At 40.6% G+C, this 72089-nt stretch overlaps 1 protein-coding gene across 5 annotated transcripts; it reads left to right on the top strand.

Annotated features, from left to right (window-relative positions):
- The first annotated feature begins 44758 nt into the window (after positions 1 to 44758).
- CUNH5orf63 (chromosome unknown C5orf63 homolog) lies at positions 44759 to 66599 on the top strand. Of its 5 annotated transcripts, none has more exons than XM_055622766.1 (6): positions 44759 to 44809; positions 46670 to 46768; positions 56653 to 56730; positions 57235 to 57352; positions 60251 to 60307; positions 60916 to 66599. In XM_055622766.1, exons 2-6 carry the CDS (start codon positions 46713 to 46715, stop codon positions 61093 to 61095), a joined length of 489 nt encoding a protein of 162 aa, XP_055478741.1. In that variant the 5' UTR covers positions 44759 to 44809; positions 46670 to 46712; the 3' UTR covers positions 61096 to 66599. The 5 variants fall into 5 exon arrangements, with proteins under 5 accessions (XP_055478741.1, XP_055478740.1, XP_055478743.1 ...); XM_055622765.1 differs by lacking the exon at positions 44759 to 44809 and adding an exon at positions 46413 to 46498; XM_055622768.1 differs by lacking the exons at positions 44759 to 44809; positions 56653 to 56730 and adding an exon at positions 46413 to 46498.
- Positions 66600 to 72089: the final 5490 nt, after the last annotated feature.

The raw sequence follows: 72089 nt of genomic DNA, 5'->3' as shown, positions 1-72089 counted from the left end.
ATGATGGAGCCAAGAGCCAGCTCCTCAGAAGTTGCCCTCTCATCTCCAAAGGGATGCCACAGCAGGAACGTACATATATACATGCATGCACACAAAATAAGTAAATGTAACAAAAATTTTAAGGGACAACTGTATGGCACTGGTGCAAAAGAGGACAGGTCAATGAACAGACTAAGAAACCCAGCAGTCAATCCACACAGCTTCAGATGCCTTAAAAAAAAAAAAAAAAAAAAAAAAAAAGAGGGTCAAAATCAAAATCACACATTGGATAAAAGACATTGTCTTCAGCAAATGGATCTGGGGAAATTGGGTATGTGCATCCAGAAGAAAGAAATTAGATCCTTATCTCTCACCTAGGACAAAATCAATTCAAAATGGATCAAAAACCTTAATGTAAAACCTGAAACTCCGAAGCTGCTAAGGTAAATTACTTCAAGATATGGGCATAAACAGGGAGTTAAGAAGGATTTCGATAGAACAGAAAATAATTCAAAGAATCGGAAAATAGGGTTACATAAAATTAAGAAGTTTCTGCACGACAAAAGAAACAATCACCAGAGTGAAGAGGCAGCCTACAGAAAGAAAAAGTATCTTTGCCAACAACTGTACATTAGACAGAGGTTAATATTTAGACCACATAAAGATTTTTAAACTGGGGATGGAGAGATGGCTCAATGGTTAAGGGCACTAACTGCTCTTTCAGAGGACCCGAGTTCAAATCCCAGCACCTACATGGTAGCTTACAACTGTCTCTAACTCTAAAGATCTGATACTCTCACACAGACACACATGCACCAATGCATGTAGAATAAAGGTAAGTAAATTAAAAAACAATGGAGAAAAGCAACATTTTAAGAAAAGATTTTTCAATTACATTTATTTGCTTACCGAGTATATGTGTGAGCATGTTATTGCACCAGTAGAGACATCAGAGAATAACTTGTGGGAAATTAGTTTTCTTCCTCTGAGGTGTGACTTGAGGGATCTAGTTCAGGTCATCAGGTTTGGTCTCAAGCTTATCCAACTAGCACTAGAACACATAAAGATACAAAAACCAAATACCCCCCCCCAAAAAAGATCCTCCAATTAATACATGGTGTAATCAAATGTGTAGACAGTGCTCAAAAGAAGAGATACAAATGGCCAACAATTTTTTTTTTAAACTGCCACTCCCATTTGCCACTAGGGAAATGGCAAAGCTGCTTTCAGATTCCAACACACTTCAGTCAGAATGGCAGAGTCAAAAGGACAGAAAACAACTAATGTTGGAGAGGCTGTGGGAAAAAGAACCCCTTGCACACTGCTGGTTGAGAATGGAAATGGGCGTATCCGATTCAGAATTCAGTATGGAAGTTCCTCAGATATCTAATAAGACGGCCCGTCCATGTCGCCTAGTATCTTGGGTAGATACCAGAAAGACTCTTGGGTCAAGACACCAGAGAGAAAACTTTTCACATCAGTGTTTTTGCTGGGTTATGCACAATAGCTAGGATACGGAACCAGCCCAGAAGCTCAGCATCACATAAAAGGATAAAGAGAACGTAGTGTGTATATACAAGAGAATCTTACTCTGTCGCAAAGAAAAATAAAATCGTGACATTTTCAAGAAAATGGATGGAACTGGAAATCCTCATGTTAAACAAATTAAGTCAGATCCAGAAAGAAAAATTGCAGACCTTAAATTTAAGTTTGTGTGTGTGGTGTATAGGTCATAAAACTAGAAGAAGAGAGATTGGGGGGGGGGGATAAAAGAGTAATGGGATACACTTGACCTGACAGAGGAAAGGGCTATTTGAGAGGAAAGGCCCAGTGAGAGGGATAAAAGAGCCCAGCAGGACAGTGAGGGAGAGAGACAAATGAGAACAAAGTATAACCCCACACCTTTAGCGAAACACCAGAAAGAAGCCCATTCCTTTGTATGCTGACTTTAAATATTCTTTAAAAGGGCAAGCGAAGGCCAGGCATGGTAGTATGCACCTATATCTGAACACTCAGGAAGCAGAAGAGGCAGATGGATATCTATGCTTTCAAGGTCAAGTTGCTCTGCACAGTGAGTTCTAGGCCAGCCAACATTGCAGAATGAGATGGTGGGAAAGAAAGACAAGAAAGAAAGAATGAAAGAAGGAAGGAAGGAAGGAAGGAAGGAAGGAAGGAAGGAAGGAAAGAAAGAAAGAAAGAAAGAAAGAAAGAAAGAAAGAAAGAAAGAAAGAAAGAAAGAAAAAAAGAAAGAAAGAAGTGGTAACAACATTAAACTGACAAAATTAGGTAAGATTGTGACTATAGATTTAGGAGTTGTTTTAGGTTAACAAAGGCCACAATCAAAACAACAGAAGAATAAATGGGTTTTATTCTTTAGCCTGACATCTCTATCATTCCGTTTCCCACACTTGTATCAGATTGTCTGACGACCTCTTCATATGAATCATTTCATATTCTTCTAAAGAAGACAGACCCATAAGTAATCTTTCTTCAATGATGACTAATCAAAACATTTTGAGTAGCTGGAACATATAAAACGTTAGTTCAGAAATGGAAATTATCACTTTTTGTAATGCTGGAATAGATTTGTCCTGTAAGCATACACATTCAGACAGATTCTAGTTGGCGTAATATCCACTAAAAATATTGTCCTAGTTTGTTTTCTTCTGCCATAATAAACACGGGACCAAAGGCATTTTGGGAAGGAAAGGCTTCTTTCCTCTTATGCTTTTAGCCTGCCATGAAGGGAAGATGGGGCAGGAACTCGAGACAGGAACCTGGAAGCAGAAACCTGGAAGCAGGAACTGAAGCAGAGGCTGTGGAGAAATTCTAATTACTACTGGCTTGTTTCAGTGGTTTGGTCATCCTGCTTTTCTTATGCCATCCAAGACCACCTATCCTGAGGTTGCATTGCCTCTACTATGTTGGGCTCTCTCTCCCACATTAACCATTAATCAAGAAAATGTCCTACAGACTTGCAGATAGTCTGATAAAGGCATTTTCTCAATTGAGCCTCCTTATCTCAAGATACCTATAGCTTCTATTAAGTTGGGAAAAAAACTGACCAAGATAAAAATGAAAATGCTACATATGTGTTGTACTTCTAACTGCATTGCTACACCATATAGAATATTCTTCTCAGGTCAGAATTTCTATTTTAGCTAGGCATCGATGACAATCTAACCAAGTTCTTAAATTTTTACAGATCATGCGTCCTTGAAAGTTTGAAAACAGGAGAGACTTCAAGACACACTATACACTCATGTTCACTTTAGAACTTTTTAGCATCCAAAAGTCAGAAGCAACCCAAGTGTCCTTAAATAGATTATCACCAAAATGAAATGCAGTTCATGCAGACAATGGAAAAATTCAAACTTTAAGAAAGAAGGCAGTTCTGACAGGTGGCAGCATGGATGAGCTTCAAGGACATCATGCCAAGTAAAATATGCCAGACAAATATTGCATGATTCTATTTATATGAGTTCCCAGAATAATCAAGTTTATAAAAGCAGAGAGTGAAATGTTGGTCACTGGAATCTGGAAAAGGGAGAAACAAGAATCATAGTTTAATAAGTGTAGAGTTGCATTTGAGGTAGATTTATATGTGTGGATGATGGCAATGAAGGCAAAACAATGTGCATGTATTAATACTTCTGAATACTATGTTTAAAATGCTAATAACATGGTAGCTCTGCATTATGTTTATTTTATCACAATTTTTAAAAATTAAAAGCATTACATGTCAGATAACCAAAAGAATGCTCCAGAGTAACTTCTACTCTTGTGAATTTCAAAGCTGCTTCTCCTACACCACCTACTCTTCCACTGTTAAGTGTTGTAGAAAAACCTTCCTCTCCCTGTGTGACCACTAGGACCATTTGGAACAATGGACAGCAGGTGTAGTCCTGAAGGTCATTCAGACACTAAATGGTTGGGAACAATGTAACTACATATGGAGGAGACAGTGGCCCTCATAGCTGTATCCCACTAAAGGCAAGCTGAAGGCATCCTAAGTTCACCTTACCTGAATCCCAGGGGCATTTCCAGCTGTGTCTCTGTCATCCAACACAAGAGGAAGTATGGCACAGGAGGTTGGCCTGGAAAGAAGCAGCGATGTGAACTGATCATGGTTAAAATGTATAGAGATTTTTTTTAAACTAAAACAGAACAGGTAAGTGTATGGCTGACACTTTCCAATAGTTGTGGGAAGGGGTGTGTGTAAATGAGGGGCTCTAAGGGTTGGTTGCATTGTCTTCCTGACCAAATTCACCTGTGAACACCAAAAATTCACTGCAAAACTCTTTGCTGTTTCAGGACTGCTCCTGTTTATTTTGTTCTCACTTGATATGTGAGCTGCCATGCCACAGTTCTTTGAGCAATAATCCTTTCCAATAGGCATTCTATCACCATTTATATTTTTTCCAAAATTCTCTAGTATTCTTGTCTCTGTAACCGCTATTTTTCAAATATTTACTGCACCCTTATCTGCATGATCTATCACAGATTATGAACTACTTGAAAACAAGAAATATTTCTGCCATGGAACACTACAGGCAACCACACACCTGACAAATATATTTGGACAATATAGGGAGTGTATGTGCATATGGCCATTGCACATGTGTTTTCATGTATGTATGCATGCATGTGTGTGTGTGTTTTAATTTTGGTGTGTCTATAAGCACAAATGATACATATTACCCACCATGAATCCCAATCTTCCTTTTTTTTAAATTTGTGTACAACCCCCTCATCCCTGGTCGCAATTATGTAGTGCAGCACTTTTCCATGTTTTTTACTCACCAAGCAGTCAAAACGGCTGAGTGGCAAAGCACTTTGCATTTTGTTTTGTGGGTGTTCAGGAACAGGCCTACTTCAGCACATACCCATGTGGTGTGTGAGAGATGGTGGGTGACTTTTTATCCCCCCAAGGCTGTCAAGCGGGCACTGAGCAGATAATGTGGTTTACTTTCCCCTGCTATAGTAAAGCACATGCCTTAAAATTAACCTCTGAACTGCTATTGCTTCATATGTGTACTATGAGGGCTTCAGGCAAATACTCCTGCAAATGTTTTTTTTTTTTTTTTTTTAAGAAAGGGATGGTAATAGCTGGAATCATCAGAGCATGTTCTAGATTAAAGAGCATCTTTGCAGTCACTGAAGTGCCCACCTTCTCTGCCCTCAACCACTAACAAACGGGAATCACGGCTGCAAAGCTTTGAGGCAGGCACTGGACATGGCCCTTGATCTTTCTGCCTCTAGAATAGATACTATGGTTTTAATAATACCCTAAATCACTTGTTTCCAAAATCCAGGGCAAACTGACACTTCCTGGTCTTTTTCTACTCCCAAACAATTCTATTCCCTTTGAAGCTAATAGCTCCATGCCAGGGCAAGTCAGTAAGTGGATAAGAATCACAGAAGAGAGCTGAGCATTGGGATGAAGGGATAATTTCATTCTGCTGCCACCTTCTATCCTTTCCCCTGGTCTCCTTCCATGGAGCCTAAGACAACACAACACTCCACTTTTTGTTGGTGAACAAAACATTTATGTTTTATTGGGCCATCAATAAATCAATCACTAGACTTCAGAGATGACAGAAAACATCAAGATCATAATCACAGATGACCATGTTTGCGCTAGTTAGCTTATAGAGAGACAGATTTGATGTCCTAAACAGGAAGAGAAGAACCTGAAGCTTAGGAACTGATGGGAGCCCAGGTGCACTGGTCAGCTTTCTTGTAGCTATGACAACATCAACTAAAGGAAGAAACTGTAGACTGGCAAAATAGCGCATTGGGTAACAACGCTTCACCTCCAAGCCTGATGAGTTTGATCCTGAGAACCCGCATGACAGAAGGAGAGAACCAACTCCTACAAGTAGTTCTCTGCCATGGTGCAGGCACACAACTGCACAGATAGCAGGCAAAAGAAATAAATAAAATGTAATTTAAGATGCTTAAAGGCTCATGATTTCAGATGTTCCAGTTCAGTGTCACCTGGCACCAGACCACTTGTGGCAGAGGTCCAGGCCCTGTCTCCTGAAGCTCCTACCACCTTTACCAAAGAACCACAGGCGAGTGATCCCTGATAGATGAGCCTTGGAGAACACTTAAGACCCAAACTGTACCACAAGGTTAGGATTCAGTTCTAACCCTCTTCCCATCTCACCTTCTGAACAGTTAGCCTCTTAGACTATGAAAATGCTTAATTATCTCCCATCTTAAAAACAAAACAAAACAAAACAAAAAATCAGTGGTTCTCACCTGTGGGTCACGACCCCTTTATTGGGCTCAAATGACCCTTTCCAATGGGTTGCCTAAGACAATCAGAAAACACAGATATTTAAATTATAATTAAGAACAGTAGCAAAATGACATTTATGGAGTGTCAACAAAAATAGTTTTATGTTTGGAGGTCACCACAAAACGAGGAACTGTGTTAAAGGGTCATAGCTTTAAGAAGGTTGAGAACTGGTCTAAGTTTCAATCACTACAGCTGCTACACACTACCTTTCCAGTCCTCCATCATTTGAAACTCTGTATACTGTCCCTCCCGAGCCATACAGTTGTTTGCTCAACCTCTGGAAACAGGCTTAGCTCCATCACTGCTTTCCATGTCTTCTTATCCCGGTCTCCACTCACTTCCTGCTGAAAACAGGAACACATTTCAGGTGTTTTGTTACAGGACTAAGCCTTTGGCATGTTAAAACATTTTACTCTAGCTGTCAATTCCAGACTCTGCAGCCCTTCCCCCATACACACATACACACCCTGTGGTTTGTTCTGACACCCTTCAAAGCTCTCTTTCTATTTCCCTGTACTTTTCTTCATACCTCTCTGGGTTATCTGGTTCTTTCTCTTGCTTCCACCTGATCTCTGGGTGCCCATGGTTTCACTGTGTTCACTTCCTGCCAGACTCTCTTCTAACTTCAAACTCGGGTGCCATTTTTTTCCAAAGCTAAGTTGCCTTAAAACTAAGCACACACTCTTCTCCCAGATCAACTTTCTTTCCTGCCCATTCTTCATGTGATGTTTCTCTGATACACATACCCAAGGAAGAGAGCCACGAGTTTACTCTCTAGCCTTCCTCAACCCCACATTCACTCTACATATGTCTCATTCACTCTCTTCTCCTGATTCCTGATGTCATGTCTTATGTTGTAGCTTGTCACCTCCTGCTTTTGTGACAGTTGCAGCTCCTAACTGAAATCTACACATGCCTATTTTCCACCAAAGTGGTTTATCCAAGATGGAAAACTGAGATCTATATTGCAGCACAAAACTTCCCAGTGGTTTAACCTTTGTTTCTGTCTCCAATCTTACCTGTTCTTTCTGTTATAGCTCCTATATTCCAGCAGAATGCAGCTGCTGGCAGCACCCAGACTTACCAACCATTATAGCCAATGCCCACTGGCACAACTCTGTCCCAAACACTATGCCTGTTGCCACCTGCTTCTCCATCTCCTTCATCTACTTAAATGGAATTTAGGTTTTAAAGCTGATCAGGGCCACCTTCCTCCAGGAAGCCATCCTGGACACCAAGTATATGTACTTGCCTTTTCTTCATGTCTTCATAATATTCTCTTCATATTTTTACCCCATAACTTGGCCCTGCTTGAAAACTACATAGCCTCACAAACGCACCTAAGGAAGTACTGAGGCTGCCTTTGCAGTGACCCCTTCCAAAACCTTTGCCTAAATGTCTATCCATACTATTGTAATTTTTTTCTTAATGAGGGCCCCCCAAATGTGTGGAAGAACCTTTCAAAATTTCTATCTGTCTCCCTTGTAGGCTTTTCACCTTCTAGTCAGTGGTTTCTACATAGGAAAAACATTTGTCTTATTTTTCTTTCTGTCAATTATATACATTAGGTGTCTAAAAACTGATTGTTGAAAAAAATGAATAAATGAATGAAAGATGAATCTACCAAAAGGTTGGCAGGGAGTGAAAAGTTCAACAGTGGTGCAGGGTACAGCAAAATGTGGAATCAGGTACACACCAAGGTGACCCAGTTCCCAAGAATAGTCAGGCGAGGGATATTGTCTAGACCACCTGAAACAGAGCACAGTAGTGGGTCAGAGATCACACAGAGAACAAAGGTCAGAAAGCAGCCAGATAAACACAGACCTGGATGTACAAATACTAGTAGACAGAATAGGGCAAACAGCCCAAGTTCAGGCCAATAGTCAAGAAAACACAGGGGGAAGACAATGCCAGACACAAAACGGCAGCAGTGAGCAAGCAGCTCCCGCCCAGCTGTTCTGCGGGTCTTTGTCTCCATAACCAACCTGCAAGAGCAGTTCAGGGAGTACAATTCAAACCACCCTGTCAACAGATGAGGCCTGAAGGGGACAAAGCGCTCTGACTGCCAGCATTTTTCCCACATGGGCTGGTGTCTGAGGGATATCTATTTTCAAGCCTGAGCATCTACTGAAAATTAAATGATAAAAATGCTACTGGGTTCACAAAGCCCTCTTCTTAAATAAAAAAATAAAAAATAAAAAATAAAAAAAAATGAAAGAGTGAAAAATTTGTATCTATCCTGTTCTGAGGTATTCTCTTTAAAGATTTGCTTTCAATGATGTGACAATAAATGGTTATGTTGTAGTTTGAAATCAGGACAGCCGTTATGTAAAGGAGGCAAAAATTGCTTCATTAAAATGCATGAAGAGAGAAACGATGGATTATAGTATAGATCATGCTAGAGATGAGCAGATTACTGAGTGCCAGGCACACAAGGGAGACAGATTAATGAAAAATAAATAAAGGGGCTTCAGAAAAACAGCACGAGTCTGAGCACTGGTCCGCTGCATGTCACAGAATATACACCCAGAGGTGTGGAGAAATTATTCCTTTTCCATTGGAATGTTGATTTGAAAATTAATGCTGTTTGCTTCTTTCCGTATCATATATATTTTTTAATTTTTTAGATAATTGAAGATATTTTGAATTAGGAAACATCAACATGATGATGTCTCTGATGAAGGGTATTTTACCCTAGGAAAAGTCACACAGATGCTGGAATTTTCTCAATGGATGAACAGTCGTTGACAATTAGAAATATAATAAGTGGCCTTTCTTGTTCTGACTTTGCTATGTGTTTTATCTGAAAACACCATGGATCTGGCTTTGAAGATGAGTGTATTAGTCAGGGTTCTCTAAAGAAACAGGACTGACAGAACATATATTAAAAGGGAATTTATTAGAATGACTTACACACTGTGGTCTGGCTAGTATACCAATACTTGTCTCTTAAAGGAAAGGGCAAGAATCCAGTAGTTGCTCATTCTACCAGACTGAATCTCTCAGCTGGCCTTTAGTATACATTGGAATTCTGAAGATGTAGGTCCTAATACCAATAAAGAAATACCTTAGCAACAGGATAAGTGAATTTGCCAGTGAGAATGAGGGCAAGGAGTCAAAAAGTAAAAGCTTTCTTTTTCTTTCATGTAGGCTGGTCCTGATTAGGCTGTGTCTTTGCCCCTCAAATGATCCAATGAAGACAATTCGTCATAGTCTTGCCAACTGCTTAGTTTTTTTGTTGATACCAGGGGTAGTCAAATTGACAACCAAGGTTAGCCTTCAGAAGGAAGCTACTTAAATTATCCAGAATGGCTCTTTGCCCTATCTTCTGTGAGAATGAAGACCATTCTCAGCAATCAGACTGTTGACAGCCCAGAAAATGTCAACATCACTCTGGAGGGCTCCCAGTCATTGTGAAGGGACCAAGAGATACTCTGCAGAAGGACTTCAATCACATCAACGTAGAGCTGAGTTATCTTGGAAAAAGGGAAGGCTCTGGATTGACAAAGGGTGGGGCAACAGAAAGGAACTGGCCACTGTCAAAGCATGACATCTGCAGTCATGTTCAGAACATGATCAATGGTGTTATACTGGGCTTCCGTTACAAGATGAGGCCTTTGTATGCTCACTTCTCCATCAACGTTGCTGTGCAGGAGAATGGGTCTTCGGTTGAAATCCGAATTTCTTGGGTGAAAAATACATCCGCAGGGTTTGGATGAGGTCAGTTCTGTCTCTCAAGCTTGTTCTGTCTCTGAAGCCCAGAAGGATAATTAATTCCTGAAAGAAATGATACTTGTTTCAAATTCAGTGGCTCTGATTCAGCAAGCCACAACAGTCAAAAACAAAGATATCAGAAAGGTTTTAAATGGTGTCTGAAAAGGAAACTGTGCAGCAGGCTGATGAATAGGACCTAAGTTACCCAGCTCCAAAAACAAGATCCTGAATTATAAATATGATCTGGGATGTCTTTGGGAACAATAAAAGACTTACATTGAAAAAAATATCCAGAAGGGACTAGACTTTAAGATCAGATGACCCAGGGTTCAAAAACCAACTCTAGCTAACATTTCTAGTTAGTGCTTTAGACAAATTACCAAGCTTATTTGAGCTTCCGTATTTGGCAGGATAAAAATGATGTGTGCCTTAATTAACTCAGAGTTTTCAGTGCATCTCAAATGATTCATTTTTTAAAGCAATCTTTAAAAGCCTATATAAACACAAATTGTCAACCCTGTGTTGGAAACTCCAGCAGCTTCCAGTTTTTCATACTCTAACAGGTAGACTCTAACTCTGACGTTGTACACCTACCCATTTACTGGTCAGGGCTGACAATGGGAGACAGGTAGTGACTATTTTTAAGAATTAAAATACTTTATCATTAGTTACTTAACCTTCTGAAACTTGGATTTATACTTTCTGCAAAATGTGCAGTTAAACAAACCAGCTCTTGAATTTAATAAGCTACGGTTAAGTACCTTGGTGATTGTATATGCTTCTGAGAATTTAATATGTTTAGATGTTTGTAAGAGTTATAGGGGGGGTAAAAATAATAGAAGTATATATAATAACTCTGAGAAAATATTGAAAGATGATAGCAGCTATAACATAGACATAAAACCCTGTACCAATGAACAGTGCCCACCAAAATGAACCTCTGTGACAGTTCTCTATGCTGCTCTGCACTCTCCATAGTCCATTGGTCTTTTTCTCTTAGGGAAGACATAGAAGAAGGCAGATCAATAGGAAGAACTATATCTGTATGGCTACATTTGACCTTGAAGCCATAGCTACCCCCATCAGGTGCCTTCCCTCACTCAGCTGGCATGCTGGCTGGTCTTTGTGGCTTTTCTGATTATATGACCCAAGCTTGTTCAGAGACATCTTAGCTACTGGTAACCACACTCTTGTCAGTCAGAGTTGCTGTATGTATGTATGTATGTATGTATGTATGTATGTATGTATGTATGTATGTATATAGCTTCTGATCATAGTTAAGCAATAAATACAAAGAGGCACCTATGCACATTTGATTTTACAGGTATCCCTTTCTTCTCCAACTGCATCAAAGCAGCCTTATATTCCATCTGATGATGAGCGACCACTGTCTCTGCCAAGATAATGACTACTTTTCTGCCTGCTCTCTAAACACATAGACTCCAAATTGCCATAAGCAATAATAATGTATAGTGCATTCAGATCCTTGCTGTATCTTCTGACAAGAGGGATGCAAGGAGACAAGAACCCCAACCTTGCAATGTCCATAGTCTTTCATCCACAGATGGGAAGCAATGCTTCCCTCATTGGACTTGAAAATGATAGCCAGTAGGGACACTGCCTCCAGGTTCTTTTCTTTAGACCTAGTGCTGTCTAAAATCTCCGGTTTATTTTACAATATCATTTCTATTCCAGCACTTCAGATGGCCTTCAGCTTCTAACTCCATGAAATTGCTTTCTTCTAGGTGCAGTAATTTGTGGCATAACTGCTAGACCACATAGTCATAGATGCAGTCCCACGCTTCCTTCACTGTGAAGATTCCAGCAGAGACACAATACCCAGGAACATCCACAGATATGACTCTATCCCAAATATCAGGGTTTCTGCTGTTCACATGAAAGCATCAATACAACTAATCTAGTAATAACTAGACATCCCTGAAGTTTTTATAGATATTATTTCCATAGTTTACAAATACCTGAATCATCACATCAGTAAAGATGTTATTCTCCACCTAGACATTTTCCACTTGTCATCACAGGTAAATTCTTTGTCACTTGAGCTGCAGAGCATCCATATCCTGTTTTCCTTTCAGGATGTAATTCTTCTTGTCAACAAGGCAATAAGTGAGTCAGTCCCTGGATCCCTTCTCATGAATGTTTTCTTCAGGCACTGCTGCTGGAACCTCTCACAATTCAGGTCTTCTGAGAGGCAAACACCAAAACAGGATTAAGTGCTATAGATATGTATTGGGAAACTTGCTGATAAAGGATAGGGTGACAAGGAGCACAGTGGAGAGAACTTGAGACGGCAATATTTTTACAGCTTTTGTGAGACAGCAAGACACATGTAAGAAGGAGGTGGGGAAGGAAGAGCTCCAGACTGCAGGGCAGCTCTGAGACTCTCTCAGCCAGACCAGTGTGGATATCCCATGCTGCCTGGAAGAGAAGTCAGTAGTCTGCCTGTTCCTGGTAGACTACATTCGGTCATCGGCTGGAAACAGCCCAGGGAACAAAAAAAACAGCCTTAGCAGAAGCACCATTGAAGAGCAATGGGCACTCAAGGCTATCCCCCAAACACGTTCCTTTAGTGAGTCCTCTCATGAGATTTATGCTGTGCTACCCTCATCAGGTCCAGCTCAGGGGAAAAAAAAACAATGAAAAACAAAACAAAACAAAACAAAAAAACAGCATCCATGATGCACCTATGAAATTCTGAGTATTTCAAGTTTCATGCTATTCATAAATAGTGGACCTCAGAACAAATCACCATCTTGGTATGCCACTTTCCGAGCGGTATAGACCTAGACAAATACACTGTACAAATATTTTATTAATGACAATTATGATTTGCCAGAATGGCACACTGTACCAGGTTACAGTTATCATTGAATGTCAAAAAGAAAGTTTGGCGTAATGGTCCGTTGCTTCTCTTTGATGAAGGGATTGGACACCAACCAGCATGAATCTTCAGAAAACACTTCAGGCAGGTGCACGTGCATGAACGCTATGCTGGCTAGTTTTCCGTCAACATGATACCAGCTGGAGTCATTTTGAAGAAGGGAACCTCAGTTGAGAAGATACCCAACTAGATAGTTCTGGGGGCAAGTCTGTGGTGCAAACTCTTGACTGGTGATGGATGCAGGAGGGCCCAGCTCACTGAGCATGGTGCCACCCTTGCACACGTACTCCTCGGTTGTGTAAGACAGCAGGCTGCGCAAGCCAAGGAAAGCAAGGCAATAAGCAGCAGTCCTCTATGGTTCAGGCTTGAGCTACTGCCCTGGCTTCCCGTGGTGATGGGCTAGAACCCTGTAAGTCAAATGAGCCCTTTCCTCCCAGAGCTGCTTTGGTCATGGTTTTCATCACAGCAACAGAAAGAAAACTAGAACAGTGCTGTATGGTCAAATCTTTGAAAAGAAATCCCATAGTTAAGAGCCAGGTGAGGTGGCTCACAGCACTTGGGGAGGTAGAGGCAGGCGGATCACTGTGAGTTTGAGGCCAGCTTGGTCTACAAAGCAAGTCCAGGACAGCCAGGGCTGTTAACACAGAGAAATCCTGTCTCAAAACAAAAAGAAAAAGAAAAAAGAAAAGAAAGAAATTGCACAGTTCTGTTTAACACAAAAGCAAACAATTGTTGAATATCTATAGTAGGTATTTTTCTTCTTCAGTAATAATATCACCTTAAATCTTTATTGATTGTGTCTGTCAAATGAATCTAGTAAAGAATGAAAAAAATATTGCATTTATTTATTGGAGAAAAACAAAAACCATGAAGAGTATTTGATGTAACTAAAATGACCAAGGTGCCCTGTAGGTCAAAACGTCATACCTCGTTTTCCAAATACTTAGTCATTAAATTATTTTTTTAATAATGACTGAGAGCCCTGTTAATGTCAGGCAGTGTTTTAGGCACTGAGGATACAACCTGAATGAACAAAGTTAAAAATGATCACTAAATTCATGGTCTTATATTCTGGTAGTGCAGAAAAGTCATAAACAAGCAAATAAAGTAAAAGTATTCTGTATTGGCTAGCAATAAATATTTCAGGGAGGTATACGGTAGGAAAAGGAAACTGATCAGGGTTGGACTTTTAACAAGATTGGTCAGGAAGGCTTTCCAGAAAGGGGACAGCAAGCAAATACTTGGCTATAGGAATCAGTGCAGTGCAAACATTTCAAGGAAGAGGAGTCTACATTGAGACTTAAAAGCACTAGAGGACCGTGGCACGAGAGCATGCCTAGAGTTTAAAGGAGAAACAAAAGAGTCAATGTGACAAAAGAGTAGAGAGATAAGGAATGAGAATCCAGGCTCTTCTGCCATGAGAACCATCATGAGGACTTTGACTGTTACATTTTGGAGTCAGCAGTGAGTCACAGAAAAGGGAGTGATATGGGGGCCACTGGGAGAATTGGAATGGAGGAGAGACATGGCCTGACTCACTTTAAAAAAAGTTAACTAGAGTCTCTATGAAGAGAAGGTCTCTATGAAGTGCAGGAGTGGGAAGCAAGGAAGAAAGAGGAAAACTTTGTCTGTTGTATCCAACTTAATGGTAATGCTGGCTGAACAGGGGTGAAGATGAAGAAATGAGCTCACATTTCATTTCATTTCATTCATCACATGACATCGGTAGTTTTCAGCTAGCCAATCAGAAGAAGTTACTGCTTGCTGATCTGAAGAATTCCCCAGGCAGCATGGGTTTATAGAGGAGGACTGGGGTGTGCGTTGGGCATAGAGATGTCTGTCCATATCCAAGAGATGGAGGCAGGTCCTAGTCAGTAGTTTGGGAAGGCAATGAGGCTGAAATTGGATATTTCAGAGTCATCAGTCAAGAGAAAACTTTGAATCACAGAGATATGAGTGAGTATAAAGGAAAGGAAGTTTAAGGCCTATACGCAGAAAACTACCTATGTTTGAAACCACACACACACACACACACACACACACACACACACACACACAAAGAAGACGAAGGCTGTGGGGGGATGATTCAGTCATTAATGTGTTTGCCCTACAATCACAAGGACCTGAATTCAAGCCTTTGAACCCATGTGAAAGCATGTGGTGTGGGTCCCAGAAAGACAAACACTGCATGCTTTCTCTCATATGTGTATTTTAACTTCAAACTTTTATATTTGTATATTTAATTTGGAGTGTCTGTAGAGGTCAGGAAGTTGGAAAGGGCCCATGATCTAAAGGAAGAGAAAACGCCTTAAGGGAGGAGAGGATATTAGGAACACACATGATGTGAAATTGGGGGAGAATAATAGAGAGTAAAGGCTTAATCAAGGAGGGGAGGAAGAGGAGGACTAAGGAAGTGGAGAGCGTGGGTTAACCAAAACTGAGAATATATGAGAAAGTCTTATGGGAACCTTCTAAGTTGCAACATAATTTTAAATGTAATTCTTTTAAAAGGAGTTTTAACAAAGGTCCCCTGCATGGATAGATAATGCTTACCCCAGAAGACACAGATTGTTAAGTGAAAATACTAGGTGTGGGATGTCTTTTATGAACTTTTGGTCAATGAGGCCCCAGAGGCTCTCAAACCAATGCAGACTCTTGCCATTGCTTTTGACTATCCATCACAATTAGATGGTAAAGTTCTATTGTTGAAGACATAACACACTTTGGTTTTAGTACATAGATAAATCACACTGAAACTAACCTGAAAACTTTCTCCTTGCTGGCTAGCTCTCATTGTGCCCACGGTGCTATGCAGGCCACTGAAGGAGACACGTGACCAGGGGCTTATGGAGCAGTGAACCCTGCACAATACTGACCTGCCAAGCAGAATGCACCCACATGTGTAATAGCAGCATGATTGGTATGGAAATACCACAATTATTACCTGATTGAACTTGAGACCTGATCCATCAGAGGGAATTCATGTCCGGTATGGTAAATCTGGTCAAAACCCCATGGCTAGGAGGTCCTGGGGCCCTTGAGATGAGAGCAAAGAGCTAACTGCTGCTATTTTGCCAAACAGGAATGTTGTTAAGCCGCCTTATAAATGTTTATGTTTATACCCATAGATTGTATCAATCGTTCCAGGGCTTAGGCTATATCACAGAAGAGTGGCCGGAAAGAATGTAAGAGCTGGGGGGTGAGGAGGAATGCTGGGAAATGCTGGCCATTGCACTCATGAACCTGTAGCTCCTATAGTGATGTGCACAATACCTCACAAAATCAGGCCAGCGGACAGTCTGGAATTTATTTAGCGGGTCTCATGAAGCTCCACCCCTAGCTGAGGAACTATCCACAACCAATGGGCTCTGGGGGAGGGAAAGTCGTTTTCATTCAGGGGTGGGGCTGCTAGTAGACTGGCTCTTGCCCACATAGGAAGCACTAATCAGATTCAGTAAATATCAAAAGAATGAGGAGGAGAGAAGAAATGAGGGAGAGATTGAGGCATGTGCAGGGAGGTTAGGGAAGAGTTGGTGTAAATAGTCGGGGGCAGATATGATCAAGGTATTTTGTATATATGTATGAAATTGTCAAAGAATAGGGTTTTAAAAAATATTTTCTAAGTGCCTACTATGGTGACATTCACTCATAATCCCAGCTCTGGGAAGGCACAGACAGGTAAATTCCCTTAACTACCAGGTCAAACAGCCTAGTGTAATAGATGAGTTCCAGGCTAGTGGAAGACCCTATCTCAAAAAGCAATGCAGATAGCCCCTCTTGAAGCAAGTGAAAACAGCATAGAGTTTGTGTTCTGGCCATTAGGCTGAAGTATATTTGAGCCTGTGTAAATATTTGACTACATAAAGGAAACCTGTCTCAAAACAATACAGTGTACTTTTGGCCTTTAACCTAATGGCATTTAACCTAGCAGCTGCTATATGTCAGAGTAATGTGTTGAGATCCGTTCTTTATGCGCATCTCCCTCCATGACCTATTACACTACATCACAGGAAGGCTCTAATTCAACTCTCAGGGAAATATTGGTGTAGGACACTTTGATGACTTCAGACTTGAGATGAACTTGACACTTAAACCATTAAATGCTCATTTTACTTTATTCCAATGAATGTGCCCAAAGAAAATTCTACATCTATCCTTGAGTTTTCATTCACCTCTCATTTTTCTTTGCATCCAGTGTCCCCTGCTTTGGTTTGGCCTTGTGTGTTCATGTTCTTGGCTGGTAGGTAGAAGTGGGAGGGAATTCACATCTGCAGAGCACAATGGTCTGCTATATCACTGACACTCATGTAATCCATCATCATTAGTCTTTCTCTCCAGTGCAGCAGTCATTTTTACCTATCTTGTCTAATCTCATGAAATCCAATAGGTTACAAAACTCCAAGAAAAGTCTGGCCAAATTTCTCAATGATTTTGTTATCCTTCAGTTCCTACAAGTTCAGTTTCTCCTTTTAAAATAATCTGAGATGTTGCTTTTGAAAAAGAGATTTCTCTTAAAAACAACACTGCCCCCCGAGGACTATTGCCTTTTGTAATGTCCTTCCTAGAAGATCTATTATTTTCCATTTATAGCTAGAATTGTCATGCTCACTTCCACTGTGGTGAACTGTTTCCCAGGACTTCCCTTTCTCCTCCTTATAATTTCTGCCGCAAACATTGGTAAAAGACCAATATTACCAGGGAACAGAAAGCCACAAGAGCACATTCCATGTTCTTGAAGGAAAATTTTTCATAACATTAGCTTATATAATCAAATAAGAAATACTCCACACAAGAGGGGAAGAAACAACCATATTGGAAAGCCTGCATTCTTTACAAGCAGTCATTTATCCAACAATTATTTTAAGAACAGCTATTGCAGAGAATAGGAATAAAAAAAAGACACCCACAAAGTATAGTGACATATATGTATGGCAACAACACAGGGAAACTCATTATATTTTATGCTGACTTTAAAAATTAATTGGAAAGAGAAACAGGAAAATAAAATATCATTATTCTATGCAAATTATGAGGAGCTTGTAGAATATAGAGAAGACTACATAAATCCTGTCCTGACGAACTTACAGTCTAGAGGGGAGAGAGCGTATCAGTTGAGGTACAGTGGAGCATAGATTGGGAAAAGATTCTCCCTGGTAGGAGGCTGAAAGGAAGGCAGTGAGGACATGTTGGCTAAGTGCGTCATGAGGAATAGAACAGGCTTGGAGTGGGGTTGCCAGAAGAGAAGTGGTGTGAGGAAAGGAATCAATGCAGATGACCAGAAAATCAGATGGTTCAGTAGGATGCATGAACAGGTGTGAGCAGAGCTCAAATGGAAAAACAAGTTAAAGCCAAGCCTTGCAATGCTGAGACTGCCAGGAGGAAGCCTACACCAGTGAAAATTCTCCAGGCGGTGTTGGGCAGAGGAGCAAGCGGGTTTGGAACGAGGCAGTACTAGAATGCCAAGGTCAACTACATAGTGTTTGTAATAATCGTAGGCTGGGCCTTGATGAAGTTATAGGATAGCATGGCAGGAGAATTAGAGAGGGGGAGGAAGGTTTCAAAGATACTTTGAAATTAAAATTGACAGGACTTGGTATCTGGTGGTCTGTGAAGTAGAGTGAAGGAGAGAACACTCAGAGTTGACCCCAGAGCTGAAGCCAGACTGATTGGAGGCAAATGAGCACTATAGGAAAAGCTATTCTGGAGGGTAAATCTGAGTAGGAGAGATTATTAAAAACACCCAATGATTGTTGAAAAATAATGTGGCCTGTTTAGAAAAAAAATTCTTCTTTAGGTGTATAGATTTCATTATGTTTATCATATCTTATAGGTCTATATAAGTGAGTATATGCCATGTGTGTCTTTCTGCATCTGCGATACCTCACTCAGAAAGATCTTTTCTAGATCCCACATTTGCCTGCAAATTTCATGATTGTCTCATTTTTGATTGCTGAGTAGTATTCCAGTGTGTAAAAATATCACAATTTCCGTATCCATTCCTCCGTTGATGGACATCTGGGTTGTTTCCAGGTTCTGGTTATTATAAATAAAGCAAAGAGGACCCGGGGTAAGATGATCAATCCTCACTTAGAAAGACAAATGGGATGTGCATTGGACGTAGGAGAAAACAAGTAACAGGACAGGAGCCTACCACAGAGGGCCCCTGAAAGACTCTACCTAGCAGTGTACCAAAGCAGATACTATGACTCATAACCAAACCTTCAGCAGAGTACAGGGAACCATATGAAAGAAGGGGGGAGTTAATATGACGTGGAGAGGATAGGAGCTCCACAAGGACCAAATATATCTGGGCACAGGAGTCTTTTCTGATACTCCACCAAGGACCATGTATGGATATAACCTAGAACCTCTGCTTGGATGTAGCCCATGGTAGCTCAGTAACCAATTGGTTTCCCATAGTAAGGGGAACAGGGACTATTTCTGACAGGAACTCAATGACAGGCTCTTTGACCTCCCCACCCTCCAAGGGAAGAGCAGTCCTGCCAGGCCACAGAGGAGGACTATGCAGCCAGTCCTAAAACAGGGTCAGATGAAAGGGGAGAAGGTCCTCCCCAATCAGTGGACTTGGAAAGGAACAGGGAGGAGATGAGGGAGGGAGGGAGGGTAGGTTTGGGAGGGAATGAGGGAGCAGGATACAGCTGGGATACAAAGTTAATAAAATGTAACCAATAATAAGAATTAAAAATATAAAAAATTCAAAACTAGAGATAAAAATAAATATTGAACCCTTCTGCACAGACTTGACCACCAAAGCCATGACTTTGAATGAACCACAATTATTGTTTGAACGTCACAAAGTCAAATGGTGTTTTGCTGATTATCTACTAAGTTTGATGAATGTAAACAGCCAATAACAGATCATTCCAGCCTAGATATTTTACAGGCTGAATGGCCCACTTTTGCAGTCCAATCAATCAAATTAAACAAATCATCCTCAATCTTCCCTTAGCTTTGGGCTGTGTCAATACAGCCAGTAGGTGCATGCGCACAGTGCTGAAAACCCAACTGAGACACTGATTTGATGGCAGTAATTTCTATGCCTCTGGGGATCTCTGCTATTACCTGCCCAACAACACCCTCTACCAGAAGCTCACTGAGCAAGTAGCCTTCTTCTCGCTTACCCTGGCGCCCACTTACTGTCATTCGAAAAAAATCTTCTTACCATTGTACTGTAGGAATGAAGACACCATCCTGTCTGAGGGGTGGGGCTGCCCTAGCGAGAGTCTCATTCTAAGGAGAATCAGCAGTGTTTCTGAGGGAATTTCAGCTAAAAGAGACATTCAGTAGATGGTACTCCCCAAATGGTCGTAACATATTTCCATGCAGAAATATGAAACCACTTCAGTTGGTGACGTGAGTTGCTGAGATATCTCTTATGCTTCTACTTACATAGAACACATAGACATCTGGATTCCGAGGAGCTACAGTCTGTCATGCATGAAGAGAGAACTCTGCTGTGACAATTGCTTCTCCCATGGCAGGGGGGATGTCATCTCCAGCAGTGGCCAACTACTGTTTAGGAAGCATGTAGGTGTGTGTGTAACTCCACATTAAAAGTAAGTTGAGCTGATGAATAAGTCAGGGACTACGTTTTATTGGACCAGTTAAACTCTCAGAGTTTGTCAAAAGGAAAAATAAAATAGTATTTCCCACAGGCAGAAATGGGTTATATAATAAAGAAATACTATAGATCATTTTCTGCCCTTTCCAATCATATTTCCCAGACAGACAAGCAGGCCTTAGTGGAAAGTAGTTAAGGACATTGCCAGCTGTGTAGGCTTTGGAGCCCTAAAAGAGAGGCCTGCACAAAACACCTGTCAGACCCACAGACCACAAAGCCACCCAAGACAGTGTCAGTCAAGTAAGAAAGCCCTGCCTCCTTTTAACTCTTTGTTTCCCTACTCTATTCCAAGTCTGAGGAAGAAACCTCACTGTCTGTGCCACTTCCCCATTGCCCCTCGGGGAAGAGGCTTCACCGAGAGAGAGAATGTTTGATTCTAAGTTGACTTTGAAGTGTTGACATTCTATGAACTGGACTTGCTGGGTAAAGACTGCATTTAAGAACTTAAAAACGTGTGTGTTTGCACTGCGCAATCTGCGCTGGATCTTAACTGAGGGGAAGGAGCTTTGTTTTTAAATCACCTTTGGGGCGTTGATAATTTATGGGCTGTATTTGCTGAAGAAAGATTACTTGCCAACTTAAATTTTGTGTTTGTCTTTTTCTGTTTGCTTTCTTTGTACCAGGGTTACATTATTGTTCCCCAGGCTGGCCTAGAATTCAGGGTCTTCTTGCCTCAGCTTCATGAGTGCTCGTAATACAGATGTTTTCTACATACCAATCTACAATCACAGTCCCTGTCTCTTCCTCCCTCCATCGCCCTTTGTTTTCCTTTTCCTCCCCAACTTTTCCTCTCCTGCTTCTGCCTCCCAAGTGCTGGGATATCAGTTGTGATTCCCCTGGCTGGGACCAACCTGAAATTTTTACTCAGGGTTGGCATGCCCACCATGTCGATCACACAAACTATTTCTCCCTCCTATCCATTGCCTGGAAAGATCTACACTGTTTTGGGGAACATCCTTGGTGGGGGATGACTGCAACAAATAAACAAAAATTGAAAGTATTATGACTCAGACCAAGCCTCGTGGGTAAAGACTCACACGGTGGAGGTGGGCAAAAAGCAGCTCTCACAGATCTGTCATTTGGGTGTCAGTGAGATCATCTAATCCTGAAAGAATTACATAAAATTATCTGACTGTCTCCTCCCAAATATTGCTGCAAATCCCCAAAGGTCAGCTGCCCATATCATACCATCGCTCCTCAATGTGCTCCATGTTCTGTTCCTCACATTTAGAAAAGAGACTCTCTCATTCTCCTTGAAACACTCCCACTGCGGGCCGTTACCTTTCAGCATGGAGTGAGCCCCTGACTGGGGAACAGAAGCATCCTTTGTCTTTGAATGTCCTAGGCAGGCAACTGGTGATATCTCACCTGTGGTGTTCCCACAGACTGACAGCCTTCCACTGGGTGGCTTTTCTCTTGTTTCTCGGGCTTCTTGCTCTAGCTTTCATTGCTTTCTCATCCAGAAAAATCCTCGTTTACTTTTTATGCTGATTGGTTTGGCTATTGCTGTTTCGGTGCTCCTTCCAAATCATCCCCCCAGGGCATCATCTTTGCTAAATAAAAGGCTATTTACTCCAGAGAGAAATTATGCTGCTTCTTTCCAGGCTGTAGCTGCTGCAGTCACTCATGGATTAAATAGTAATTGCTTTATCTGGCCATAAGATGCAGCAACAGGGCTTGATTTGGAGGAGAGGGGTGATCATTGCTACAGAGTGGTAGCAGGTGTCAGCACTCCCAACACTCAAGGAGACTGACAACAAGGGTGCATTGATTGAAACTGTGCTAAAATTCTGGTTCTGATAAAGTCAGCATGGTTCCTTTTTGCTTTTCCCAAATCCACCAAACACACACACACACACACACACACACACACACACACACACACACACACCAGACATAGAAGGAGACACTCTTCCTTTGGTAGCCATGAGACATAGTGTCATCATGCTCCCTGATGCTAAAGCATGATGGAGCTAGTCCTGATTCAGCACAAAGCCAGTGGCTTTCCAGCTTTATAAAGACTTATGCATCCAAAACACAGGCAGCGGGAAAAGGGTTTTAGCACCACGCTGTCTGTTGAATTACTGACCCTGGCCTCGCTGGAGTCCTTGCTTTGGTACCTGCAGCTAAGAACTCAGCAACTACTGACAGCTCAAGCAACCTGGTGGAGGTATCACAGATAGATGTGAAAGAATAAAAAAGAAATATCCTCCATCCTCACAAAGGCAACAAAGAGGATCTTAAGCCTTGACCAGTGGTGCTGTTCTTTTTTTTTTTTTTTTTATAAAGACATTAGGCATCGGAATACCCATCTTCAGCAGCAGTAACTCAACAGTAGCGATGGTAGGAACAGTCTAGCAGGTTAAGATCAGTGTTCTGTGGAATCAAAGGAGCATATGGCCACAGATCTGGGCTCAGTGAATAGCAGTGAGGAATAACTGTGGATGGTGGGAGCGACCTTTAGAAGGAGCTCTGTAGAAGTTTGTGACTCCTGTCCCCTCCGGGTCTTTCTATCTCCCCCTTCTTTCAGAAGATTCCCTGCACTCTGTCTAAAGTTTGGGGACCCTGAAAAGAATGATACACCAAACAAGGACCATGCATTGAGAGGACCTAAAACCCTGGCTCAGATGTAGCCCATAGACTCAGTCTCCAAGTGGGTTCCCTAGTAAGGAAAACAGGGGCTTTCTGTAGCATGAACTCAGAGGCAGGCTCTCTGGTCACCTCTGGGGGTGAGGGGGGTGGACAGCTTTACCAGGCCACAGAGGAAGACAATGCAACCAGTCCTAATGAGACCTGATAGGCTAGGGTCAGAGTGGAGGGGAAGAGGACCTCCCCTATTAGTGGACTAGGGGAAGAGAATAGGGGTAGAAGAGAGAGGGAGGATAGGGTGGGGAGGAGATGAGGAAGGGAGCTACAGCTGGGATACAAATTTAATAAATCACAACAACTGATAATAATAAAAATAATTTTTTAAAACTGTTTGTGACTCCTTGAGTCAGTAAGAAGCCAGTCAACTGGGTGGGGGTTTTGCTGGCTGCTGTTGACATTCGAGTTTAATATGATGTGACTGGCGTTTGCAATCAGCAGCTGCTAAATCCCAAGACATTTGGATTATATGACTGAAAACGGCGTTTATCTCTAAGTCTATGAAATTTACAGAGGTACAAGGTTGCACTGCTGTGGAATCAGTCTGTGACTTTAACTCCACCAGCAATATTTTTCAGTAGGCTATGAGAGAAATTTCCATGCAAAATATTGCAAGCAACATAGGTAGGAATACTCTGTGTAATTGTTAAACACTTTACCACCTTATCTGATTAAATCCCTACCATGGTCCTAAGGAGTTGTGCTCTCCTTTCTCTTCATCCTGCTCCTCCCCTCTTTGTTGCTATTTAGCTCAGGCTGTCCTAGAACTCATGCTCCTCTAATGCTCACCTTCCATTTGCTAGATTTCTTAATCTTATTTTAGATTTGTGAAACTTCAAAATGTTTTAATGACTTAAGCTATTAATGAATAAACATTGAAACTACACAACTGAAGGCATGAAAATAAATATTAAAGTAGAATGACCCATGTGACTTGGGGAACTATCTCTGACACCCTTCCTTTTATACCCTTTCTCTGAAGGCAGCTTTCCTAAAATCAGATTTGGGGTGATGGTTCCCATGGATTGACTTAGTGAGAAAGTCCTCCCAAGGTTGCTGATAAGGGAGTGAGGGAGGGCAGAGAGCCAAGTATGGGATCTCAGGGGAAGACCCATGGAAGTGATGTTCAGATCTTTTTGGGCAGCCTGGTGTGAGGGGGCAAGGACACATACCACCTCAGAGCCTTTAGGCAGAACCATCTTCCTGTCAGCCAGCACAGTTCCCATAGGAAGCATCCACCAGCACTTGCAAAGCAAATCACACCCAACCCTTGATACACAGAGAATAGGGATCTGCCAGGTCTGCCCAGAGACCTGTTGTTGCCTACTAAGCTTATTCAACAGCAAAGCTGGCCCACAGCCAGCTAGCTACAGTCCTTGAACTCTGTCCCAGTGAAAAGAAGACAGCCCTCCTAACTGGGACTTCTGACTCACAGTCTATACCTGGGGAAGGGTAGAAAGGCATGTTAGTCTTTCAGTGAAAATGAGCTGTGAGTTGGAAGCCCGACATTTTCAAGTTTCTATAGGAGATGTTATGGAGGAGGCAGCTAGATGTGATGTGGCCGAAGGACCTCAGCCTTTTCAACCTTAAGATGAAATGTATTCCCCATGCCTCTACCACTGTCTGAGTCGGTGGTTCTGTGCAAGTCATAAGCCCTGTGAGCCTGTGGTCCCTTAGCAGGAAAAGGAAGAAAATTACCTACCCCAGAATTTGCTGAAATAAGCAACGAGGTGATGCCTGTGAAAGCACTTTGTATATGGTCATTGGTATTTGAACACATGCTATTAGCAACATCAGCTTGTTGTTAGATTAAACAGAAAGAGCTATGTTTCCATTAAAGTGAGCTCACAGAAGTCCATGGTCTGCATGTGGGTGGATACAAAAGAGCAACATTAAACATAAATTCGGGAAAACGGAAGGTTTCTTTTTAATCCTCCAAGAAATCTGCATCTGTTTTTTCACTGACATCTCCATCCAAGCCACCATCCGGCTGGAGATTAGATGGATTTGAAAAGAGAGCAGCCTTGAGCCTCAGGAAAGCCCAGCTCACCAAGACACAAAGCCACAAGGCCACCTAAAGAGGGACCTCCATTCCCATCTCTCACACATCCTGTAGCCTTAGCTGTCCCCACCCTCCCCACCAGACCTAGGCTGAACTCCGGAGCAGCTCCTCAGAGTAAGATTGCAGCAAACACATGACATGAAGGTCAGCAGGGCACAGCTGTAACCACTGTAACCAGGATTCCCTCAGCTGCCTGGGGAAAGCGAGTTATGCGGTGTGGCATGCAGATTTGAATACTCCTGCCTTGAAGTTAAATAAAGTAAGCATTGTTTATGGAGAGTGTTACTCTTCAAAGCGACTTCCAATGCTGAACATACAGGCTCTCACCTATGGCACAGTATATCTTCCTCAGCTGTCTCCTATGCAGGTAAAGAAAGCATGCGCTTTAAGATCAGGACAACCTGAGTTTCACTCCTGGCTTCAGCATTTTTGGGCTTTGTAACTCTGAACCTTGTTTTCTTGTCTGTGAAATGGAGGTGTACTTTCTCTGGAATCGCTGCAAGAATGACTGGAAACCACTGAGCTGTCCGTGCTACTTGGCAGACATTCAACAACTTCCATGAAATAAAATCAACACTAATACGCAAAAGGACTGGACAACTGCCTTTGACATAATAAAACATTAATTATTATTATGTTCCTCAGAAAAAGCACATCATGGCTTTGACCCCAGAGGGCATGAAGTAAATAGTGGTTAAACTAGTGAACATACAGAGTTGTGGCCAACAAGCTTTTGTAACTCACAGCACGGAGAGAAGGTTTCTGAGATCTCTCTGGAATTTCTGCCTGAGCTACAGAGTAAGTTCAAGACCAGCCCATGTAACTTAGGGATATTCTATCTCAAAATAAAAAAGCAACAATAAATAAAAGACTGCAATTGTAACTAACTCAGCGGTAGCCTTCACTTAGCATGGATGAGGCCCTTAGTTGATATTCTTCTGGCGTCCTTCCCCAAGGGAAAAGAGGAAATTCTTACATCGTGCCTGGGCATAAAAAGAATGTCCTCTCTCTCTCTCTCTCTCTCTCTTTCTCTCTGTGTGTGGGTGTATTTGTGTGTGTGTCTGTGTGTGTCATCTGTACAGTTTTTCTCTTTTGAATGACAGTGAAATGTCGGTTCAGCAGTGTGTATATAGTGTGCAAACGATCACATAAAATCAACAGTGTACTTTTTCAAATACCTTACTAAGAGAGTTGGTCAGGTACATTTGGAGATTATCAGATGTGGCTTTTTCAGGGTCCCACACCCCCGCAGTTTCCAGTCTTTGAATTATAGGTAAATAATTTGACCAGTAAGTAAGAAAATACAGATAGTTGGGAAGACATTTTACCAAAGGCCAGGGACATCCCATTATTCAGCTCCTTTCCCACAATCACACATGCACACATGTCCACACACGTGCACACATGCAACACACACACACACACACACACACACACACACAAATGCTCAAAACAGCATTGCTAAAGATCCATATTTTCAAGTGAGTGAGCTTGATTTAAGACTTGGAGCTATGTGTGTTGTGGACATCTAATACACTGTTGATGCTTAGTAAATAACACATTGTGCTGTTAATAATTAAGAATTGATGGTACTGCTCCTGTGAAATGCTTTTCAGAAGAATTATTCCCCCTTCACTCATAAAGAAAAATGAGAGGAAGAGACAGCAATAGCTTTTAAGGAAATTTAGTTCGAGCTACTTGGTGTGTGCATGGTGTTTTTCCTTTTCCCCTCTGATGAATCACTGAGGAAGACAAGACTGTGAACCAGCCAATAAAGCTCCCTGCACTGGTTCTTTGTCTTCCTATCTTTAGGTGGGAACATCTAGGCTGTTGAATTATATGATTTTAAAGTTCTTGACAAACATTAATTAACTGAGGGTTGTTCTTTGTTTGAAGAGAGTTAAGTCTAATTGTGAATTTGTCTCCTATTATCTGCTCTCTTTTTTTTTTTTTTACTGTATTATTATCTGAAATGTGTAGTATCTGATTTGCTTGTAGGTTTAAGTTAGTAGGCTTTTAGAAATAGGTGGCAACCATGAAAAGCATATATACTGCATACCTTACTAGGAAACACCATCATTATAAGAGATGTCTGTTTATGTTCATGTATATTACACGTGTCTATATCCACGCACATTTATGTCCCTTCTAGTTGTAACCATGCTCTTTTCAAAAAACCATTGATTTTGACAATTTTGATCAGCCATACTGAACCAGATTCCATTCCTGCTGATCTAGGAGGATTGTTGAATTGTTTTTTTTTTCTTTTTTTTTTTTTTTTTTTTTTTTGTTTTTTGTTTTTTAAGCAGAAAATCTCTCCAGAAAAGTGAATTAATTCTCCTGCAAAAACAAATGTAATTAATCGCGAGAGAAAACTGGTCATGCATGTCAACAGAGTCCTGGAAACTGACTGAATGTTTATTGATTTTACCCACTATGAACCCCCTCCTTCTACCCCTCAAAAAAGAAGGTAGGCAGGTGTGGGGACAGCAGTCATACCTGACACTGGTGTGTGGAGACCAGATCACAGACTGTTAAAGATGCTGGCCTCATGTCTTGGCACAGGCCAGGCACGGCATTAATTTGGAGCACTTCTTTGAACAGTGTCTTCAATAATTGGCCGGGGCAGGCAGAGGCCTATGCAGGGGCAGATTGCAGATTTTTCTGTTGCTTAGAGAGATTTTTCTATAGTAAGAAGTGAACAAACATAAATTGATCCACAACTACAGGACTCGCGATTATTATGCATGAGTCAAAGCAGGCTTCTAAGCAAAGCAGTCACTTTTCTATACATGTCTGTAACCTATAAATTCCCACGGTTGTCACTCAGCCTCCTGTCTTTGTGCAGCTCATCAGCTTTTAGAGGCAGCGCTTTATGGTGACAAGAACAGACCTGCATGCCAAACAGAGAGCTTGTGGTGGTTTGAATGAGAAATGCCCTCTGTAGGCTTACGTGTTTTAGCACCTCCTTCCCAGTTGATGGTGCAATTTGGAGATGTTAAAGAACTGTTTTGAAGTAGAGCTTGGCTGAAGAAAGTGTGCCACTGGAAGATGGGCTTTGAGAGTTTATAGCCTTGCCCTGCTTCTCATTCACTCTCCTTGCTTCAAGTCTTTGGTTGATGGTATCATCTCTCAGCTTCCTGCTTCAGATACCTGGCACCATGCCTCCTTGTACTACAAAATCTCCCTCTGACACCGTAAGCACCAATAAACTCTTTCTTTCTGAATTTGCCTTTGCTCAGTCTGTCACAGCAACAGAAAGTAACTAATACAGACTTCAATTGAAATCCTTCCCTCGTCATTCACTGCACACAGGAGAGTGGAAGGTCCTTACCATTAACATGGGAATCACAGTTTCAGCTGTGGGTGAATTGTGGCAAGCCTGTACTCATATATTAAACCTCTGCCTTTGGGCTGGGGAGATGGCTCATTGGTAAAGGCACCTGCCGTGCAAGCCTGATGCCCTGAGTTTGATTCCCCAAAATTGGCATTGACGTGAATTACAGTGGCATTCATCTATAACCCCAGCACTCCTATGTGAGATAGGAGGTGGAGACAGAAGACCAGACAGAAGACCAGCCAGAAGCTCATAGGCTTGGAGTGTGCAGTGCAATAGTAACATAAACAGCAGAAGTGATCCTGCCTCAGAACGAAGTAGAAGAGAACAAATTTCAGAAAAATCTTTTTTTCATATATGCACAGTGACATGTATGTACACACATTTATCCCCACCCCCCACTAAATAAACAATGCCTTAGTGACTCAGAGTGTGAATGTATTTGGAAATAAGACCTTTAAGGAGGTAATTACACACACACACACACACACACACACGTTCAAATGAGACCACTAGAGAACGAACATTTGTTTCAGTCTGACTGGTGTCTTACGTGAGTGACTGTGGACACATAACAGGGACATCAGAGGTGCAGGCCCCATCATGTGAAAGTCAGAAAGGGGAGAGGCCATCTTCAGCACCAACTGACAGTCACCACGTTATGCCCTGCCCTGGGCTAGGAAGGGTCGGTGACTCGCGGCCCTGGAGTCCAGCTCCTCACCTGGGAAGGTTCAGTGTGCCACCCACACTGCTCAAAGGCTTTTCCTCCTCAAAGTGAAGGGGGGGGGGGGGCGAGATTGCAGGGCACAGGAGGCCTGAGCTGACGCACAAGGCCACTTTGAAGGTAGAAAGGCTGGTAGGGCAGGCTTATGCTTCCAGCTGTTTGGGAGGCTAAAGCAGGATAATGACAAGTTCAAGATCTGCCTGAGCTACAGAGTGAGTTCAAGGACAGCCTACGCAACTTAAGATACTTTATTTCAAAATTAAGGAGAAAATAGGTAAAGTCTGGGGACATAGCACACTATATACGTACACTACTGAACCAACATACCACCACCATTGTAGCTCAAGCAAAAGAGAAAAACCGTGCAGATGACATAGAAGCAAAATATTTTAGGATGATTTTTGCTTTATTGTGCCATTAGGAACAAAGAAAATCTGGTCTCGCGAAAAAGATACTGCCACTGATGACACTTCTGAACTAAGAAGAATGCAATAGACTGTTTTCTTATTTTTTTTTTTAATCTTGGCTTGGTATTTTGGGAATATAGGGGTTTTAAAATGCAGTGTAGCTTTCATGGCTGCCATTACTGAGAAAGATGCTTTGCTAACCTAAGTCCGTCTAAATACTAGAGGGGGGGTAGTGTTGGCTACCTTCATGTATCATGAAACTTCTAAATTCTACCCAACAATTTTATAAAAGGTTTTGTCAAAATTCACTAGTAAAGTTCATTTTTTTTCTTTCCTAGAACTTGTTTTTTTTCCCCCTACAAATTAGAGCTCACTACATTTTTATTTATTTAATAAGTAAGTTATTAGACATACACTGAAACTACTTTAAAACCAGTTTTGGAATTTGATTACTACATTTTATAAGTTTATATATCATTATTTTTTTAAAGATTGTACTTAGTCTTGGCAACAAAAATAACATTAATGATGGAAACACTTTTTTGGCCATTATAATCAAAATACTTTTTCTGTATCACAATTTTTTAATGATTTCTCCTCTTTAAAAAGCAATGACCATTTAGTTGACTAGTTAAAAGCCTTCATTTCCAGATTCTTCGTCTTTTTTTTTAATTTTTTATTAATTACACTTTATTCATTTTGTATCCCCCCATAAGCCCCTCCCTCTCTTCTTCTTTTTTTTAAGTCTTTTAGTGGTTGTGGGGAAGTCTTCCCTTTTTTGGGCTTCTAGTCCTTCTTCTATCCATGGAGTTAGTGACTCTGCTTTAGTAAGCCTGTGTGATGAGCAGTGAACTCACTTGAGGCAGAATCTCTCTGGCTCATACACAAAAATGAAATCTGTTAAGTGTGCAGCTTTGTTTGTTTTTAAATTTTTCTAAGATGCTTGATACCAATAGCCATTTGTCATCACAGAAGAATAGCATAATTATATGTCTTTTGCCAAAAGATACTTTACAGCACAATTTTGATGACTTTAATTTACTCCAGTATGATCCACAAACCTCTTTGTGACACAATAAAACGTAAAGCAGTTATCCTCTGCATTAAAATCATAAGGACACTATTTGTAATTCTGCTACTTAAGATGGTATAGTCTATAAATTTCATTAACAAAGCCCAAATGGACTACAGTATATGGGCACATCGTGGCATGAATGAATAGATGATATTGTTACAGCTGTTAGAGAACTCAAGCCCTTGCTGGGGTATTCCTAGGCTATATAATTCACTAGATATTAAAAACTAGTAATCTTCCTTCCTTCCTTTCTTCCTTCTTTCCTTCTTTCCTTCCTTCCTTCCTTCTTTCCTTCCTTCATACCTTCCTTCCTTCCTTCCTTCTTTCTTTCCTTCCTTTCCCTTTAGATAAATATAAATACACAGGGATTACAATTCTCTTCTGCCTTCTACTGTGGAGTCTGCTGCTCTGGTCCAGCAGTTTACTGGATTCTACCACAGAATTCTTGGGTGCAGCCTGCTGCTCCGCCCAGCACACTGGCACACATTAGCCTGAAAACTTGAGAAAACACTCCTCATTTGTGTGGCTCCTGGAGCATACTTTTGACAGGTGACCATCTTTTTTAAGTATCTCTGATGACAAAGAGCTAATGACATTCCAATGCATTCACCTCATTATTAAACAGCTGTGGCTGTCAGAAAACATGTCCTTCACTGTACTTTTATTGATGTTGTAATATTTGCTCTCTGGTGCCACAAAGAAACCAAGTCACCACTATTCTATTCTTACCCTGTCCTAGTTATATGTCAGCTTGACACAAGCTAAGGTCATCTGAGAAGAAGAAACTTCAGTGGCAAAATTCCCCAATGAGATCAAGCTGTAGGCAGGCAAGCATTCAGGACATTTTCTTAATTAGTAACTGATAAGAGAGGGCCTATCTCATTGCCGGTTGGAGCACCTCTGGACTGTTGATCCTGTGTTCTGTAAGAAGGCAGGCTGAGCAAGACAGTAAGCAAGGCTCCTCCTCTTCATGCTTCTGTCCTCCCTAAACCCTTAAATCAATCCCCACTTTATTTGGTTTCTACAATGTTCTATTCCAACCCTCTTCTCTTGGTTGCTCGTACTTAAGCATACTGTCCTATATTACACCTAAATGCCATCAGGTCAAGCCAGAGAGCTGTAGGTGTGTAACCTCTCCTGATTACTGCAGTGGCTTTGTTAATTCCAAAGAGATTAGTCATCACCAGATGAGGTTTGACTCCACTTACTCTGTGGGTGTTTTATGCAACCTGAAGGACTATCTAACTCTCTTCAAGACACTCCTGTTGTCAACATGTATATAATATACTGGCTCACAGTGTGCAGTCCTAATGACATGATATCTGCTTATTGTCTCAGTCTTGGCGTCATTATAGAAAATAGGACATTTGAACAATCACTGTGTAAGAAGGGTTATACATCTATTGACCTCAGTCAAGTCCAACTCTGCTGTATGACTCTCAGGGAGACACTTTTCTAGCCTCTCAAATTCCCTAGTAAGATGAGAATATTAGTGACTGTCCTCCAGAGCTCAGAAAGTTTTAGTGATAATTAGATGAATGAGCTGGGTGTGGTGGCTCATACTTATAGTTCCAGTACTCAGGGGCTGGAGAGTGCTTGGGAGATCACAAAAATTCAAGACCAGCTTGGGATACACAGTGAGCTCAGCACTAGCCTGAGCTATAACCGAGCCTCAAAATTATGATTATTTTTAAAGGAGTCGAATATGGGTCCTTAAGAGGAGTGGGGTGTGTGTGTGTGTGTGTGTGTGTGTGTGTGTGTGTGTGTGTGTCTTTTACAATGCAACATGTGGGTAGGTACTAAATGGGAAAACAAAACATAAAGAAACAGATAAGTGACAGAGAGCATACTGAATGGCAAGAATGGGGGATCAGAAAAGAAGGTAAGACAACATCAATTCGAGCTCTTGTTGTCTTAAGCCAGTATCTGTCGCTAGTGGCAACACAGGATGAATCACAATGTTTTCGGTCTAGTGCAGGGTTTAAAGAATGCAAGGCTTACTTTCTGGCAAGGAATGGTCTTACCCATAGATTCCATAGCTCTGTGCAGTTAATGAGGCGTCTAGTAGCACCTGTTCAGAATTTGCTCAGGAAGAAATGTAATGAGTAAGAGGCAGGAGGCAAGAGAAGAGGCTCACATTCATCAGTGCACATTTCTAGTCTTCCAGGGACAGCAAAATATTTAGCTGCCAACCAGCAAATCCCATTTGCCTGTTTAAATAAGCAATAATGATTAATTGTGAACTAAAAGTACGTGCCATTTCCACATTTTGTTATATAAAATATGCTAATGGCATAGACATGAATTACAATTACATTTCACCAAGGTTTTCATTCTCATGTGAAATAAGCATCACAGGATGTTTGCTCCTACGCATTTAGTCATTCGTCCACTTTTTCAAGACAAAAAGCACATTACCTGTGCTAGGCATTACCCAAGCTATAGCAGGACTAAAATGAATAACCTTGTACTCTCCGTGTGGGAGACTGGGGGAAGTGTTTAAAAGCACAAGTATGCGTTAGATCACGGATTGACAACTCAGGGTATAGTGGACTGACAGGTGATCAGTCATGACCCTGTAACAGCTCTGAGAAACCGCTCCGGCAAATTTTGGTAGAAAGTGATTCAGTGAATTAAATGCTAATGCAAACTTAAGAAGATCAGAGGAGGCAGTTTCTGCTGGGACTCTGAAGAAATGAGTCCTAAAACAATGCGTAAGGACAGCAACTCCAAGGGCAGCTGCCTTCTATGGCATCTTTAGGAAGCCTGGGAATCAAGATGTTTGCCAGTGCAACCACTTGGGTCTAGAAATTGCTTCATTTGCAACTCTTCATGGGTTGTAACAGTTAGTCCCCATTACTTTCTTACTTAGGAGTAGGAAGTGGGAATAAAGGCTAACAGATTACTGTTGTTCTCACTATTTAACTAGGTCTGAATTTGTCTTGTGAGAATACAGCTGCTTCTAAGAGCGCAAAGTCACATCCAGAAAGATAGCTGCAAAGGAGTCTCTTTCCAACATCTGTAGTAGAGAAACACAGGAAAGTTGTAAGAGTTATGTTGTGATGAGCCATTGCACTCACTTGATCAGCAGAAAATATTAAGATGGAGAAAGCTGTGAGTAGAGAAGGGGGATACATTAAAGACAGGAGGAATAGGGAGCTCCTATGAGCTTGAACAGAACTCATTTTAAAAGTCCAATTATTTTTGGTCATCATTGGTCCTGACATTGGACTAAAGTTTAGTAAAACTAAAGTTAAATCCACATGAGTGTGCTGTTCTGGTGGAATAAATATGAACTAAGAGTTAAGAGAGAGCAGTGTAGCAATATTCTCCCTGGTTCTGCCACTAATAATGTCCCCAGGGAGATCACTTAACATCTCTAACTTCAGTTTTCCTATCGATAAAATAGGGAGTGTTTCCGTAATTCTCTGCTAACCAGAATTAACAAAAAATAAAAGCATCAAAACTTACCATCCTGTAAATAGTTGTACACACAACAGCTAAACAGTCTACTTAGTGGAGTGAAGAAAGATCTCCATGGAATTTGTGTAGAGACTTTCTTTGCAACCAGCAAATTCCTTTCCCAATAAGAAGTACCACAACTTTGTTAGAGTAATTTGAGAGTGGTGGCCAGTCACCAAACACTCACTAGTATAAAATAAAGAGCAATAATGATGGAATTCAGTTTTCTTTGGAAATGTGTGTCTCTCCCCAGCTTTCTTCCCACAAACGTGTTACAGAAACATTTAATCGCTCAGCCATGCTGCCAGGCCAGGTAAACAGAGAAGAGAGAGCCAGAGCTTCGAATTGTTTGCCAGGCGTTGTGCCCAGCCAAGGTGGGTACTTGGCAAGTGAAACAGTCTTCATTTTTCAACGTTCATGAATATGCAATTCATCTAGTCACAATAGATACATTTCATGCAGTTTGGGAAGCCACATGTCATTTCCTTTCTATAATGGTGTCCCCTGCCCTACTTAGAGGCTTAGCAGCTGCTGAAGGTCACACTGCCACTGACTTGCAGAACACAGGCAGTGGAAACGGTGTGGCCTGCAAACTATCTACAAACATTAGATAACAAAGTAACTTGAGACCCCTCCTCCCCCCAGCCAAAGAGGGAAGATGAGTTCATATAAGGAATGACAGACAATATCCAATAGACAACCTATGAAAGATAACATAGGATTAGATACAGCAAACTAAAGTATTCCATTGGGTTAAATTTTGTCCTCATCTGCCTGTGTTAGAGTTGGTGGTTATCAAAAAGGAGAGAGTGCTATATATACCAAAAAACAAAACAAAAACAAACTAGGACTGTTGTGACAAAAAAAAAAAAATTCCTGTAAGTAGGAATCTTCAGAGTGATCATCCACCTGACCATAGCAGATGAGCTGCAGCAGAAAGAGCTACTCTAGGTTTTCAGCTTTCCTTAGATTAATGGAGCTGGTAACACTGTCTTTTTTTCATGTACACACAGGTACACACACACACACACACACACACACACACACACACACACGAATATTCAAATGAAAATACACACATGCACACGCAGAGACATGCTCAAGAAGAGAGAGAAGGAAATAGCATGGAAACACCTTAACTAATTACATTACAAAATAAGAAATACAATTGTGCTATAATTAAGTTATCACCAGCAGTACAGGAAAGCAATGCCAAAGTTTCTTTGTGCTTATGATGAGTTGTTTCTTGAATTTCTTTTATTCCACCAAGCATAAGCCAATTGCTTTTGTCTTGTCTCTTTGACTAATGAGAATAATTGACCCCCAGTTTCTTTCTACCATTCATATCTGCCAGCATATTGTTATCATTCATCCTTCCTGGGTTTTCCCAGAAAGTAGTTTCCACTCTTGAGTTTATAAAGAACCTTTTAAAATTGATGCCATTTTGAGGTGTTTTTTTTTTTTCCCTGAATATTGGCCAATTTGACCTGCTGTTACTTCAAAAAAAGGAGAGAGAGAAGAAGAAAGAAAGAGAGTGAGGGAGAAAGAAAGAAAGAAAGAGAGAGAGAAAAAGAGAGAGAGAAAGAAAGAGAAAGAGAGAAAGAAAAAGGTTGAAGATTCAAGAATATTTCCTGCATGCAGGGTAATGAGCAGCAAGGGACAGCTGGGTGACTAATTCAAGCTGACCATTTTTTCTCGGTGTCTTAATCCTTTTAATGTGTGGTCGTTTTTTGAGAATTTGAGTAGAAATATGAGCTGATTTTTGGCTTGGAATATGACCCATACAAGAGGGTCATAGAAGCCTAACACCTTTTACACTGACTGAATAACTCTTTTAGAAGGTTGTTCAAAGAACTAATAAGGGCATAGCAAAGCCTACGGTAAAGAGCCACATGCAGGTCACTGAAGAGAGAAGTCAGCTGTTAAAACTGTTTGATGTTCTTGGGGAAAAAACTGGGTTCAATTCTCAGCACCCATGGCTTACAACAACCTGTACACTCCAGTTTCAGGGGATCCAACACCCTCTTCCAGCCTCCACAGGCAGCAAACATACATGTGGTAAGCATACATAGGTGTAGACAAACACACACAAATAAAATAAAAATAAATGAATCTCTTTTTCTAAATAAAAGAAAAAACGACACAGAGCTATGGAGCCTGGCCTATGATGTAGAACCGAGCCAAAGGGAGTCTCAGAAGTCATTTCTCCAGGACTTTTGGGCCCAACGCCAGTCCCCATTCTAGAAGAACAGTTTTCCAGGCTGCAGGTGGTGCCCAGAAAGGGCTTCTAGGAAAGAGTTCCACTGGTTTTCCAGGTCTGGAAAGGATCACAAGCTTCATCAAAAGAACTGGCCCTCCCCTTCACAACCAGGCAAGACAAGCCTGCACATGACACCTGGGATGAGTAGGTTGGGACAGAGCCCTGTCTAAACTTTCCAATGAGCAATGCATCAAAGACTCACAAAGTAGGAAAGGCCCAAGAGGTCTCTTACCTAAATATTCAAACATGGACATACTGGTTCAAGGACTCTCAATTCTTTGATAGCTGCTATTTTTGCTTGTTTTTTTTTTTGTTGTTGTTGTTGTTTGTTTTGTTTTTGTTTTGCTTTGCCTAAGGCTCAGTGCTCATAAAGCACCTACGATATGGAGGTGAACGTTCCCACAAAGTTAGGATATATTAATCATTAACAACACCTTTGCCCACTGAATATTTTGGCACATTCCTTGTGCTGTTTACAGGAAGTTAAAAAACTGCTTTATTAATTATTCTAACCATTTGCCAGTTACTTGGGTTTTAAGGAGGCTGTTATGTGCTTTAAAATCACATTTGTGTTAAATACCAATGTAAATGAGCCACAGAAATGAGCAGAAATGCTGTAGCATGGGGTTGTGTTCAGAGAGATGGAGGTTCCTCCCCCACTTCAGGCTATTTCACTCTGAGGACATTAAACAATTATTAAGATTGTCTTCCCTTCAGGCCTTAAGGACAGATTTAATTTTATACAATTCAGACTTGATGGCTAATAGCAATAATGCTGAACACAAGCATCTGGCCTCACTACAGGAAATGATTTCCTTCATTGTGAGCTGGGGACCCACCTGAGTGAAGGGAATAGAAGAGCTTCTGTGCCTCAGTTTCCAGCCGGGAAACAAAATGCAAAGGTTCGCTGTGACATAAGAGGAGCCAGTGACAAGAATGGATGCAGAATTTCAGAGATTATCCCCTCTCCATCCAAGCCAAAATCATGCCATTTTTATATTCAGAAAATATAGGTACAAGAGAAACAATGTGGAAGCTTTTGTTTTGTTTTAAAATAGCTCACAAAGGTCCCTAATGTAGCTAAAATCCTGCACTGCACCCTTAAAAGGCTGAGAGTACCAAGTGACAGGAATTTTTTTTCATAATTATATTGTTTGTTGTAGTCCAAGTCCAACCAAATAATGTTGCCAAAGCCCCAGACCAGAGATGTATATGCATATATATGAGTGTGTGCATATTTATGTGTATATATACATATTACTATCTGCATGTACAGAGGGGTGATACAGGTATTCAATGGTCTTTTCCCAGATTTCTTGTCTATATTGAATTTCTCTCTAGAGGCCTTCTGTGGTCACACCTTTCATGTCAGCAGCTCCAACATGGGGACCAAGACCTTCTCTGTGGCTCTACTTGTCATTTGCCTTCTCATCTCCACCGCCAAAACACTAATACATCTATACCTGACGGAGTAAATCACCAGGATGAGTACTGCAGAGATATTTGTATCTTACTCTGTAAGAAAAGCATTCAAAACCCTTTGTAATTTCATCCATCTAAACACTGGCAAATTCTTGCAAAAACTACCCCCCAGTTACCTAACTTCACATGATTTTTCTGACTCTTCCTACTTCCTTTCCTTTGACTCTACTATAGGTTCCCGGATCTTACCCTTAAAGCCCCGAATCCCAATACCTATAAGTGGGAACTAGCGTATTTACAAATATAAGCAAGCTAAGGTAGATTCTAGTCCAATAGAACAATATTTTTTATGAGGAAGGGGTATCGAGGCACGGAGAAGATGCCATGTGATAGTAGAGGCAGAGCTGCATGGACAAAGCTGCAAACCAGGAATGGCAGAATTGCTGGCCAACAGCAGTTAAGAAATCACAAGGAAAGAGCCTCAGAGAGGATACATAGTCCTGTTGACTTTGAATCCAGCTTCAAGCATCCAAATGGGAGAATTTAATAAATATCTGCTGCTGCCTGATTTGTGGTACTTGGTTGTGGAAGCTCTAGGAAATAAATTCTCCCTCCTTCCCTCTTATCTTCCCAGCAGAGGTATTTAGCATCCCTTTTATTGTCTTGACATTTACCCTCAGATGCTCATCTTTGACCCACAAGCTGCTGGTGAGAACAATTTCCTCAATAAGCAGAGCTACCTCCACAAGAAATTCTGGAGCCAGGGGCGAAGTGTGTTTGTTTGTTTGTTTGTTTGTTTGTTTGTTTGTTTGTTTGTTTTGTTCACAATATATCACTGATGCATTTACACTGGAAAAATAGAAATCAAAGTTCACAAATTAGGCTTGAAGGTCCAGGTTCTACAAATCAGATGTTCTTTATAAAATAAGCCGACGTTTGCTTTACCTGCATTGTCAATTTTTCACTGTGGATAGGGTAAGGACAACCATGCTTGTCAGAGCCCTGACACAGTGTTTCCCCACATGTGGGTGGGGGTGTCAAACGACCCTAAGACCATGGGAAAACACAGATATCTGTATTAAGATTCACAACAGTAGCAAAATTACAGCTATAATGTAGCAATGAGAACAATGTTATGGTTGGGGGTCACCACAACAGGAGGGACTGTATTAAAGGGTCGCAGCATTAGGAAAGTTGAGAATCTCTGGCCTAAGAGCTGTCTTGAGGTGTCTGTCTTCCTACCACCTTGCCCTGTACCAGGCCTCCACCTCTACTCTTCACACAGCCCCTGGCTTCCTTCAGTTCCTCATTTTCAACACATACTTCCTCCATCCTCATACAGCAACCACTATGCTGCTGTACTGCCTCTCGGGACTCCTGTCCCAGCCCCAGAATTTTGAGATAATTCTGATGGGCTTCCATCTCAGCTCAACTGTGAGATCCTCTGAGACCTTTCCTGACTTCCCAAGGCGAGAGCACATCTCCCCACTATAGACCTTTATGGCACCCACTGCTTTTCCCTTGAAATATTTATTAGTTTTTAATTATAATAGAAGTTCTTTTAATTGAGCTCCTCTGAGACTTAACTGATGTTTTCAAATCCCTTTGTAAGATGTATTGACCGGCTGTCCGGAGTGAGATAGATGCTTGTGAGTTCTGCCTGCCTGGTATCCCCACTGCTTCTACCACCAGCTGAGTTCCATGCTCACTCAGACGGCTTGTTTTTGTTCTCAGACCTGTTTATGACAGTTGTACTTGATTACTATAATTATATAGCTTAACTAAGTATCACATAAACTGTTCAAATATGAGCATAAAAAGAGAGTTGTTGTTTCTAAGAAAGCTAAGTTAAGTGCTTCAGAAAGACATGCGAAGTCTGGGAAGTGGGTGGGGATCATTCTTAAATTAGTTGTAAACAAGAAACATGTAAAAGATTGGAAGGATAATAAATCTAAATGAATAAAGCAATGTCTTCATACCTTCCATTTTAAAGTAGCTAAAACTGATAATTGTACATAACATGTATAATTTTGAATGGGCTTTATACAAGAAAGCTGAAGTAACACTTCAGTGACCAGCCCAGCTAAGCAGGGCATCTTAGTTGGACCAAATCTGGCAAGTAGATGTTTATGTGTCTTAAGTAAGAAATAAAATATGTATAAATATGGTACATAGCGTGTTCATTTTTTTCTAGTAAGTTAGTTACAAATTACCCTCATTTGAGAAGGAGATATTTACAATAACTATTGTTTTGTTTTATTTTGAGATAGTCTTGCTTTGTAGCCCAGGCTGGCCTCTACCTGTTCATCCTCCAGCCTCAGCCTCAAGGCCAGTAGTAAATACTTATTAACATGGCCATTTGGTTAACATTTATCTCCCTCATTGGACTGTGAGTTCCATTGTAAGAGGCATGCATGTTTATTTTAGTACTGGAGTTTCAGTGCTTACTGCTAGCACAGGAAGCACTATTCTGAATAAATAAAGACAATTCTCTTTAATTTATGCTGCACATACATAGCAGATGGTATGGCTAATTTTTTATTATATCTCTCTGAGGAAGTGTCAGAGTCTCAATATTTGGAAAAATTGCACCTCAGAATTCTTCTAAGCAGTAAGTCGTTAGACACGTTTGTGAATAGCATGTTAGAGTTTGCAAAGCAGCTCTTCCTGGTGCTCAGTTGCCCTGTTTGCCTGAACAGGCCTCCCTCATGGTATGGATACACACCAGGGAGAAGCTTTGTATCCTCCTCTTCACGCTGTGAGAACCCCATGCTCTTCCATGATCCAGTTTTAGTGATTTTAACGATGGGTTTAATCCATAAAAATAAAAACCTTTTCCCATCTCAAAACCATTTCCTGTCTCCTGAGGTAAAACAGAACTTTCCCTGAGGAAATGATGTCAATGTGCTCAGATATTCTTAAAATCCTACACAGCACAAAATATTGTTTTGAAATAAGCCATAGTTCTTTAAATTCACATTTAAAAACATGAACGAGGTAGTAGAAAAATACAGGCAGGGGGAGATACTTTCCAATACCTGTTTCATTGTGATCTTCTCGAAGCATCAATTTCCTTGTCTGTAAAATGCGATGGCAAAAATGTATATCCTGTCTTGAGGGGTTCTGAGCCACCAATTAACAAATGCGGATGTGAATCTACACTGATGCTGTCACTACAGGGTCTCCTATGCCCCGTTCTTTCAGTAGCTTCAGTCCCTGGCCTCTTTCTTTGTAGCTGGCAACACATCAGTTTATTTCCTTCACCACCGACAGAAACAATCTCCTGTTATTACACTCAAAAGGAGGCTGGAGGCTACTGGTTGTGGAGTTTGGTTCTATCAGATCTTCTGTGGAGATCCATGGGATATCTGGTCCCCATCTCACCTCATAGCCTTTTAAAGTTGGATAAAGAGAGAGGCTAGAGTCAAGGCCCCTGTGAAAATTGTAATTTCACTGCCTGTATGAGTTTCAACTTTAACAGCTTTGGTATCCATCTGTGAAATGTCATTTCTCTTGGTTCCATCCTATAGCTCAAACAATAGGAAAATCACACATCCATCCCTGTAAAAGTCTACAGTTTCTCTATAATGTATGGGCACTCAAGCTACGCTAATTTATTCTACAATTACTTTATTTCTTAGCATTTTTATTTGACTCTTATACTACATAATTAATGGTGTTTACACGGAAAGGTTGTTTAACTAATGTAAATGGCATAAGTGGATTACTTGAGCAAGCCTTAAAACAAATAAGCATTTTTCCCCTTTGAATTTTTTCACTCTCCTCTAAATGTCTGGCATAAGAGCAGAGGTTTGGTTTTGTTTTTTAATGTTAAAGGGGATATAGAAATCAGGTTTCTGAGGTCCATTTTTTGCTAGTAGGACAGGCTTGTAATTCTGCTTCTTCCTCCAATGGTTGGCATAGAGGTAGGCAACAGTGACCCAATGATCGAACACATCCCAGATTCAGAAGCTCATCTTTCTTTGGGAGGTTGCCACCGTTTTCCTCCATGACCTTAAACATAATCTAATATCTGGCCTTTTCAGATCATTTCCTGTAGCTGGCAGCACCTAGAGTGACAAATATGCTCATCATGAAGACCAGAAAAACACCAGGGAACTCCTCCAAGGCTTCTGAATATTTCTACCATCATATCACCCAACTGTGGCAATCACTGATAGTCCCTCCTAGTCAAATTCCAGCTCCCATGCTCTTTGAGTGGCAGCACCAATCCAGGTTACTCTCAAATAGGACAGGCATGGCAACCAGTCCCTGACAAGACATTATTTTTTGAAGCATTCTGAAGGAAACACTGTGATACTAACAGCCATTTCTTTACTTCTGCTTTCTCAGAGGCAAAGGGGAAAGAGTGAAGCCACCACCTCCAACACGCTCCTGAGGCCTCAAATGGAAGGCCCGACTCCAACTCCAAGTCATTTCTGGAAGAACAGATAGCATATCATCTAAAGAACACGAATTGTCTCAGGAGTTACAGAGACCTGGCCTTTCAAGCAGGCTTTTCCTAGAGCTAGGCTGAAGCCTCTGACATATCCACTGAGCGAACAGTCTTGAGGTCTAAAGTAGTCTCAGCTTCCAAAGTAGTCAGAACACAAACAGCTACTTCTGTTCTCAGCACAAACACTAGAAGACAATACATAGGTCAAAGGCCTAAGAAAAGAATATTTGTAATTTTGCTTTTGAAATTATTTAGCTAAAGTAACCAATAAATACACTATGGTGTCTCTGAATTCATCACATTGTAGCAGCTCTCATAAGTTCAGCCTGTCTCAGTGGAGAGTTGTTTTCAATGAATGCTACATCAAGCCCTTAGTGACACCCACACAGTGTTCTTCTTGGCTACCCTTGAATAAATATTTATAATTTTGCTGTGGCCAATTTTTTTTTGAGATAATAATTTTCCCTGTTAAAACTCCAAAATCTTCTCAAACAAAGGCCCTATGCTTGGCACAGGAAGGTAGGAAGCTTGGGCCTAGAGGCCAAGCTGTTCTGGAATAAAAGCCCTAACAGACATTCCCATTGTGACTGGGCTCTGACAATGGAATCTCAAGGGATTTCCAGGAACTCGTACTCTCAAGTGAAACTGTTTGTATTTGTATAGATCCAAGTCTAGTGCTACCATTTAAACTGTACTAACCACCCAAAAAATATCTTCCTAATTAAACAAAAACGCTGGAAATGAACTTTGTCTCCTTGGGGAAATTTTCCTGTAACCAACGCTGCAAATCTTTCATTGTGACCTTTGAGAAAACCATTCATCTTCAGTTTGCAAAATTAAATTTCATAAACCCAACTGACTATACGAAGCTTCATTTCCCCCACAAAATAGAAATGAAATTTGGAAGGTGACCTGGAGTTAACATTTCTAGGAAGCTTTTCTATCACTCCACAAATGCTCTATCAAGATACTTATAACTAGGCACAACATTAGTTCTTAAGAAATACTCTATTTGTAATTGTTATATAGAGTAGCATTTTCCTACTCAGAAAGCTTAGGATTTACCAGAATGTATTAACAACAACAATAAAAAAAATCAAAGTCTGTTTAAAGGTCCCAAGTCTTCCTTTGGCTGCTAACAAATGCTCAAGTGATAAAGCATGACCTTGAAAAGTCTTCTTTCAAATTGTGTCCTCTACCAATATCATATAATCAATATGGTTTGTTTAAGGGATTCATTACTGACCTTTTTTTTTTTTTAATTTTAAAGCACTGAATACAAAGTGATTTTTGTTCAGCAATGAGCCCACAGTTACTGGCAGCTGAAATGGAATTCCGATGAGCTAGTTTCTATCTGTGAGGATACGGGCAAGTGCTTAAGCCTCCATTTCATCATCTGTAAAATGGTACTACATAAGACGGTTCGCAGGATCAAATATGCTAACGAGTACCAAGATTTGGGTGCGCAATCAATAAATTTAATTTGAGCATTATTATAATTATTCCCCATCATTATCGCCACACCTGGAGCCTAGAAGACTTAGTCACCTCCTGATGGCCCTTGTCTGTCCCACCCATACTAAGCCATTATCTTCCCAAAGCTGAGAGATCCTTTTAGAGAACAGTAACAATTATTCCAGCTTCCCTTTCTGCAGAGAGACACAATCAATCAGAAAATATTCCAGCTGCCCTTAGCTCAAGCCTGTTCAGCTACGGGGTCTGACTCGGACTTACACTGCTCTGCCTCTTTTCACCACTCTAACCCCAACTCCTTCAAGCGTTAGCTCTACTAGTCAGTTGTCTATGCACGGCCCAGGCCGCGCTCCTTCCTTCTACAGAGTTCTGTCCCTGTCCTAAGTCTGTCAGATGCCAGCACAAAAGCTGCTTCTCTAACTAGCTGACACTACCTTTTCACAAGTAATGTCCCTTCCCTCCAAAAACGCTTAGCTAAATAAATGGGTAACATATTTAAAGAATAATTTCCCCCATGTCTGTCTTGCCTACTAGATTGTCAACGTGGGGAGCTACTGCTCCCCGTTTTGCTCATCCTGTTCCTTAGAACCCAGTTCAGCTCCAACCCAAAGGAAGAGGAAGACAGTAAATACTATCTTAATAAGTAAATGAACCTACACAGGGAGAGGTTAAAATGGCCAGTCTCAAAATGTTGCCTCCCAGCCCCTAGGCTGTTTCCTAAACACACAAGGCCTCTTCCCTATTTCTTCCTTTCTTTTCTTCCACTTTTCTTTCCTTTCAACACGTTTTAGCTGGGCTGTCTTCAGGTACTAGGACTCAGGCACCGCCCACCCGGGGAAAGGAGAGGACCCGGACGGCAGGGCGGCGCCCCCGGGCCGGAAGTGCGGTGCGCGGCGGAAGTGCGGCGGGCGGAAGCGGCGGCCTGGCTGCCCGAAGCTGAGGTGGGTGATGGTGCAGGCGCTGCCGTGAGTGCTCCTGGCATCCCGGTGTTAGCGCGCGCCCGCAGGAAGAGGCCGGGAGCCCTCCGCACTGCGGCGTGCTGCAGGCTTCCCTCGCAGTTAGCGGGGATTTAATTAAGCCGGGAGCTATAAATCCCAGAGCCGCTGGGGGGAGATTGTAAACGCGCGCCTGTGATGGCGCTCTGGGACCTGAATAAATGACGGAAGGGAAAATACAGCTTTTCGAAGAAAGCAGAAAATGTCTCAGCTCATGCTTCTTCCAGTGATTCACAGATGCCCTGGTCCCGGGTTTAATTGAATCCTATGAAGTGGCAATATCACACTTGACAGCCTGCTGAGTTGACTGCCTTTTTAAATAAATGTTTTTGAGCGGCCATGTTGACCTTTAATCGGGGTGAAAAGGTTGAAAGTGCAGGAAGGAACACTGTGAGTGCCGGGCCTCTCTGGACCTGGCTGTCTGGACCTCATCTTTGCTTTATTGGGTAGAAGCAGCCCCCTGGGCCTGTTGACAATAAAAGAATAAATCAGACCTCATGGTTCTCAACAAGTACTTAGCCCTGTCACTCACCCCTGACAAACACCAACTAAAACAATTTTTAATAAGTCCAACGGTAAAAAAGTCTCTGATAGTTGCTACTAGTGTAACTAGGTATCCGATTGTTTTTAAGGCTCTCTTTAAGTGGGTTTTTGCCTGACTAGTCTTTATCCTTATTAATTACGTATATGTGAAACTATATTTTAGTGCTCTTAAAAACAAACAAACAAAAACTGGGTGGTCTAGCATGATCCAAAGAGTCTCACTTTTTTAAATACAGGGATGGTGCACAGAATTTGCTATATCCCAAAACTAGTAGTACGTTCGTTTCTCAGCCTAATATGGGCTTCTGTAGATATGTGTTGCTTGGTTAACTAGTTGTTCCTGCTGTCTCTGTAGAGATGGCCCTTAGAGGCCTTAGTGGTCTCATTTGGTAATATTTTGTGGAATAGCTGATAAGAATGCACATGATGCCCTCTACCAATATCTGGAGGTGTACACATGAAGTGTGTAATAGGTCAACAGCAGAGGATAAAGGGAGAACACATGGCGCTGGTGCCTGCCTCTAATCCCAGAACTGCGGTTTAGGCTGACAGATCTCAAGTTCTGGACCAGCCCTCAAGACATAGTCAGACCTTGTTTCAACAAACAAACCGCCACCAGCAGCAGAGGCATGGAAACAAGTCTGTCCTGGAAAATGCTGAGTTATTGTTTCGCTGGGATGAGGTAGAACTAATCGTGGTTCTACATGAGATGTTGAAACCTAATCCTGGGTGCTGCTGTACTGAAGAATTGCCTGAAACCAAAAGGCCCAGTTGTAAAAATTAAAACTTGTGGGCTGCTCTAAACAGGCCCCAAGTTTGCTTCCTTGTTGGCTATGGCCCACTTGAAGCTACCTGCCAGAAAAGGATCAATAATTTTTGTCTCTTTTGCTAGAGGAATGTGTAGCTATGTAATTTTATTTAGACAGGCTATTGGCAGGTGAGTAATAGGAACGGATATTTTTCTAACTTGGAGAATTTATTGAGCTGTGTTTGTATTTTGTTCCAGTTACCTGGCTGAATTCTACTCACAAGGACCCTGCACCCAGAGGCACTATGGAGAAATGCCTTTAAAATAAGTTTGTTTTAATTAAGGTTTTTGCATTTCTTACTTTGTATATATTCTACCTGGCCAATATGTTTAGTTACTAATGCTCATGCTTGGGACTTCAAACATAGTAAGGCACTGAGGTAATATGGTATGAAGTAGTGCAAGTTTTTATGTTTCTTATTGTAAATCTAATTTTTTTGTTCTGCTTTATTCAGGGAATATCAGAAGAAACCAAAAGCCATCTGGACTAGTTCCTGAATGAGATTTTTCTTCCTGTTTGCAGTTGTTTTGAAGGAGGATACTGTCTGGATCAGGTATTTGTGGCTATACAAGTAGCAGGACCAAGTGAGCATCTACAAGCCTTTCCTTTGTATATTTAGCAAGTGCTAGCCATTCAGGGGAAATGTGTAAAATGAAAAGCTGTGCCTGATTAACATAAACTCCATCCACGTCCCCAAATCCCATTCCTGTGCAGGTAGGCACAGGGATCAGGAAGCATAAAGACTCTATTCTTCTTTTTCTGGTTTTTATGCAAGACTTAACTTCCCAGAGATGTGAGAAAAATTTTAAATGACTGCTGTTTTTAGAAAGTTTCAGAGTTTGGCTCCTGATTCTATAGTCTGGAAGATGCAAATCCATTGATGCTGAAGTATTGACAAGTGTTCCCCGGCTATGGCCCATCACACTTGGATACCAGAACGGGAACCAACCATGTGCAGAAGGGAACGACATTAGTTCCCCACCCCCCTTTATTTGCCATAATATTCCATGATCAAGTATCTTCTGGGTCACTTCTTAAAGCTTCTGTTACCTTGCCATTGCCATTTTGGGGATGGAGTGTCCCGACAGTTGAACCTGCTCAAAGGGTATCCAACGCACAACGTCAGTAATGACTTTACTAGTCTTCATTACTGTGCTGTTGTGTTGTCGGCCTTCGTCTGCCCCAAGTTCCGTAAGGGCAAGGACAGTGTCATATGTTTATAGTGTTTATGTTTATAGTTCCTGACACACTGCGAACACTCAGTTCATGCTATCTATAGATTTGAAAAGGCAGTGCCCCTGAAGGAAGGCTACACCTATAAAGAACATGAAAACATCTCCGGGGAAGCAGCAGAGGGGAAAGAAGGAAAACAAGAATCACCATCCAGGGAGTGACTGAGTGCAGTCAGAAGTAATGTGTTGATTAACAGCTTGGATCGGGGAAGGGTATCTTTGAAAATCCACAGATTGTTGCCAAACCGCCTTCTAAGCAGATCCACCCCAAGAATTGTAGAGCATTTATTGTGTTGAGTCGAATATGCAGGCTGAAAGGCCCAACAGCTCTCTGTATCTATACTTCTTCCAGACTTAGCATGCTCAGTGCTTCACCCAGGTATCTGTTCAGCAAATATGTGAAGAATTATCTATGAAAGGGTGCTAAATTACTAACTTACCCAGGCTACCAGCATCTTGGTTTGATCCTGTCTCAAGTCATGTTACTATTTTAAACTAAATTGCTCAAATAATAGTGACGAAAATTCACAGGGTTTTTTTGTTTGGTTGGTTTTGTTTTTATGTTTTGATTTATTTTTCCTCTTTTATTAACAACATGCTGGTAGAGTTCAAAGGTCTCAACTTTTTTTAAAATGTATTTTTTAATGTGATATATATATTTAATATAGCTTAATTAATGTTATCTATTGATTATTATTCTATGTTATAGAATATTAATATATAAGTAATATATTTAAGTTATATATAGATAGAGTAGGACAGTGTGAGCTAACAGTGTTTCCTTCTGTTAATTTGACTGCATCCAAAACCAGAACGTTACAGCTGTAACAAATAAATTTTCTCTTACTGTTCCAGCATTCTCATACTAATAATGAAATAATTGGAAAATGGGGTTTAGTTCAGTCAGGAGGAAAGGGCATGACATTGAATTATTTGATTTTTACTTATTAATATATATGTTTTTGGTAAGCTAAGAGAAAGAACAATATTACGTTACTTGATAGAAAGTCAGCTGAGGCCATCTGAAATATGGAAAAAGAGGTCTTTATGTTCAAATAGAAACTAATGTGAATGTTGTTAGATTTAGAGATCAGAGCCCTGTTTCATACTAAGAGAATTTTCTATCTGAAACTCAGTCCTTCTTTCTTTTCATGAACCTTAAAATAGCCTTAAACAAAACATATAAGCATATGCCCTTGTTCAAGGAAAAAATTAGCGTAAACAAAAATATAATCTATAAAAGAATTAAACATAGTTTTCTTATCTAAAGTCGATTTCCAGTTCCAAAATATCAAAATATTCTGTTAATAGCTGTGAAACAAACAAACAAAAACAAACAAAAAAAAAAACAAAATAAGACTCAGGCAATTGTAGAATCCTAGCACAACTCAGAGTTGCCAAGACCTGGTCACACAGTAAATAGTTCTCAACATTCAAATTAGACTCTGTACTGAACAGGCTTATGACTTATTGCTATTGGAAGACTAATGAATTATTGGACTTGAAACAAAATGGCTTACAGGTCTTGGGTGGTCATCTTTGAAAAGATAAATTGGAAATGAATAGAATATTAGTGATAAATGGAAGACATTTTGAATTGTAAACTTGTTTTTAGCAATGAAACTGGTATTACTTTCCTGCCATAATGTGACTAAAATGTTTTTAATGAAATTGCCTTCTTTCTGAGTCAGTATTAAATATCAGAGGAACTAGGTCATGTTGGCTAAGAAGGATAATGTCAAAGGAGTCTGCATAATTCCTTATGCATTTTGTTCCCATTCTTTGAACTAGATGGCTTTGCCCTCAATCTTAATGCTATCTTTATGGGAGGATGGAATTTTCAAATTGGTTTTTAAACTCTGTTAAGCTCTTACGTCCAATATAAGCTAACCACATTATTTAGGTTTTCCTGCTTTCAGAAATGGGTATGCAGCCATTATGTCATAATTGAGCCAAACATTTTTGCACACTCTGAATGACCGTGCTGCTCTGGCTCTAGGCCAGTTGCTGAGTCAGTATCTTTGGGGTTGAGGAGAGAAGAGGAGGGCTGCATGTGCAGACCCCATTGTGTTAATCGGTCCAGAATTCCCTCTGGACTCCTAGTGCCATGAAGCACATGCTATGAGTTTTCTTGTTTAGCACTGTTTTATTTTTCTCAGCTGGATGTTTTCATGGAAATCTTTCCTTGGCATTGTCACATGCACCAATCCCTTTACCAAGTAGACTCCTCTGAAGTAATGATCTGGAAGGAGTAATTACAAAGTTCTAAAGATTCTAAAACACTCTTGCATGCACTGAAGATTCTTTCCTGCTACACATCTGTCAGCTTACCACAGGTCAAGGCAAAGGCAACAGTGCTTCTGCATGTGGGGAGGAATGCCAAGAGGAGGAGGAGATGTCATTTACAATAACACATTATGTATGTCTAGTAGTATGTCCAACTCCCGTGATTAAACAGTTTCCAGATGAGTGCCAGGCCACTCTGGTATCAGCTACCCCATTTCCCAGCTCATTGCTTTCAGAAGCCGCTGCTTCCCAGTTCTAACTAAAGAGTGGGAGAGAAACAAAACAAAACAGTTGACAGTAAGCAAGTATATTTACACTTGGGCATGTATCTCAAAGAGAATTCTGGTCTTCTGTACAGAGCTACATATTTTCAGCTTTAGAAGACAGAAACTTGTTCAAGGCCTTGGCATGGGCCATTCCTGTGCTATTTCTTTAGTATGGGATTGCTCTTTCTTGGATAACAAGGACATTTGAGACCTAAAGCCTGTGAACATGCTTCTCTTGAGTCTCTGGGAAATGAGAGGTCAGGATAAGTAGTAGACTTTCCATTTCACAGTTGGCAAAACTAAGGCTCAAAGAGATAAAGAGTTTTCCTGTGTCTTAGAACTTGTTTGTGGCAGTTGTATTTCTCTTTAGGTTCTGTATTTGTAAAATCTTCACCAAAAAAAAAAAAAGCATTGAGAGAATTCAAACATACAAAATTCGAGTGTAAACGCTATGTGAATTTGAACCTTTAGCTCTAAATGAACAGTTTTACTATTTATGCGTAATTACCCTCATTGATAAGTTTGAGTGTAAATTGTGTTTATTTAAAGTATTTTGATCTCTCCAGCAAGTTTATTCCGAACTGCTTAGGACAAGTTTTGTCTTTAAGTAATCTCAACTTAACACTTTCCTTAGGGGGCTTCTGTTCTGGTATACAGGGTTTGAGGAAATCATTAGTATTATAGTAATGACTACTTTTTCCACCCATGAAAATAAAGACAAGTCCAGAGAAAGGCTCACTGGAAGGGGGTTACCCTTTGTTTAAAATCTATCAATGGAAAAATGATTCTTGAAAAGCTCAGATTGGGTATCTTGGTTTGTAATTTTCTGAAAATTTCTGAGTGAATTAAGCAATGCCCTCATGCCTAAAAATGTGCTGTCTAGTCTTGCATGGACACAGTGCTGTCTTGTTTAAGTCGTATTCACAGTCTGAAATGTTGAGCTGCCTCTGAAGTATTTTTCAGTCCCGCAGCTTCTCACTTCTGAAACCACTGTTTCTAAGGATATAAGTCTTCTGTCTGGGGCCAGTAAAAACAAGGTTCCATCCCCCCCCAAAAAACCCCATTGTCATTATTTATAAAATGCCTCTTAGAATTAGTCTATAACCAAAAATTGAGATTGATTCTAATTTCTGTTTTGACTTACACAACTTTTTAAATGTTTTGTTCCCTTTAAGAGTTAACTTTTGTCTCCACTCTTTTCCTCCCATTAACTATCTCTGTCTTTACCAAAAACATGTTTTAAGTTGTTAAATTAGACAGGAACTGGTCAAGGCTGTCTTTTAGTAACTGTCCATAAATCCTAAATGATTTGAAGTCCTTGCCTTGTTACACTGTCTCCAGTCTTAGCCCATGGTACTCATCTTTCCCTTTCTCTTGCAATATTTTGTACACCCCTGTTGTTGTACCTCTTGTCTTTCTTGTTTACCTATCAGTGCATGCTAATATTCTGACCATATTTTCAGCTCTTTATGAATAAGGATCATGTCTTATTTACTTTCTTGGGGGGGGACGATCCAGACAAGGTTTCTCTGTGTAACCCTGGCTGTACTGGAACTCACTCTATAAACTAGGCTAGCCTGGAATCACAGAGATCTGCCTACCTCTGCCTGTCATTGCTGGGATTATCTTATTTACTTTCAACCATTTCTTTCCTTGCCACTGTGAAACTAATGAGCAAATGGTCATTAGTTTGCCAATACTATAAAGCGTGATATAACTTTTATCTCAATTAAGAATCACCCTTCTGAGCCCAGTGTAGTAGGCACGTGCCTTTAATCCCAGCACTCAGGAGGCAGAGGTGAGCTTGAGGCCAGCCTGGTCTACAAAGCAAGTCCAGGACAGCCAGGGTTCTGTTACACAGAGAAACCCTGTCTTGAGGGGAAAAAATCACCCTTCTGAATGCACAAACTTGATGTAGATATGTAGAATACTTGTTCTAGGATACATGAGGGAATGTGTAATGGCTTAACTTTACTGAGAATTAGAGGGGGTGTTCATGCATTAAATGGCAGGTATGTAAATTATAATTTTAATAAAATTGTAATCTTACTGTGTAGACAAGTTCTTTCCAAAAAGTTCTTGCAGACTGATTATGTGTAAATACAATTGAATGTAGCATTGATGGAATCTGAACATAGAATCCAGATATCCGGATCTCTATTCCATGATCTCTGGGGAGCCAAGGATGCCTTGAGTGAATGCATAAAGAGCAGATAAAGTCTGAGTGAGTGTGTATTGTTCACCTGGCACAAGAATGCCCCAGACCCATGGGAACCTGACAGGCAAACCAGCAGCTCAAACTACATAGTCAAAGTAAACCTGGACAGCGTGTTGTGCAGTGGCCTCCACATAGATGTCAGGAGCATTGCTTTAACACCTGTCTGATTTGGTACCACTTTCTTAGTCCCCAGGCCAGGTTCCAGGACTGTGGGAGGCTGAAGCCCTGGAACAGCACCCACATTAGTAAATTAAGGCCTTGCCTCCTGCACTCTATATTCTACTTTAACCCCTTGGAGTATCTGTTTACAGAGACAGTTGGGATTTGTCCCTGTATGGTGCTGTTCCTCATCACTTCCAGCTGCACAAGTGCCCTTCCCTTTCTCCTCTTCTTGTATTCAAGATCTTAAGTTAGGTTCCCATTTGTTCCCGAAAGGAGTGACTAGCAAATATAGCTAGTTGCAAACTCAAAGAGGAACCATCATTTGTTCCTCTTTCCCTATGTTAGATAGAACCCAGTGACCTGAGTCCTCACCTCATCACATGATTACAAAGCTTTCAGCATCCTAAAATATGGGGTTTCTTTTCAAAAGAAGAATGTGTGTTTCTTTTCATTTCATTTTTTTTTTTTTTTTTCAGAAAAATAGGACCGTTACACCTAGATGGTAGTGTATATGAAGTGGAGCATTTAACTTCTCACATGGCACAAATGACTAAATGGAGGCCTCGAGTTCTCTTTATAGAACACAGGTTCAGCAAGAGCTATGATAATAATGTTTGGTAATGTTAGCTCAGCATTAAATTTACATTATAGTCTTGTGCAGAAGCTCCAACATTATCTGCTAATAACCAAGGCGGTACCTGGGCTTATATAGACTTCTTGAGTTTGCTCATGAACTAACACTGCAGCTTGCTGATGAATGATTATGTGGACTTAGAGCTCTAGTGTGCCAAAGGACTCTTTGTATGAATAAAATTCTGGTCAGTGAAGGTCAGTTTCTCTACTCAAGCGAGAACGATGTTGTTTCCCTCCTAATCAGATGCACACAGTGTTTGAAAGATCCAGGAGCCCCACATAAGTGATGTGCAGCCAAAGCCTGGGCAGCTCGTCATGCTGAAATGAATAATCCTTAATAAAGGCTCAAACAACCATAGCATCTTCCTATACTATAATCAGTTGCTTTCATGGTGTGCCCTTCAGTGCATCTCGGGGAAATGCTATAAAGTTAAGTTATCTTCTCTATCTTGCTTCAAGGAAGGCTGAATTGGTCCAATCAGTCCTCCTCCCCATGTTGTATTTGATTCTGCCATAAAGACCAATGAAGTCTGCCTCTGTTATCTTGGGAGGCCAGTTTCCCTTTTCTCTTTCAGGGGATTCATGCCTCTGAGTAGCACTGGACTTGAAACAGCAGGAGTCACCATCTTTATTGTTAGGCTTCAGAATTTTCTAAGCACATTCTAAATCCAGTTTCATGCCTTTTCTACTTTCTTCCAGTCTGTGACAAAGGTGACCCAATTGTGTTTCTTTGATATTATGAGTGCAGTTCTTTGTGTTCTTGTCACAGAGACATATAACAAAATACAAAGGATAAAATTGTGTCTGTCTGTATAATAGGAATACTTAACTTCATGACTAAAGTGATATAATTTTAAAACAATGTTGTCAGTAAGGCCCTAGTGGTGCAGGTTTCTAATCTCAGCTGCTCAGAGGGCCGAGGCAGGAGGAGTGGAGGTTCACTGCCAACCTAGACTACAGAGTGAGTTCTAGGACACCCTGGGTTATCTAGTGAGACTCATAGAGCTTTTGCTCAATGTTTATGAGTCCCTAGGTTCAGTTCCAGTACAGGGAATTGGGGAGGTAATTTTATCAGCTCATGATTGGGAGCTAACAGGCAGAGACCACTTTTCAGGGTTTTTTTTCTTTCATAGTACTAAGATATGGTTAAAAAATAATCGAACTAATGAAAATGTCACATTGATAGAGTAGCCCACATAAGGATTTTACTTCAAGAAGACATAATTTGGTGAATGTGACTTTGACAGCAATGGTGTTAGGGCTTACAGAGTTAGTAAAATGAACTCAGAAGAGTATTAAAGTGTTCCCATTGGAGTATATCATTTCTCATTTAATTTTTACAGCCATAAGTGAACTTAAAGAATTAAGGAATTTTAGCTTTAATACCTGTCTAGGTGAAGAACAAAGAGCTTTTTCTTTATATCAAACTCTGATATGAATTTATAACATACTACTGCAAAAGAAATAAGTTAATTGAACAGTATAGTAAAAATGCATATACCTGAGGCCATTAAAATATGCAAGTTGTAAACTGCATAGCATTGATGCCTTTCTCAGCAAATAAACGTGTCAGGTTTAAGTAATTAAAAATGTGTGAGAAAGCGGAAACAGAGTAGAAACCAGCAAGAGTTGTAAGCAAAGAGGCTATAGTGTCAGTGAAGACTCTGCTTAGCTCTGTGGTTATTGGACAAATATTCAAGCAAATCTGCAATGAATGGCAGCTCTGTTTACCATGACAGGCTTTATTTGTCTTGGGTGCAGCCAGGAGCACATGCTGTGTTTTGTCATGTTGAGAGTTCGGAAGCTGTTTTCTGTTGTGGATGTGAATTTCTTTTAAAGCCTTAACACCTCAGTCTCAAGTCAGCTAGTAATGTTTCCCTTTCCTTTCTAACCCAACATCCCTAAATCTTCTATCCCTCCACAGAAGCATGTAGCTGCAGTTCACTGTCCTGGTTATAGTCTTGGCACACTGCTATAGAAGGCCTCACCTTCATTTTCAAGGACTGTATCTCTACTATTTATAAAGCTTATTTTACATTTACATCTCCATACAGCGTCTTTAATACCGTCTTATTTTACATGAGAGTGCCATTGATGACAGAGTTCTTCCAAATCCAATGATACAGAAATGTCTACCTACCCATTATATGTTGGGTCAATTGCCTATGCCTAGAGATGTGGGGTGAATAAATACTTGCCTTTAACATTTAGTTTTCTCCTTCCTTTACATCATATGTACTCAGTCAAAGCTGTATCTTCAGCTACATTCACCTTTTGGAGTTTGATTCTGTTGAATTCACAGAAATTGTGGATGTCAAGGTTTAACACTTACTAGAGAGACTCACAGAATATTTTGGCATTGTTTATGTTCACTTTGTAAATAGCAGCTTCCTGCAGAGTTCATATTACATTCCTTCTTCTTAGATTGCCAGGTCAGTTAGTTAGCAGGAAAATCTGGGTACAAGTGGAAGGATAGAGGCTAGTGAGTAAAGGAAAGATCCTTGCTTCCATTAATCAGTGTCTGGGCTTTTGTCCAGTGGGTTGGTAGTTTTTTCTAAAGTCCTCTCATTCTGTTGGAAATAAGTTTAAGGCTAATTTACAGAGAGCAGAGAAGGGTAGCCAGAGAAGAGTAGCACTTAATAAAGCCATGCTCTGTGAAGTCGGGCACAGGGATATGAAATGGTGGCACTACCAACTGCAGTGCCTCAGTCCAAAGTCAATAGACACCCCGAAGAGCAGTAAGTAACTTGTAGTTTAGAGACAGGCCTAAAGAATGACTGCCGTCCACACTGAGTAATTGAGCACAGGTGAGATTACAGTAGGAGGGCAAGGTCACTTTAGTATTTTAACACTCAAACAAATATTTAAGTACCTATTATGTGCACATTGATTGTGTATACTGAGAAATACTGGTGTGAACAATACCTGTTCTAATAGAGCTGCACTGTAGATGAAGGGACATAAATTGTAAGTAGTAAGGGGCATCCTGAAATAGAAACATGTATAATAAGGTTATGCATTAGGTTGGTTCATAAAGATATTATGGATATGAGGATGGGGAGTTACTGGCTGGCCAGCATTGCGAAGGTGCTCAGTAGACTCTTCAAGGAGATGACGTGAGTCCTAGGGCAAACTAAGGAGAAGCTGTGTGTTCTTCATGTGGAGAAAGAGAGCAAGTGCAGTGCTACTGGTAAAGAAGCGGTCTCTGGGCATTCGAGGATTAGGTGGAGACTTTTCACAGTTGTCACTTGCCAACATACAGGAGGAGAAAGTGGTAGGCAAAGTTGGAGAGGGAAAGTGAAATTAAGAAACAACAATCCCAGGAAAGTTCATCTTGGTAGTAGTGTTTTACACATGTTTTACAAGTGAAACTGTACCACCTATAAATTAGACTGAAGGATCAACTAGGAATAATAGGGTGTCTTAGTCAAGCAGAGTAGCAGAATGAGGGAGCTTCAAAGCCCAGTGTTTGACATGCTGCTATTAAACTGTTCCTTCTGGAGTCTCTCCAGTAAAAACACCGGTGCGTTTATGTATGAAGCTTTTGAAAATCATGGCACTCTTCTTTTTAAGCACTTCTTAAGGGGCTGAATAGACTTTTTTTCCTGACAAGTTAACTCAGACTGATTCTCTCTTACAGTCTGTCTCCCTGCAGCTTTGAGCGTCTCCATTTCTTCCAGTGTGGGAGAGAGATCTTAGAGATGGCTTGCACTGTCAGGTGTGCCATTTGCTTACTACTTCTTTTACCATGGAAGGGAGGCTGGTGTTGGGTGCATACCAATAAGAGTAAACCATCCTTATGACTAAAAACCATCTCAGGACACTTCCATTTTTAGGGAGTCATCAAGATGCTAGCAACATCTGCAGTTGAAATTTAATTTCATATTCAAATTAACAAAGTCACGAAATTGGCTTACAGAAACAAAATGATTAGGTATTAAACGAATCCATAAATAGTGTTTGGGGTTTTTTGAGTTTATTTTTGTTTTTGTTTTCGATGTTGTGGTTTGGTTTGGTTTAATTCTAAGTTCTGTTTTGCCTGGAATACAGTGAATTTATTGTGGACACTTGCCAAACATCTGGGCCTCTCTGACACTCCTGGACTCCAAGATACAATTCTGAAACTTTCAAATTCAATCATAAGCTTGCAAATTACTGCTTGTATTCTAAAGAGCAGAGTCGATGGTGCATTAAGTTTATTGGCTTATTTTTCTTTTGGCAGAATTAAAATGTGCTGGTTTCAAGGAAATAGCCTGCATATTGCCAAATCCTCCTTAGGACTCTTGCGAAATCTCTCTGCCTCTAACACAGCGCTGCCTGTGCTGACCTTATTCACAAAGGTACTGGGTAGAAAACTAAAATTACAACTTAAAAAGTGTTATCATAATTGGGTGTATATAAACTTTAGAAATGTAAGATCAAGTGACAACTCAAACTTGTTATAGCTTTGTGCTTAAGCATGTTTGTGACAGATGGTAAAAGTGCTTCCAGAATTGTTTGGGGGGTTGCAAATTGTTTGGGGTTAGTCAAATTCACAAAGAGAGAACCAATGAATAATGAAGATTGTACTTGTCTTCTTTTCTCTGGCAGTACTATTAAGCCACAGAGGTTGTGTGCGTGTGCGTGTGTGTGTGTGTGTGTGTGTGTGTGTGTGTGTGTGTGTAACAGAGAGATGTGTGAGCATATGCCTTCTATGTATTTGGGTACATGTGTGTAGGTGCAAATGGAGGCCTGAGGTTGATAACAGTTTTCCCTCAGTCACTCTTCACCTCATTCTTTGAAGCAGGGTTCTCTCAGTTGACTCTGCCTTATAAGCACTGGACTTCCAGGCAAGCCACCATGGTCACCTGGCATTTACATGGGTCCTAGGAATCTGAACTCCAGTCCCCAAGTTTGTACTTGTGAGACTTGTACTTGTACTTGTGTTTAACCACTGAGCCTTGGTTCAGAATTTTTACGTTTTTCACCCTGTTAATTTGTAGTCCAGTAATATCTTTTTGCTAATTGACATCACTTCCTGGAATTTATAATCAAAAAGAAACGTGACATCAGAAGTTATGTTCTTACACAGAGTAATTCAAACAGAAAGTCTTTTTGATAGGTTTTATTGATGGATTTTATTCTTTTGACAATTTAAATTTTGACAGTTATCTGATAACAAAGTCTGCCAGTTGTGATGGTCCACACCTCTGTCCCTCAGCACTTGGGAGTCAGGGTGAGGCAGGAAGATAGCAAGACTTTATCTGAACCCCCAACAATATTCCATTATCCGAGACAATAGTCCCCTAAAGCTAGCTGTTCTTACTTGGTCTATGATTGCCATGCACTGTTTTTTGGTTCCAACAGCAGTTGAGATATCCAAGAACATTTTCAGGAAATAATCAAACAAATTATTCCATTATCTTATCCACTATTCTATTCATCTTAATATACTGAACCCTATAAAGTATATAATAAGATATGAGTAGTGTGCAGTCCAGTAAAAGAAGTACAAAAGTTAAGAACTTGTCCTTTATCTATGACAAGTAGTAGAGTGCACTTTCCTGATTGAATTTAAAACAAGAGGTTTTCTGGGTTGTTTTGGCCTCTGGTTCCAGGGAATGCTGAGTGCTTGATTTAGGAAATAAGGTTACCAGTATCTTCAGCTTTGTAACTTCTAGGTTAAATTCATCTCCATATTGGTTCTTCTCATGTATGACTGCAGTAACCCCAAGCCCAATCTCACATCTCACATATCTATAGAGCCTCAACAGAAGGCTTGGGACTATTTATGGCTCGGATTGGCCCACCCCTGAGCCAACCATAGGCATCGAGTTAGGATGCCCTGATTGCTTGACCTGTGTCAAGTGTTACACCTTTCTTGCTTAGAGATGGAATAAGACACATGACAAGAATAGTTCCTATGGAACAAAACTATAGAATTCTTGCTATAAGAAAGGGGGGTGGGTGTTAGATAGTAAACAGTTCAAGAACAGAAGAATAAGAAGTGCTGTGGAGAATCCTCAGAAAGGCCATATTTAACCATGGGCCTTACTTACCCTTTCCAAGATGAGCTTCTTCACAGATACACACTAATGTATTTGCAGTAGTAATCTGCACTTCCACAGAGCTGATTTTCAAAAGTAAAACACCTGTACTATACTCTTCTCACGCCTCTACCAAAAAGAAGTATGTTTGGTACATCTGTACTTGGCACATTCTTGTTTGGCCTTTTCTCTTAAGCTCTTATGTTAACCTTTTGACACTTCCTCAGAAAATTTTAGCATGATTGTCTTACAGTAACAAATTATCCACCGTCTGTTTATTGTTAATGCTAATAACAATTTGATGAGCTGAACTGGCCAAAAAAGATCTAGAAATATCCAAGTCCTTATTTCAAAGCATGCTCTGAATTAAGCTGAAAAAAAAAAAGGCCTATCTTTTATGTAATAGCTTATCTTTTCCTAATACATTAAAAAGCAGCTTTTACACAAGCAACAGTAATGCTGAGTCTGTTTTCAGCTCACATAAGAGAACCTGTGGCTAGACTCTTAGGCACATTGGCTAAGAGACCTTTAATAACTGTCAACCTGTTCTTCCCACCTTCCTTACAAGGCAGTTGAAGAGTAAAACAGCAGTGGGTCCTAGCATTTGCCTATGCTTCAGGTAAAACATTAGTTCATTGTGGATACCTGTAATACTAAACTAGAAAAAAAAAAAAACACGATAAAGTGCTACAGTTATTCATCTGAATTGAATTTTTTTCTCTCTCTCCTTTTAGGGGTAGAAGAGTTACTATTTCACTCTTTCCTGTTAGAATTTTTCTTCTGGAGTGATTAGGAAAAACAGTACTCTCCAGTAAGAAAAGACTTAAATCATTTAGGTCCATTTTATGAGGTGACCAAGGTGCTTTTCACTCAGGAAGTACAGAGCCCTTAGCCAGGTAGACAGATCAGATAAAAACCAGGAACATGTAATATACACACAAACATACATGCCAGTAGGTATATACACAAATATGAGGAAAATAAAAATAACCAAAAAGTGCAGAGAGCCAACTATCATGCAACAGTAGTGAGTTATGAGATTCTGTGGTTATGTTTTGCTTTGGAAGTAAAGCAGTACAATTAACCTAGTAGAAAACTATCCTTTAAAATTAACATGCTTCTGGTGTGTGTTTGGTTTTTTTCTTGGGTGGGGGAGATGGTGTTATACCAAACATCTGTCTTTGGGTTTAACATCTTTTGTTCTTTCTGTAGGATCCATGCCCACTTTGTGATGAAGCCAAAGAAGTACTCAAGCCTTATAAAGACAGGGTAACTTTCATGTGTATGGATGGGTTGGGTATAGTTTACTGTATAAAGTGTCTGTTTGGATCCTTTCTTTAGGAAAGAGCTTTAAGGATTTTCCTTTAGAGTTTGTTTCTATTCCTCAGAGAGTTTATTACTGATTTCCATGAAACTCATTACCTGAATATTACTGGATTATTTTTTTTCTTGTTCTGATTCTTACTATAATCCAGAGTTAACTATCAAGAGTGTTCATGCTTACTTTGGTCCCATTGCTTTTACTTTGTAACTTCCATGATGCATTTTCCTTTAGCAAACCATTATTGCTTGGCTATTCTTATGTCCTGATTTCTAGGCAACTTCCCAGACGGAACATATTTTATTTCATCAGGAGCAGAGCAGAGCCCTACTGCTGAATAGAGAAGATGTAACCAAAATGTAGGGAAATCAGGATGTAGAGTACAACATAATGAAACCAGCCAGGCTTTGTAAATTTAGGCCACTGGATTACTAGGGGCCTACTACAAACAGGAGGAAACCTGGGAGCCTTACGTAGTCTGTGGTTGGCATAGCATTGCAGTGGTTGCATTGCTCCATGGTCTATAGAATAGTGTTTTAACTTATCTGTGTTTTAGTTTATTTTACAGGAGGTGGACATCACACTTCCAGAAAATTCTACATGGTATGAAAGGTATAAATTTGACATCCCCGTTTTCCATTTGAATGGCCAGTTTCTGATGATGCATCGAGTCAATACCTCAAAGCTTGAAAAACAGCTTCTGAAACTTGAGCAGCAGGTGCTGGAGACAAACTGACATCTCATGATTTTCACCCTTACTATCATAAGGCATCTGCCTGAGCGTATGACCAGGATCTCGGATTTCCTTGCCACTTTCACCAGAGCACTTACAAGGGTATCACATGAATATTTTCCATTACTCTTCTGGTTGATGCAGTACCATGTGAGAACAGTTTGCTTACAGGCATTTTGTGAACTAAGAGGACTGCATTGTAGGGAGGGGGAAGCTGTAGGGAGGAAGAAATCTAGTTGTTGAGTTAATTTTTCTCTCTTTTTTTTTGTGACTGCAGACAGTACTGGACAGTGCCAATATAAAGCAGGCCCCACAGTCCTGCTGCTAAGCAGCTCTGGAACCTAAATTTAGTGGAGTAAATGTCCTTCCACTCACTAAAGTGGAATGTGAATTGTTAATAACTGTGCATAGTCAATAAAGGGATGTTTTAATGAATACATCTGCATGCAGCCCATTTCAGTAGAATTTAACAATACCTGTTTAAAATTAGCGTTCACTTTTGTTGAGCAGAGTAGAATAATTATCCTAGCCAAAAAGGCTTCACTTTCAGAAAGACAAAAGAGACTTAAACCTCCAGTATGTGTATAACAGTCTCAGCTGTACATGTCACCATGGAATTGATGTGTAATACTGAGGACTGTCTTAAGTTATCATCAATTAAGTTAATTCCACTAATTATAAGATAGTAACTGTCAAATTTTTGTATCTTTGGAAAATTCATTTTAATCATAACTGAACATATGTACCATCTAAACCTAAAGTACATTTTATATAAAGTGTTAGAGATGTGATTTTGTACCTTATTTATATTTTGTCAGATTTGGCAAACATCAGAATGGAATCACTTAAAAACAAAACTGTCTTTTTCTCTTAAATCACGTCCCTATAAAGTTCTGCTGTGAACTGTTTGGATATTATAAGCCACGAAATCTATAAGTGCTCAATGTGATTTAGTCTTAGAATTATAGAATATTGCAGCCCACCAGCATTAGACATTGTCCTTATATTATATATGAGAAAGAATGTAGAGTTCAGGAAGATGGAGGGACTTGGTCCATAGTCACCTAGCCGCTGGGCTATGTCTTGCCTAGAACCCTGGCATTTCTAATGTTCTCTGGACTTCTGTAGTGGTTCAAATACAGCAACTCCAGCCACTGTGGGTTCAACACAGAGTAAGTCCTCCAAAGTTACTATTAAAAAAAAAAGCGCCTTTTAGTGGCTGGAGAGATGGTTCACTGGTTAAGAGCATTTGTGGCTCATCCAGAGGACCCAGGTTCATTTTCCAGTACCCACATATTGGTTCACAAGCATTCATAACTCCAACAGGCACACACGTGGTGCATGTCCATGTATGCAATCAAATATACATAATACCTAGAGTAAAACAAATAAGTCTAAAAGATTAAAATTTAAAAGCCTTATAACTGAATAGAAGTGCTCATAGTTTATACATGCTGATACTATATTCATTGAGCCCTGTGGTACACAAACTTCTAGAATTACCCTAGTGTCCTCACCCTTGTATAACTCCCTCCTCTATGAGTGTGGGTAGAAACGTTTTTGGTGTAGCTATGTTATATTAAATGGCAAAGGAGGAGGGGTTCAGAGAAGTCAAAGAGGTCATTTCTAGATAACCTAGAAGCAAAAAAAATATCTGTCTTGTGAACTGCCTGTTTGGGTCCGCATAGCAAGAAACTGGGGGAAGTCTCTAGGAAGTAAATAGTTCTTGGGACAAAACCAACAGGAAAATGGAAACATTAGTCATAACTTCAAGGAAGTGAGTTCTGCCACTAATCAATGAGCTCAGAGAATCTCTAACCCTGAGTAAGAACTGCTGCCCTAGACAGTGAGTTTCTGATCAGAGAATTCAAATACTTCAAGCCAGACCCTCAAACAGTAGGTTTGGACATAAAGCCTGGAATTTGGCTCCTCTGAAGCAATATTCTGCTTAGTATTACCATGTGGTCATGGTATCTAGGAAGTGCAGAGACTAAAGGTAAAAGAGTGCTTCATCAGAATAGTTTCAACGGTAAACGTTTTTTTTTTTTTTTAAACAAAAATTCTACAATGTTGCTGGATGCAGTGGTACACACCTTTATTTCCAGCACTCGGGAAGCAAAGCAGGCAAACCCCTCTTGAGTCCAAGGCCAGCCTCTACATCGTGAGCTCCAGTCTAGCCAGAGCTACATAGTAAGACCCTTTGTCAAAAAAAGTACTTACTTAGAAGATATTCAAACTAAGGTATTGGCTAAGACATTTTTAAAAATTATTGAATGCCATTAAAGTCATTATTGAATGTCCAGAAACTATTAGATCACATCAAGAATTGTGGGAAATTGAGGAGAGGCTATTGAGAGGGTTGGAAAAAAAAAAAGTTAAAAAAAAATCGGCTGTCACTTAGTTTCCATTAAATTAAATGTATGGGGTCATCTTCTAGCAAGAGAGAGGGCTGTGAGAGTATCAGAAAGCTGGATGTATGTCCTGAATGAGAATACAGTGGTCTATGTTTTAGGCAGTCATTTGAGACAAGGGCAAGCATCTTTGCTGTCATGAAGGAGCTATAATTTTGTTTGTTCAGAGAAGTGTGATTGTCTGTCTTCCCTGACCAAATGTGGACCAAGCATAAAAGAACTCTGGTATAAGATACCTTTTGTATAAAATTAATTATATATGTTTTAGTATATATTATTTTATGATAGATTTTATTTTTTATGATAGATTCTATTTTATAATAGAATATTATAAGCTCACTATAGCTATTCCATATTCTGAGCATTGATTATGTAGGCCTAATGTTTTTTTACTTATAAATTTCAACAAATTTACTTTTCATTTGAAAGAGAGTTGGTTATGTGATAAAGATTCCTAGAAATCTTCAGCAATCCTTCTGGTCCTCTTAGCTGGTAAAGAGAAAGGCACATACCTAGAAATGTGGTTTCTAAAGGGCAATTTGATTATGCCACTTGACTAGTATCAGAATGCCTCTTGCAGTCATTTTCCTGTAATATTTGTAGCAGAAGGTACTTGTCTGAAATTATGTTCACAGAATTATTTGTTCTTATGTAAAGATTTATACCATAAGCTCACATATACCCCCATAGTGATGCAGCCTTCCTTTTTTCTCTCTTTAACTAAGACTTTAAGAAGGATCAGGAGGAACACGGAGTTTGGGTCTTGGTGCTTTCGAATAGTCATGCAGTCTCTTCCTCACAGATCCTTCATTGCAATGTTGTAAGAACTTACTGGAGTACTGTTTGGACAGTTCATTTGAAAAAACAGAACTCACTTATGAGAGGGTTTTGGGTTGGTTTTGGTTTAATAATGTAACGACTTCATGGGCATCTACAACAGAAATTACAATGCAGCGTGCTGTTATAAACCATGGGAGGCAGATACCGCTGCCCCCTCACAGTGCCCTGGCTCCCTTTTCTTTCATTCTCTCTAGGCTCTCAGCTCCCCTGCTCATACACTCTATCTCCTTTTGCAAAGCTGCAGCCTGCCCATGCCCATAATTCCTTCTGAGATTTCTATTCAGCAGTTCAATACTCTGAGCGACTTATGGCCAACTCCTTTCAGCTTCTCTATTTTGAAATCTCAGTAGAAATGTTACTCATTTTTAAAACAGCCACCAAAATTGTAAGATGGGTGAATGAAACTATGGGAGAAGCCACCTTTGAGACAGGCCAGTCTGGTGACCAAGGTCATGTAGCATGCAGATCACAATCATAGTCCTGTCCATTGATCAGAGAATGGAAGCAGGACAGGCAATAGTGATCAGTAACTGGCATTCATGCGAGACATTTAAGATTTGTTTTGGTATACTCATCAAAAGTCAAGAGGGACAGTGAGGTAAGTTTATAAACCACTTTGTGGAAACATTTGAACTGTAATGTTCAGCAAAAAATATTATCAAGAGCTTAATATTTGGCTGTTTGGATTGTTGGAAAGGTGGGAGAAGTTTGAGAAACATAGCTACAAGGGCTCGGTGGCTGGCCAGTGTTTGGGGTTTGGCTGTTGGATAAAACCTGGTTTTATTACCTGTTCCCTGAGACAGAAGGTAGATGAGAAAGTTGGGTTTTGGTTGTGTTTGATGGCTAGGGAAAATGAAACATGGTGAATTTGCCATACTGCAGGACATCCAGGTACAGATTGCAATCCAGAGTGCAAACTGTAGGTCTAGGTTTGAAGTTCAGATTTAAGAGCCACAGGGGTCTGGTTGGAATTTCATCCACTTGTCATATTATGAGGGAAGTGAGTGGGTAAGTCATGGAGTATACACAAAAATAGAGGCATTTGCCAGGGATGAATGAGAGATGACAGAACTGGAAACGGTAGGAGCTCATCCATTTTCTGTTATGTGATAGGTATGATTTGATAACACCAGCAACTATTTCAAGCACCGGGGCTAGCACACCAAACCTGATACAGAAGTCCTTCTCCCAGGGGCTTGTAGTCAAGAAGGAAAAGTACCACATCAGTGGAAACACAACTGTCTCCTCAGAAGAGGGCCTTTCCCACAGTACCAATAGCTTTAAATATCAAGAAATTTAGGACAGGGACTGAAGAAACTTCAGATTTGAAATGAGGAAATTAGTGCTACCATAAACCAAATATTCCCCAAGATATTTGGGTCCTTCTTCCCGGACTTGGGAATGTTACTTATAGTGAGAAGGAAGTGTGGTGACTCTTATCATGGAGAAATCCTATTATCCACACTTAATATCATGTCTCTATAAGAGGGAGATGGGAGATTTGCTTGTAGAAAAGAATGGAAATGAGGCAATAGAAGCAAGAGGTTACCCTGATACAAGAAAGAAGTCATAAGCGTAGGAATCTTAGTGACTTCTGGATGGTAGAAAATGCAAAAGGTCAACAGTAGTCCCCTGGAACAGTGGTTCTCAACCTGGGGGTCATGACCACTTTGACAGGGTTGCCTAAGACCATCAAGAAGCACAGATATTTGCATTATGGTTCATAACACTAGCAAAAATATTATGAAGTAGCAACAAAATAATTTTATGGGTGAGGGTCACCATAACATGAGGAACTGTATTAAAGGGTCACAGTGTTACAGGTTGAGAATCACTAATATAAAGCCTTCAGTGTGAACATCCTTGATGACACTTCGGAACCATTGCAAGTTATTTTTGACTTCTAGATTACAGAAGTGGTTTGAATGAAAAACGTCCATGGGCTCATGTATTCGGTGGTGCTGTTTGGGAAGTAATGGGACCTTTAGGTGCAGCCTTGTTAGAGGAGGTATATCACTGAGGGAAGGTGGTGGGGAGGGTGTTACAGCCTTGTTCTACTTTGTACTTGCACTCTTTCTGCTTCCTGTATGTGTTTGAGATGTGAGCTCTCAGCTTCCTACTCTAGCTGCCTGCTGTCATGTCTTCCACACCATGTGGATAACCCTCTGGGACCGTAATCCAAAAGAAACTTTTCTGTAAGTTGTTTGGGGTCATAGTATGTTATCACAGCAATAAAAAAAAAAGTAATAAGCATTATATGACATTACATTTCTGTTCCTTTAAACCACCAAAAATGTGCTCAGTTGTTACCATAGCAATAGGAAGTAGATGCAGTTGACATTGTAAGAACAGTTTTTGTGAGAAGGAAGAGGTAGAATAGAAGAATTACAGTAGAATGAATCAATAATCTAAAACATATCCATCTCCTAGAAAGTTTTCACAAATACCTTGTTTGAGCCTCTAAGAAAAAGTATTCAGAAAACATCTGAAAATTATCTCTGTCATCCCAGGCAGTATCAGGATAATAGGCCGCCTTCATCTCCAGCCTATCTTGGTAAAGGTTAGTGCCTAGCAGTAGAGTTCAGGAATACCATGGTGTTCCTAACCCTGGAAAGTAAACCATAACTCTTCTTGATCCACAGATACATGGCTCTTGTTCACCCTGGAGACCAGGATATGTTACACTGTGACCCTAACTACCTGCCACAGATGTTCTGTTTATGAATGCAGAAATACATGTTGACCTTGTGGGCAGAGCCAGCAAAGACTGGCCTTCAGTCAGTTTACTTTAGGCACTGATAATTGGCATTTCACTACCCTTCTGGTTCAAAGAAGATGACTACCATAGGCAACCTGAAATGTAAACCTTCAGGCAAGAGGAGAAATATTAGAGTCATACAACAATAGAATAGCAACACTGAATGCAATGCCTGTCAACAAAATAGAACAAGTCCAGCCAAAGTCCCAAATGAGAGTGAGAAGCACACCCTTTTCATATTGAAACGTTTTGTATGAGGTATGAGGGACAGAAAATTTTCTGTCCTTAGAAATGGGGTAAGTTGATAACAATAGAGACTCGAGTGCTTTTCTAACAGCAGAATGTAGAGACAATATGAGTTAAAGGCAGGTTGAGTCTGTGACCAAATTAAGCTACTCATGTGCATCAACATGTTGTAACTCCCCTCCAGAACCTAGGTTGCAGTGCAGGACTATGTTATCCAGGAGATCCCAGCCATCCTGAGTCCACACCACAAAGTCAACCCATACTGTGGCCGCTGAGGCAAGAGGAACAATTCTATTTTTAAAACTTTCTCAAAAATGAATAAAGAGAGCAGTGACATGGCTTGTGGATAAAGGCACTTGCTGCCAAGCCTAGTGACCTAAATTCACTATCTGGGACTCACATAGTAGGAGAGAAGCAATTCCCACAAGCTATCCTCTGGTTTCTACACATGTATGCATGCATGCACAAAATAAATAAAAGGGGTAAAACTTAATGGGTAAAGAGGTAGCAAGATGTCTCAGTGGCTAAAAATGCTTGCCACCAAGCCTGGTCACCTGAGTTCAATTCCCAGAACCCACAGGGTAGAAGGAGAAAACCAACTCCCACAGTTTGTCTTCTGATTTCCATAGGCATGACACACATGTGCGCATATGCAGAGAGAAATAAGTAAATGAAAACAATGACTCAAAAATGTCCAAATACATAATGGCACTAAGCTATCAGTTGGGAGGCTCTTCTACACAGAAAAGCTTATTTCTTGGACTGGCAAGTAAAGCGTTGCTCTGTGTTCTGTGTTCTGTGAATTTAATGCAGAGAAGAGAAAGGGTTTGGGAAGAAGGGGAAAGGAAAGGAAAAAGGTTGGGAAAGAACTGCCAGAGGAGCTGAGATTTAACTATAGCCCATCCAATAGTACTTTGTAAATTTATTCTCAAAGTCAGTGTCCCTCTGAAGGTTGGAGAAATTAAGATATTTGGAGCATACTGATTGGAGGATTTATTCCCATTGTGACTACTGACTTGTAGTATCAGTCTTCTGTTCTGCATGACATCTCTTGCCTTGCAAACGAGCAAGATCCCTGAATTTGGCAAGGATCCTTCTGTGTGAAGCATTTTCAAGTTAGGGATTTTAGCAGTATCAGATTTCTCAAAGGCAGAAATAGAGAAAAGGTAGAGGGTAGCAGTGCTGCAGAATTCTCCCCCAACAGCACAAGGTAACCTCCTAGCTGGAAGATGCAAGCTACCACCTTTCTAGTGTTGTCAGGGACTTTGAATTAGACAGTCCTAAATCTCCTCACCTTATCAATAGGTAAAACTTAGTTCACATGTTCACCTCTTACCCTATTTATGTGTAGTGGTATTTTCTGTTTAGACATAGAGTGTATATTGTATAGATGTTTTGTAATCTGCACAGAGTGAGGCCAAATGATGCCTTCAACTGTAATAGAGGACACTGTTGCCATTTTAACTAAATTGTCCAGTGGAGGGAAGAAGAGTAAAGTTGATGATTTTGAATACTTAAGAAACATCACTTTGCCACTGGTGCAGAACCTGTAATTATGTGCAATTCCCTGCTTAAGACTCTTTAGTTATGCTGAACAATTGAAAAAAAAAAAAACCTAAATAATGGGAAGGAGAAAAGAAGGGAGCTTTAAACACTTAATACAAGATGTTCATTTAAATAGAGGCATTGCCTCACCATAAGGGAACAGTCAAGGGTCTGATAGCCCCACTGGCATACTATTATCAAGTCATCATCTTTGAACCATGGATTTGCAATCCTTCTAAGTCTTCACCATTATTTTGGAATGAGGACTGGTTCCTTCTGTTCACAAGGCATGATCATTTTTCATTGATATCTTTTTAATGCTCTGACTTTTTTGCTCTCTACAAAAGATAACTCTTCAAGCCTCGGAAAGGAGTCTTTCCATGTGATTTTTTTTTTATCACTGACACAGCACTATCAGATTAGAGAACGTGCCTTACCCAGTTAGAATAGTTTTGTGATGGCCATAGTCCTAGGAACATAGTTGTGGGTTTCAGTAAGGTATGTTCAGCATAGGCTATTACAGGCTTTTTCTGATTCTGGTCAGGAAATGTCCTCTGAAACCTCAGATTGACAAAGGGGATTTTAATTTTATGTATTTATTTGTTTGTTTGATGGTTTGCTTATTTTTGGTGTCCAAGTCAGTGGTCCCCCCAAAAAAGAGGGAAATCCTCCAAATGAGAGACACAATAGACAGGATGATTTGCAGAGGTATTAGTTGCTCTTTCCACCAGTGCCCAGACACCTGAAGAAAGCAAAGGAGGAAGGATTTAACTCAGGAAGACATGGCTAAGTGCCTCCAACCACACAGGAACTGGGGCAGGCTTCTTACATTTCAGTAGATCAGGAAGCAAGGACAAGTGCGGCTAGGCTGTAACACATAAGACCTGGCTAGGCCCCACCTCCCAGAAAGTTTCCACAACCTCCCAAAATAGCACTGACATCTGGGGACCCTGTATTCAAACACATATGCCTATGGGGACAGTTCACTTTCAGACTGTAACCCAGTGTCTTGACCTTCTCTGATTCCTAGCGGCTTTGTGCACACCTCACACTGGAGACAAGTTTATACCAAAAAAAGGTGCTCTGTCCTGTGTGCAAGCTTTTAATCCCAGCACTCGGGAAGCAGAGGCATGTAGATCTGAGTTCCAGACCAGCCAGGGGTAATATAGTAAAACCCTGCCTCAAGTAAACAGGTAACTAACTGGGGAAGAAGAGGCCAATCCAAAGATGAGTATGCTAGTCAGCTTTCTGTTACTGTGATGTCCTTTCTGAAATAATACACTTAAAGGAGAAAAGGCTAATTTTGGCTTATAATTTTGAAACTTTCAATACATTGTCAGTTGACTGTGCTGCATTTGGACCCATGACAAGGTTATGCATAGCAAAGTTCTCACCTCATGGTGACCAGGAAGGAAAAATGCAGGCCGAGTCCAAGTTCCTAATATCCTTCCCAAGTGCACAACCCCAGTGACTTACCTCCTTTCCACTAGGCCCTACCCCTTAGAAGATCCACCCCTTAAAAATTCCCAATATACCAGGCCTTTAACATGAGCAAATCACAGAACTATGCAGAGGCAATGGAAAATAACGCTTGAGGTTCTCCCTGACAAAACTTGAGCTGGGACTAAGAGGAGAAAGAAACTGAGGGTCTCAAATAGCTGAGAACTTAAAGATGGGCCAAGCCATTGGCTGATACAACAGTTGAAAAAAAAAAAAAAAAAAAACAATGTGTTCTTGGAACCAAGGACATTTATGCAAAAATCATACAAAAGAGGCCTCTTGCCAAAACTAGTTACATAACAAATTACATGACAGTCAGGTTAATTGTTTACTCATGATTCTCCACATAGCCAGTAGCAGCCATTTTAACTAACCCATTCCACATATCCATACCAGTGCCATGTTAAATAAACCTTTATCTGACCCTTATGGTCTTTGTTCCCTTTATTCCCACAGCTGTCTTTGGTAGGAAGAAGCCCATTCCTTACCTGAGACTCCCCTATTTGAACCTGCGATGTGAGCCCTCAAAGGTGACTACTTATATTCTAATCACAGGAGAGGACTGTCATTAGCTGTACTAACAGCTGTCATTGAAAATGACTTGTAATCATTGTTCACTGACAGGCTCAGGTGAGCATGTCTCACTGTTGTGTTGTAAATGGTGCAGCCTGCTTGGTAAACTCCCTTAAGGCATCTCTCAGGGACACTGTTCTCAAATTCAACAAACAGCAGGCAAGTGCCATTGCAACACCTTCCAAAGCCCACAGAGGAAAACTTACTAGGTAGATCCCAGAGAGCATACCACCATTCACTGGAAGAAGTGATTTCTGTTGTTGCTCAGGATCTGGCTGCCTCTCCTCCTGGTGGAAAACAGCTAAGGCCTTACACCATTAAGAGGAACACCAGTCCTTGTCTCCCTTACCCATGAGACTTCAAGGCTTTAGCTCTTCCCTGCTGAGCACTTGTAAGGGAAAGTTAAATGTGTGATACACTCAGCCTGTGCTTTTCAGAGTCGTTGCACCCTTATTAGAAACAAAACAAAAAATGACATAGACACCTGTTGATGAGGCCTGAGCCAAGTAGCAGCGTGGGTGGTGGATGGGCGGTGTTTCCCAGGCAGTAAATGCAGGCTACTCACACCAAAGGAAGTGTTTCTATGGAAGCTATCTGAGTAAGTAGTAAATACTTAGTCATTTAGGACAGGCCATAAATGACCAGCTCATCAACAAGGGAAGGCCTGTTTTCGAAGTGCTCACAGACTAGTAGGATACTGTTTTCTTCTTCAGTCCACCCTTGATGCATGATGCACATAACTTTCTTTAAAAATGTAGGGGTTTCTGCAATCAAATTTAGCAAAGTGTTAAACAGCTACAGTTTGGCTTCTGGGTGTCATCTGAAAAAAAATTAAATTATGATTATCGTAAATAACAAATCAAACTGGATGCACTCCCCTATGTAGTCTGAGATGGTGAGGTACACACCTGTGCTTTTTCACTTGCTTTCCATGTCAGTGGGCTTTATAATTCTACTTCCTAACTGTCTAGTCACCTGTGTGCTTCCTTCATTCCATCTAGACTCACGTATTTCGATAACCTTTCTTCCTAAATGGTTTTCCTTTCTCACTGCTCTCTCACCCCCTCTACAGTCCATCTCCAAAAATTCTTTCAAAACCCAGGGTGATGCTGATAAATGCTTAT

The sequence above is a fragment of the Psammomys obesus genome, unplaced genomic scaffold (genome assembly GCF_907164565.1).
Source record: "Psammomys obesus unplaced genomic scaffold, mPsaObe1.curated_primary_1811, whole genome shotgun sequence".
Taxonomy (NCBI): domain Eukaryota; kingdom Metazoa; phylum Chordata; class Mammalia; order Rodentia; family Muridae; genus Psammomys; species Psammomys obesus.
This window is presented reverse-complemented; position numbering and strand designations above follow the sequence as displayed.

What these genes read in the sequence shown, in the direction of transcription:
- CUNH5orf63 (XM_055622766.1), top strand. Translation starts at nt 46,713, where the DNA reads ATGAGATTTTTCTTCCTGTTTGCAGTTGTTTTGAAGGAGGATACTGTC. An exon ending in GAGATGGCTTGCACTGTCAG is followed by an intron (nt 56,731 to 57,234) that starts GTGTGCCATTTG and finishes TTCTTTTGGCAG; the next exon opens with AATTAAAATGTGCTGGTTTC. An exon ending in TGCTGACCTTATTCACAAAG is followed by an intron (nt 57,353 to 60,250) that starts GTACTGGGTAGA and finishes TTCTTTCTGTAG; the next exon opens with GATCCATGCCCACTTTGTGA.